General features: G+C 35.5%; 1 protein-coding gene across 5 annotated transcripts; it reads left to right on the top strand.

Moving 5' to 3' along the window:
* The first annotated feature begins 26,684 nt into the window (after nucleotides 1-26,684).
* On the top strand, nucleotides 26,685-66,293 carry LOC110097130 (protein Iojap-related, mitochondrial). 5 transcript variants are annotated; one of them, XM_028699298.1, is made up of 5 exons: nucleotides 26,686-27,025; nucleotides 42,525-42,612; nucleotides 42,863-42,960; nucleotides 62,865-62,943; nucleotides 64,786-65,221. In XM_028699298.1, exons 1-4 carry the CDS (start codon nucleotides 26,744-26,746, stop codon nucleotides 62,931-62,933), a joined length of 537 nt encoding a protein of 178 aa, XP_028555131.1. In that variant the 5' UTR covers nucleotides 26,686-26,743; the 3' UTR covers nucleotides 62,934-62,943; nucleotides 64,786-65,221. The 5 variants fall into 5 exon arrangements, with proteins under 5 accessions (XP_028555132.1, XP_028555131.1, XP_020679033.1 ...); XM_020823374.2 differs by lacking the exons at nucleotides 62,865-62,943; nucleotides 64,786-65,221 and adding an exon at nucleotides 45,608-45,731; XM_020823375.2 differs by lacking the exons at nucleotides 62,865-62,943; nucleotides 64,786-65,221 and adding an exon at nucleotides 66,149-66,293 and having other exon boundaries at nucleotides 26,688-27,025.
* Nucleotides 66,294-72,089: the final 5,796 nt, after the last annotated feature.

Raw genomic sequence — 72,089 nt, 5'->3', positions numbered from 1 at the left:
CCATCCATACCTGGAGCTCTATTGTTGTCCTACTGAAAAACTGAAATCCGAAGCTCAGCCAATGTAAAATCCGAGCACAATTCATCAATAGCACTTTGGCTTAATCTCTATTTTTCCAAAACAGTGGGCCAGCCATTTAACTCATAATTTCTATTCCTCCATTTAGCTTCAAAGAAATGAGTGAATACCTTCTCAATTTCATCCTCTTCAACATGAGATATATTATTCACATCTCTAATTTGAACCACTCTATTCTCATTCCTTCTAGCCGAAGCAAAGTTATGGAACATCTTTGAATTGTTGTCACCTTCTTCATGCCACCTTGCCTTTGCCCTTTGATTCCACCATGTAGCCAACCAGTTCAAAGTTACATTCAGTTCATGAACTTTACTTCTAAGCAAAATGAGATCCTCATTAGTCCAGCCAATTCCATCAGCCTCTTTGTTTTGGCGTTCAATGATATCCTTCCTCAAATCTTCCTTGAGAGTCTTCAGATTTTTACACTTACTTTTGCTCCAAAAGAACAATGCCTTCATTGTTCTACAATTCTTCCTTTGAAGGACTTCACTATGATCACCAAAATCATTCTTCTTCCAAGAATGATATATAATGCTTCTAGCTGCTGGATAAGACCTCCAAGTATCTTCAAATTTGATATTATTCCTCTTTACTTGAATCTTCCCATCCAATTTATTGGCAATTGGACTATGATCCAATGCCACTCTTGCTAAATGTCTAGTCATAGCTGTCGGGATTCTCTGAAGAGCAATAGAGTTCACCAAACACCTATCCAACTTTTCCCAAATTCGAGAAGTTCCTTCTTTGTTATTACACCAACTGTACTTTGGACCAATGCTCCTAACATCATGAAAATCTGAATTTGTCATAAATTGCTTCATCTCCCATGGCCCTTTGGAAAAAAGAAATCTCTTAACTCCTCTCTTCTCCTCCTTGTTCAGAGTATAATTAAAATCCCCACCAATGATAGATGGAATAGGTTCCTTCAAACCATCTTCAAGCTGTCTCCAAAGATCCTCTCTTTCTTTACAACAACGACTCCCATAAACCGTTGCAATCTTCCATAAGCCCATACTAGGGATCAACAGATCCCCCAAGATTACTTGTGAAGAAGTACCTTTGACCACAAAAGAAACAATTCTCTTGTCCCACAGCACCACCATACCACCAGACAAGCCAACGGCTGGAACATGAAAAAAATCCCAATTATTCCCAATGAGATAATCAATCTCCTTCCAACCAATATGAGTCATCTTAATCTCCAAAAGACCAACAAAACAAACATCCTGTTCTCTAATCACCTCCTTTAGATACAAGGCGGCCTCCCTCTTCCTAGCCCCCCTGCAATTCCAAAAATGAAGAGTAGACATTTAAGATTTGATTGGGGGAACCTCCCCACTCATGGAACTCACTCTTCCATCCCTTCTCTTCTTTTTCTGATCTGTTTTAATAGGTCCCAAAGATCTTATCTCCTTGGCTAATTTAACCTTACTGCTCCCATTTTGAACTCCCAAACTAGAACTCTTCATATCTATATCAATAAATTTCGCTGCATTATTTCCTCCTTCATTAATCTCCTCAGTGCCCTGTCTACCCAATGCCTCAGAATTATCACCATCCACATTATTCTTCACGGGTTCATCACCAGAATCAACCATCAGAGCATCAAATCTATTACTAACCTCAATTGGGTGAGAATTTTTAACAGAATTCTGCTGCCCACCATCCTCCTTATTCTGAACAAGAAATTTATCATACATAACGTTCAAATTACTTACATTATCTCCCTTCTTCAGCTCAATAGGATCAGCTTTCTTCACAGGTTTGTACATCAAGTTACCCATCTTATTTATCTTTCTTTCATTCAATTTTCTCCCATCACCTCATGTCTTGACAAAACGATTATTTTTGAAATGAACATGTATCCATGGACCGTATTCTGACTTGATCATCCCGGAATTGGCTTCAGGGATAGTCTTCCCGGGCTTATCTGCAACCAATTTTGAAGTGGCATGATCTGTAATCCCCTAAGCAACCTCATCAGGGCATTCATTCTTATTGTGACCCACACGACCAAAATGATAACAAAGCAAATCCACCTTCTCATATTCCACCCGCTGAAAAAACCTGCCCGCTGAACCTTCCACCCAAACTCCATTTGGTAACTTCTTCTCCAAATCAATTTTAACACATATCCGAGAGAACTCCCTCTTCTCCCACCAGAAGGTATTACCATCAATGTATATCGGCGTCCCAAACCGAGACGCAATTCTTGTTAAGTTGTCTTCATCCCAGCAATACAGCGGCAAACAGGGGAATCGTATCCATATGGGAGCGGTGATCCCCTTAAAGGAGTAAGGATCAAACTCAGCAGTCCACCAATCCATTCCAACAATGTGTCCTCCGATAAACCATGGTCCACCATTAAGTATTTCCTCCACAGCCTCCTCCGTCCTGAAAGAACAAAGGATCCAATCCATTCCAATTGAGGTTAGATGAAAACCTCCATACTTACTCCACTATTTCCTTAGCTCCAAGCTACACATTGGGAATGGCACATTGCTACCCAGAACTTTGATCACCACTGAGTGTCTCAGTACATGCTTATTTTTCTCCTCCATCTCCGAATTTAGCAAAACAGCAACCCCATCATCCGATAGTTCAATTTTTTCTCAGTTCCAATCAATATTGTTGTGCTTCATCTTGGTCCACGCATTACCCACCTCATTCCATCTTTCTGGTTTATTTGCATTATCCGTCACCAAACCTTCAAATTCCAGATCCCTACCATGATCATTACCAAGATCAAGAACATCCACACATTCTTGATTCAAGCAAGAAGCCCGATCCTCTTTCGAACCAAGAATATTAAAAGAATCACAATCCTTCGACGAATCATCTCCAGATTTAGAAAAATCAAGATTTAGAATACGTGACCTCTCACGATCATCACATCTCAAAGTTGGTTCATCTTCCATAATCACTTTTTTCCCTTTACCTTCAATCACCGAAAGACAAGACGGATGTCTCATCCCTTCTCTGATTACCACCCCATTACCGCCTCTACCACCAGTCTGAATCGACACTGGGGGTCGCAGAGTAGCCATAACACTCAACAAGGAACTCTGATCATCATCCGATGGCCGCGCCACCAGCTGCAGGAAAAATGCGAGAACAAAAAATTCGAACAAAGGATGAATTTCTCTCTCTAGAATCCCAGACGTTCTCTCTCTAATTTTTGTTCATTTTCACTTCTTCAAAATTGTGATCAATAACATTTTACTCACTCAAGAACTTGTGTATGATTTAAATCTAATTATTGCTGTGAATAATATTCTTAACTAAAAACTCCATAGCCAACAAAAGCTAGTTGACGCTTTTTTAAAATTCAAATTCGCGGTATTTCTGCGGGAGCAATGGCGACGGAGGGTCACCGACCACCAATCTCCGGTGGCTTAGTGGACATTCAACGCACTTCCTCAAGTTTGTCTCATGGTCCAGCGTGGTCACTATCTGTTTCTCCGCCGGCTTTTGGAGATATTTCGTCAAGTTTTTTGCAAGGATCCAAAACGAAGTTTCATTCGAGAGCACCTTTGGTGATCAATGAAGGAGGTCTGGTTTTGCCTTCTAAAAAATTAGCATAAGTTGGAAGAAGGGAGTTTGGTAGGGTATGTGGTCGTATCAATCTAGACATTGCCTTACCTAAAGGTGCTTGGGTGGAAAGTAGTTCGGGCAAGTTCTATCAAAAGTTTGAATATGAGAGACTCCCTGATTTCTGCTTTAGCTGTGGGAGAATTGGCCTTGAAAAGACCAATTGTTTAGACAATTCTACTAATGGAACTTCTGGTTCTATTAAGGAAGGAGATCATTCAAAGGTAATTAATGAAGAAAACTCCAACACCAACAATGCTACAAAACAGACAGCTAATAATGAAAATTCTAGCTATGGTCCTTGGCTTCAAGTTAATAATGGCAAGAAGAGGAGCTTTTTCAAAAAACAAGGTTCTCGAGACAAAGAAGTTGCTGGAAAAAAACCTGAAACTGTTATTAAAAATCAAGTCTGGAAGGAAGTTGAAGCTGTGGAAATTCCTAATAAAAAGGTGCAGGTTTCTCTTAAGGAGGGAGTCATTGAAGATGCTATTAAGGAGTCTTCTCAAATACATAATCCAGAAATCTCTTCAGAAGACTTGTTTGATAAAAGGTTGAATGTTCAAAACTCTTCTTTAATCTCTACTAATAAATTCAATTTATTAAATGAACTGAGTGAGGAAGGGGAAATCATACCAGCTGAATTGGTTGAAAACAGTTCTTGTAAAGATCTGGAAGGAGCTTCTAAAATTATAGATGAAGAACTCATCAACAAAAGTGATGTTTTAAGCAGTTCTATTGCAATCAAGGAAGGGAATCCCTCTATTAATAAGAATAAAGGTAATAAGCAGCTTAAAGGACTAGGTCCTATCAACTCTACTCCTAGAAGTAGGAGGGCTGAAAAAGTATTCAAAGATAAGTTGGGGACTTCATCCCCTCTTATTCAATGAATTCATCCATAGCTTTTTGGAATTGTAGAAGAGCTAGGAAGAGGAGAGCTTCTCTATACATGAAGGAAATTGTCAAAGATTTTGGAGTTTTTTTCATTGGTTTGTTGGAAACCAAAATTACTTCAATTGAAAGAAAGGAAGTGGACCTTCTCATTGGCACCAATTGGAACTTTTATTGTGTTCCATCAGAAGGCTTATCTGGGAGCATTCTTGTGTTATGGAAAGGCAATATAGCCTCTTTTCAAATATTAGAATCCTCTTCACAATTCATTGTGGGGGATTTGGAGATTCTCAACAAAGGTACAAGGAGGATAGCTTCTATCTATGGTAGCAAGGATGTTTATAGAAGAAGATGGCTTTGGGAAAGGCTGGAATTTCTTGCTAATAATGAACTTCCTATGGTCATAGGAGGTGATTTCAATTTCATCCTTTCAAGTGATGATAAAAGGGGAGGGAAAAGATTCAAACTTTCCCTTGGATCCAAGGAAATGAAGACCTTTCTTGCTAACAATGACTTCCATGAAGTTGGATTTGTGGGGCCAAAATTCACTTGGATCAACAACAAACAAGGGTCGGACCAAATCCTTGAAAGACTAGATAAGTGTTTTATAAACCCAGCTGCAATTTCTTCCTCAAATCATCTATGTGTTAGGCACTTGGCACGTGTAGCTTCTGACCATTGTCTGATCATCTTGAATATTATGGTTCATCAAGCTAAGAAGAGGATAGTAAGGTTTGAGGATGTTTGGGCTCAAAATAAAGCTTCTATGGCTGTAGTGAACAAGGTTTGGAAAAGGAATTATAGAGGAAATGCTGCCAACATTTTGAATTATAAAATGAAAAACTCCCTTAAGGCCCTTTACTTTTAGAGCAAAGCTAAAATGCAGAACTTACTCTCCCAAAAAAAGGATCTTTTGATTCAAATTGAAAATCTCCAACTGAAAGAGGCAAATGAAGGTAATCTCTCTATTGAAGAAAGCTAGACGCTGAAAGCTAAAGTGGGTGAGCTCAATTCTACTCTTTCCAAGCTTGATACTTGGTGGAAACAACGGACGAAGGTGAAATGGATGGGGGAGGGTGACCGAAATTCTAAATTTTTTCAAGCAGTTTCTTCATCTAGAAGAAATTCTAACTTTATCTCCAAGATTATGAATGAAGCAGGAGAAGTGGTTGAGGAACAAACGCTGATTGAAAATTCTTTTATAAAACATTTTTAGGAGAAATGGAAAAACAGGAGTTGTACTTTAGAGGATTTTCTTTCTTCTTGGAGCTGTCTTGATGATGAAGATAGAACATCTTTAAACAAAGCCTTCTCTATTGAAGAAATGGAATTTGTTATCAAACAAAGTGGTAATAATATCTCTCCAGGTAATGATGGTTTCACCTTTTCTTTCTTTAAATCTTATTGGGAGATTATCAAATTTAACTTATGGAATTCATTAAAAGATTTCTTTGAAAATTCTGAAATGGATCCTAAATGGAAGGAAATGATTGCCATTCTAATTCCTAAAATCAGTAATCCATTAACTCCTAACTATAAACCTATTAGCTTATGCAATTCGGTCTATAAATTGGTGGCTAAAATCCTCATGAATAGAATGGCTCCTTACATCTCTAAATTGATCTCTTATGAACAAGTAGCTTTTATCAAAGGGAGATCTCTTAATGATCATGTGTTGATTGCCCAAGAAGTGATGCATAAACTAAGGAACTCCAAATCTTCAAAAGGTTTTGTTTCCTTGAAAATTGATATGGAACAAGCCTATGATTCCATGGGTTGGTTAACCTTGAAAAAGGCTTTTCTTAGTTCAGTTTTCCAGATTTATTTTCTCAGCTGATTTTAAATTGTATTCAAAGATCCAATTTCTCGATTTCTATAAATGGTAGCTTAACTAATTGGATTGAAGGTCAATGTGGCTTTAGACAAGGATGTCCCTTGTTTCAATATCTTTTCATCCTTTATGCCCAATTGCTTTCTAATGCCTTCAAACAAAAAGGTGATTCATTGGGAGTTCGGTTTTCTTCAAATGGCCCTTCTATTTCTCACTTGTTGTATGCAGACGACGTGATCATCTTTTCGGAAGCTACCTTGAAGGCTACCAAAGAAATTAAATCAATATTGGGTACTTTCTACAGTTGGACTGGTTTGTCTATTAACACCAATAAATCTTCTATCATTTTCATGAAGCATGTAAGAAGAAGGAGAAAGAAAGCCATTAGCCGAATGATGGGTTTTGAAACAGTAAATCATTTAACCTATCTTGGAGTAACACTTGCTTTGAGAAGGTTAGTCTGTTACAAATCTATTTTTGGATTATGATTTTGATAATAGCAAACAAATCTTGCCTTTTTCTCTATTAACTTTTCAGGACCCAAAGATCGGACGAAAATCAGAATCAGCTCAAGATGGGGCAGATTAGGGTCGAGTCAGTCTGTAATTTTATTTTTCCCCTCTTGAGTCAATTGTAATCTTTGGTGTGACTAATGCAAAGTAACCCTACACACACACACTTAAGATACTTAGAATTTTTGTTTTTACTAAAATCGGCCAGGACAATATTTATATCGTCCTAGACGATCGGGCTTAAAATAGAAATTCTAATCAGGTGTTCTTAATTAAGGCAGCCGTCATTATCCAATCGGCCTGGACGATACGTGTATCAGCCAGGATGATAGGATTAAAACAGAAAGAAATTGCCGCCATAAACAATTAAGGTATTCTGTACTTTTTGGTAATCGGCCAGGACGATCTTGGATCGACCTGGACGATATTCACAATTATGCCTTAATTGATCAGACAATCAAGGAGTAAGGATGATTGATACGATCATATCGTCCTGGACGATCGCAGGATCGGCCAGGACGATCTATTCAAAAACCTTAGTTACTTCTGGATGATAAATATCGGCCAGCACAAATTTAGGGCGATGTGTTGGACGATCGGGATCGGACAGCTTGAATTCAGGGCGATGCTCTGGACGATTTTCCTCTGATTTGAACTGATCGGCCTGGACGATCGTGAGATCATCCTAGACGATCAAGCCAATTTTCAATCATCTAGTTTACATTCAGGGCGATGCTCTAGCCTATCTCATGGAATTTGTACTGATCGGCCAGGATGATTTCTATATCGTCCTGGATGATATAGTCGGCAACTTGCAATTAATGAGCTCCTTTGAAACTCTTCTATTTAAGAGTTCTTGTTCAACATTTTTTAACATCCTTGGCTGTTGTCTTAACCTGAGAAAACCTAAAGGAGGGAGAGAGATGATCTTATGAGGGGGAGCTTGTGAGGGGATTCACAAGGGTTGCTCCAAGCATTGTTCCACTTCTTCTTTCCTAGAGTCTCTTATCATTGGAAGGGTTGGGAGAGATAAGTTCCAGCAAGCGATCGAGGTTCTCTGCCTGCTTCAGGAGGAAGCAAAAGGAGGAAGGTTCGTTGCATTGCTGGGTGTGGAAAAAATATGTATTTGTAAAGGCTTCTCCGCCTAGCTGTGGGGGCTAAAGGAGAGTCACGATTGTAGTGCAATACTCAGAGGGCACCTCTGGGGAGTGGACGTAGGTCGAGTTGACCGAACCACTATAAACCCTTGTGTTCTTATTTTTACTGCTTCGACATTTATTTCTTCCACACGTTATTTCTTTGTGGTGATTTGGTTTGTATTTGTGCTTTGCCTAATGATTTTTTAAATACCAATTCACCCCCTTTTGGTTAGCCTTGGGCCAGTTCTATAGGGCTTAACATCCCTAACAAACTTTAAAGTGGTATCAGAGCACTTTCTAGTGTCATATGAGCACTTTCAAGTGGTATCAGAGCGGGATTCATAAAAACTAAGATTCTCAAATCTAAATCGGTCAAAGGGAGAAACACCGTTGATGGTTTCCCTCCCTCTAACCTCTTTTAGTGACATAATTTTCTTTTCTAGACAAAAGTCTATCTCATATTGACAACTAGTTTTTGAAACTAAGATTCTTTTTATCTTGCTACAATTATCTATCTTGTGCATAATATCCAAAGTTCTTATATATCTTTCAAGTTAATTGAAATATTGCCATTGCATTTATCACATGATTATGATTTTGTTTTGTGGCTTATTCTTCCCTATGTTAGAGAGAGGGCTCCTATTCTCTAATATTTGGAGGATATACTCACAACTAAGGTTCTTTTTAAGTGTTTTTGTTAAAGAGAATTTAGCTTGAAAGAATTAAGAGGGAAAGTGGAAAAGATGCAAATTTGAAATGAAAAATATATATACACAAATGTGTATCAAAAATCAAGATGCTCAAAGAGCCAAATCAAAGATATAAGAGGCATAAAATGAGCCCACTAAATACAAGCTATTATCTCTTTTATAAACTCTTAAAACCTTAGAGAACTCATTGGTTATTTGATGCTTTCAAATGCTTGATTTCAAATTCCATGATTGAGACAAATTACTTTGTTATATTATTTATAAGATATTTCCTTTGTAACCAAGTTTTGATTGGATCTTCTTTTTACCCAGTAAAGTTTTTCTGAGTTAGATCTTTTGTTTAAAAAAAAAAGACGATTATTGCCCTAAAAGAAGTTCAAGCTAGGGATTAATATATCGGATATTTTACCTTTTTCAGATTTTGACTTGTTAACTCTTTGATCTTTTAAATCTCTAAAATTTAATTATTTGAGAAATTTGTCATATGGATACTTTGCTAAAACAAACAAAAAATTTAAAACCAAAAAAATAAGAATTTTTTTTTCCTTTCCTTCGTTTTTCTTTTTAGTTTTTTAGCCTTTTTATTATTGTTTCTAGCTTTGTATTATGAGTCATTTATTTTTGAGGGCTTTGATCATCAACATCATTTCTTTGGATTCAAATTTCTTATCACATCATCCTGGCTGATTCTTATATCATCCTAGATGATAGGACAAATTCTCTTCAAAATTCCATCTGATGAACTTTTTTGTGCTTGATGTAACTCTTCGTCCTGGACGATCTGATCGAACTCTGTTGCAATCATGTTGATAGTCTTGGCCGATAACATATTTCATCCTGGCCAATGCATTTTATGGTCATCGTCCTGGCCGATACATTAGATCGTCCTGGATGATCCACATGTCAGCACGTTTAAATCCTTAAAATCGGCCCCGGACGATCCATTATTGGACGATCGTCCTGGCCAATCCACTGTTCGTCCTGGATGATACATGTGGCACAGATTTAAAACATTTTAACTTCGATCGGTATGATCAATTATTGTGCATTGCCCTGGACGATACACCTAATCAGCCCGGACGATCTACTTTTTTAACGGTCATCCGGCATGACTCCTCGGGACGATCGCCTGTGCTAATCGTCCTGGCCGATATCTGATCGGCCCGACCGATCGGACCACTTTTTTGACCAATCGGCCTGTACGCAATAATTGAACCAAATCGTCCTGGACAATTCTGCGATCGTCCTGGATGATATGGTCGTTTCTTTAAATTCATGCCATTCCAGCCATTATTTTCACCTCAATCTTCTTTTCTTGTGTTTTCTTACTGATTTCTTACTATGGATGGTGGGAAGCAAGTCCGATAAGCTTCTGGAAGTTCCTCGAGGGCCACTCTGGACCCTCGATTCAGGGAAGTGGAGGATCAAGCAGCTTACCGTCGCTACAAACAATGTGGCATCACCCTTTCCAGAACAATCAATCCTGCCCACCTTTCATATCCGGTAATGGATCTCTTTGCTCACACTTCTCTCTATTTCATTCTTACCCTCGCTGTTCATTTTTCTTCAGAACTTCTGTTAGAATTTTATGCAAATATTCGCATAAATTCTACTTTCACAGCCCTGACCTCCTATGTGAATCGATGTCCGGTCGAGATCACATATCAGGACTGTGCTGAACCTTTACAGCTATCCACCACCGGGGATAAGCTGCACATAATTATTTCAGATCCTGATTTTGACTGGTCCACGGCAAACCATTTTCTTCGCCAAACTAACACACCCTTTCAAGTTGGAGAGACTAGCTCTTTAGTCAAAGATGCTAGGACAATTCAGCACGTCCTTCGCACCTCCATTATTCCAAAAGCCATGGACCAAATCCACATCACTCCTCTGCTTTCTTTAACTACCTTTTTCATCATGGCCCAGAGAGAATTTAATGCCACTGATCTAATCTTTTGATACATTGATCATTTAACAACTATTCGCGATCCAGGCCATAGGAGGAAACCCAACCTTACTTTAGGACATCTCATAGCCTACATTCTTGAAACCAAATATAATCTTCAATATCCTGATCGTCACGACCTTCAGCCTCCTTGCTACTCAAACAGCTTTTTCAATATCCTTCACAGTACTCATCTCCACCTAGGGGATGGGGAACCTCAGAGGGCCGAGGAGGAGGAGGCTCCCACTCTCGTTCCTGATCCTACCCCTCTTCGCCAGCACTCACAGTTTGACAAGTTAGTGGAGAGGTTTGATCGATGGGAGACCCGCTTCGACGCTAATGTTGCTATATAGGAGTAGCAACATTCTGAGGATATTTCCACCACCTCCATCTGATGATCAGGATCCCTCGTTTTTCTAGTTTTTGTTTTCTATTTTTTTGTAGTTTGTCTTGTAGTTTGTTTTAGTTTCTGTTGTTTTTTTTTTTTCTTTTTCTTTATATGTGTCTAGGACCCTCTTTTTGTGATGCCAAAAGGGGGAGTAGGATGTGGTGGAAGAGTTGATGCTTGTAACTTTGAAATTTTAATGAACTGGTATTTTTACTGAGATTTTTCTACTTGTGTTTGCCATCATCAAAAAGAGGGAGATTGTTACAAATCTATTTTTAGATTATGATTTTGATGATAGCAAAGAAATCTTGCCTTTTTCTCTATTGAATTTTCAGGACCCAAAGATCGGACGAAAATCAGAATCAGCTTAAGATGGGGTAGATTAGGGTTGAGTTAGTTTGTAATTTTATTTTTCCCCTCTTGAGTCAATTGTAATCTTTGGTGTGACTAATACAAAGAAACCCTACACACACACACACTTAAGAGACTTAGAATTACTATTTTTACTCAAATCGTCCAGGATGATATTTATATCGTCCTGGACAATCGGGCTTAAAATAGAAATTCTAATCAGGGGTTCTTAATTAAGGTAGCCGTCATTAGCCAATCAGCCTGGATGATACGTGTATTTGCCTGGATGATAGGATCAAAATAGAAAGAAATTACTACCATAAACAATTAAGGTATTTTATATTTTTTGGTAATCGGCAAGGACGATCTTGGATCGGCCTGGACGATATTCACAATTATGCATTAATTGATCAGACAATCAAGAAGTAAGGATTATTGATATGTTCATATCGTCCTGGACGATCGCAGGATTGGCCAGGACGATCTATTCAAAAACCTTAGTTAGTTCTAGATGATAATTATCGGCCAGCACAAATTCAGGGCGATGTGCTGGACGATCGGTATCGGACAGCTTGAATTCAAGGCGATGCTCTGGATGATTTTCCTCTTATTTGAATTGATCGGCCTAGACGATCGTGAGATCGTCCTGGATGATCAAGCCAATTTTTAATCATCCAGCTTGCTTTCAGGGCGATGCTCTGGTCGATCTCATGGAATTTGTACTAATCGGCCAGGACGATTTCCATATCGTCCTGGACGATATAGTCGACAACTTGCAATTAATGAGCTCCTTTGAAGCTCTTCTATTTAAGAGCTCTTGTTCAATGTTTTTTAACATCCTTGGTTCTTGTCTTAACCTGAGAAAACCTAAAGGGGAGAGAGAGAGAGAGAGAGAGAGAGAGAGAGAGAGGGAGAGAGAGAGGGGATCTTGTGAGGGGGAGCTTGTGAGGGGATTCACAAGGGTTACTCCAAGCATTGTTCCACTTCTTCTTCCCTAGATTCTCTTGTCCTTGGAAGGGTTGGGAGAGGTAAGTTCCAGCAAGCGATCGAGGTTCTCTGCCTGCTTCAGGAGGAAGCAAAAGGAGGAAGGATCTCTGCCTTGCCGGGTGTGGAAAAGAGAGGTGTTTGTAAAGGCTTCTCCGCCTAGCTGTGGAGGCTAAAGGAGAGTCACGAATGCAGTGCAATACTCGGAGGGCGCCTCCGGGGAGTGGACATAGGTCGAGTTGACCGAACCACTATAAACCCTTGTGTTCTTATTTTTACTGCTTCGGTATTTATTTCTTCCGCACGTTATTTCTTTGTGGTGATTTGGTTTGTATTTGTGCTTTGCCTAAATATTTTTTAAATACCAATTCACCCCCCCTCTTGGTTAGCCTTGGGCCAGTTCTATAAGGCTTAACATCTCTAACAAACTTTCAAGTGGTATCAGAGCAGTTTCTAGTGTCATCTGAGCACTTTCATAGTCAAATAAGACTTCCTTTTTATTGTTGATAAAACCTTGAAGATGACTAATATTTGGGGAAGTAAGATGATATCCTTGGCAGGAAAAATTCTTTTATCCAAAACGGTTTTGCTTTCCTTCACCAATTTTTATTGTACTAACTCTCTTGTGCCAAAGAGTATTCTTGATGAGGTGGATAAGATTTGTAGGAACTTTATTTGGAACAAAGCTAATGTTGGATATGGATTACATTATGTTAGTTGGTTAACTATGTGTTTACCAACCAAATGGGGAGGACAAGCTCTTCAGTCTTGTTCTACTAAAGTTGGCCCCTTGAGATCCAAATTGGCTTGGAAATATATGTATGATAAAGATTCCTTTCTTCATAAAGTCTTCCTCCCAAAATATGGAAATCTTCTTGATAAGGTAGATTTGGAAAACTCTGGTTCTAATTCTTGGAAAATCTTGAAGATAGGTGGAAAGTCATTAAGGCCATTTATTAGATGGAGGGTGGCAAATGGTAATGACATTGATGTTTTCAAAGATACATGGATCTTAGACAAATGTATTAACAAGTGGCCAACATTTATTACTCCTATAGATGATCGAATATTTTTGTTTTCCAACCTCATAGAGAATGGAAGCTGGAACGTGGAGCAAATGAGAAGGATTATGGGTGAAGATCTTGTAAATCTTATTTTACAAACCATTAACCCGGGTGATCAGGGAGGAGATAAAATGGAACTCTTGCTACAGGTCAATGGAAGATCCTTATCATCTATGGTTTTTGAAAATTCGGTAAACCATACTCTTTCGGATCATTACTGGAGTTGGATCAAAAAAGCTAAACTCAATCCAAAGGTGGAGACTTTTTGGTGGAGGATTTATAATAATGGCTTGCCTACCAATGAATTCCTTGAACATAGAAGATTGCAAAGGATCAATCTTTGCCCAAGAAACTATAATGTTGCTGAAAACAAAGACCATTTGACAGCTAATTGCCATAAGCTGAAGGAAGTTCTTTCACAAATCAAGGAATGGGGATTTACTTTCAAGGAATTTGATTTCTTACATGATTGTTGTAAGCACCTTTCTCTTCTAAGCCCCTTTATGATTAATCTTTATTGTACAGTGGTATATATGACATGGAAGTCAAGGAATAATCTAATTCATAACGGGAAGGATGATAGCTCATTGTATATTGCTTCCAATGCAATAATCTATGCTTCAAATTCTATCCAAGGGATTAGTAATTACTTGGGTACATGGGATGTCAACCAACAATCACGGTTGTCTTTTTCTCATTGGCATCCCCCTCCACCCGATTGGCTCAAAGTAAATGTAGATGCTTCTCTTCTTTCCAATTATAAAGCCGGCATTGGAGGAGTTTTCCATGATCACAAAGGAAGATTCCTTCTAGCATTTGTGAAACCGTATATCCATTGGGATATTTATTCCTTGGAACTTTTGGCTACTCAATCCATTAAGGAAGTGTTGAAAGATTGGATGTTCAAATATAAAGGTATTATCATAGAAGGTGACAATCATAATGTCATGGAATTCTTGAAGAAGGCCAAACATAAAGGAGACACAAGGTATGAAGATACTTATCTTTTTGGTGAGTTCAACAATGCTATTTTCAATTGTGTTTATAGAAGTTGTAGAAAATTGGCAGATTTATGTGCAAACTTTGGTATTATGAGCCATTTTATTTGGGATGACATTACTATTAATAAGATTCCTCCTTTATTCATGTCTTTGTTAAAGGAGGAATCAACTGTTTTTAGCTTAGTAGGATTGTAATAATTTCTTTGCAATTTTTCTTTTTAATGCTATTTAATGCATTTTCCTCAAAAATAAAAAAGAATAATATTCTTAACTCTTGGGAATTTAATTTCCTTAGCTTTGGTGGTAGATTGGTGTTGAACAAGAGTGTACTCTGCTCTTTACCTATTTATATCTTCCAGACTTCTCAGCTTGCTACTGTTGTTGGTAATAGACTTGAAAAATGATCAATATCTTTTTTTGGAAAGATAAAAGTGATAATTCCAAAATCATATGGACTTCTTAGAACAATTATTATGGTGTTTTGGAAGAAGGTGCTTTGGGGTGCAAGAAGACGGTAGATTTAACCCACACATTTTCCTTTAAATTATGGTTTAATTTTCATTCGTAAACTAGTCTTTGGTCCAAGTTTATGACTTTGAAATACTGTGTTGGCAAACATCCTACCATTTGTACTTATAACAAGGGGGATTCTATGGTTTGGAAAATACTTTGTAATTCAAATGGGAAGCAAAGCCTTATATTTTTCTTTTTTTGAAGATTGTAAATTGCATTATAATAAATAATATTACAAACTACTAGGAATATTGCATATTCCTTCTTTAACAAGTAAAACAAAGAAGAAGGAATGCTATCAAAAACAAAGCTACTTCATAAAGCTAAAGTGACACAATTATCTACCACTTCATTAGAATTTTCAGAAGTACAATGAAAAATAACATTATTGAAATCATTTAAGAAAAAAGCTCCTTATTCAAAAATCCATCTTGCTGCAATTTTTCCTTATTCATTGAATCTCGAAGTCACTTGATAAAATTGGAGTTATCCCCTTCAATAATTACCCCCTTGTATTGAAACATCCAACTTTAGATATGCTCTCTAACCAAGAGAACCGCATCTAACTCTAGATGAGCAGCATCCAAATGTTTCACATGCTACCCAAATGCCCAAAGAAACCATCCCTTATGATCTTGGATAACAACACCAATTCCCGTATTATATAATTTCATAAGAGATGCATCCAAATTGATATTGATCCAATCTAGCGATGGGGAATTCCAATTCCAAACATCAATGGACTCCAAAAGGAGATTAGCAACCCAGTCTTCTAGCATCAAATATTTAGCTGGCTATATTAATGCTACAAAAACATTTGATGCAATAAAATTTGTAGAAGTTGAATCCAACCTAAGCTTTATTTGATTCTAACTTTTCAAAGAATAAAAAATAGCAATACATTATCATTTCACTATGATCAAATTAAAATTAGAAATCCTTTTAAGCTCATATAAACATCCAATAAAATATTTAAAAATAGGAACTTGCAAACCCCATTCACAAAGCTTGTTAAGAATCTCAACTAAGAATTTACACTTAACAATAATATGCAATTGGTTTTCCACCTCATGACATCCACTAGCATAATAATTTGATTGTAATAGATTTCTATAGTTAAGAAAAGAATTAGTAGGAAGAGCATCTTTACATAGTCTCCGCAAAAACATTTCAACCTTAGGAATAAGCTTAAATTTCCCAATCAAGCTAATAATTTTGGAAAAATTTTGATATTCTCCATATTTTATTGAGGCTTCAAATGATAAGGTTGTGACAGATCTCCCCTATTGCTGATTAATTAGCTCAATACAATCTTCCCCCATATAAGGAAATACGAGAACCTGCATAATAATAAAAACAAGTTCTTCATCAAAAATTTTTGGAGCTCATAACGATTCCAACTTCCACCATCTGAAATAAACTTCTGAACCGATGCAAATTGTAAATCAGAATAGGTAACAAATGTTGGCCACTTATTAAGAGACTTATCAAAGATTAAAACATCATTCAAGATGCTCACTTTGTTTCCATTTGCCAATTTCCATATAATGTTCTTTAAGTGCTTTGTTCCCTCCACCAAAATCTGCCATGATGAGGAATTTACCCTTTTAATATTAGCATTCCAAATATTACTACCATATTTCAAAATGTTAATTTGATTAAATAAAGATAAAGGCTAAATAAATTTCCAAGTAATTTTATATCTCAATGGGTCCACTTTATCAACCAAAGAATGAAGACCCAATCCTCCAAGCATTTCGAGTTTGTATAGCTATGCCCAAGACACATAATGTAAACCTTTCCTTCCTTTATCTTTGGGCCATAAAAATTCTATACATATCTTGTCCAACTCATTTAGTAAACCCTTAGGTACTAACAAATGATTTGACAAAAAAATAAGAAGTAAAAGAAAAGTACTTTTAATAAGGAGAGTTCTATCTATTAATAAAAGACATCTGTTGCCCCATTCATTTAACCTTTCCAAATCATGATCTAAAATGTTTTGGAAATCAAAACTTATTAACGTCCTCATAGCCATTTTCACACCCAAATAATGTATTACTTTAACAATATTAAAACATCTTAGCAATCTTGTTCTTTCTCCTTCAATTCATAGATTTCACAAATAAAATTTGAGATTTCATTTTGTTCACCTTTTGGCCTATCCAGGTGCAAAATTCATCCATGATTTTCTTCATAATACAAGCTGATTTAGTGGATGCAATAAAAAACAATAACACATCATCTGCATATAGAAAGTGTGAAATCTTTTAATATTTTGGAGCTAGCTTTATACCCAATTCAAAAGCCTTATATTATTTGGTGTATTGACTGTGCTAATATTTTATTTATGCAGGATCATTGGTTGGGTCAAACTTCTATTGATCTTATGCTTCATTAAAACTCCATTTATGCTACCAAGGTTAACAATTTTATTGAGAATAATTGTCGGGATTATCTGAAACTTGCTCAAGTTATTCCTGAATCCATCATTACTCATATCTTAGAAATTCCTTTAAATACTTAAGCTGATGATTTTTTTGTGTGAAATATGACTAGCAACGGTGTCTTCGAAATTAAGGATGCTAGGAATACTTTTATAACTAAATATTCTACTTCTAAAGTCTTTATCATGGTATGGCATAAAAACATTCCTACTACTATTACTTCATGGATCATAAGAGTACTAATTAGTTTTGGTGTCATATTATTTTATTCTATAGTCAATTTTTGGTATTTTCTATAATTTTTTTTACTTCCTATCAATTTTTTTCTTTGTGATGTTAAAGAGGAAGAAATGGGTGATTGTACTATTTGGTTGTATTGTCTGCCTTTTATTAGTACATTACTCATTTTGCTATTTTGGTTTATTTTGTTTTTCCATTATTAATAGTCATCTTAAATTATATATATATACATACTCTCCTATCAATAATTAAGAATGTACATTCTATGGGGAAGACCTATGTAGGAAAATAAAATACTAACTTGAAAGAACCAACAATGTTTGTCATTATCAAAAAGTGAGAGATTGTTAAAATCCGTGGGCTCGATCTATTATTTTGATGATTCCAAATATTATTGGTTAGACCACTTATCAGTTTTTTGCATTACATATATTAGTTGTTGTTTTGCAATACTAACATTTCAAGTACACCATGCACGAAGTCAAGCCAAAGAAAATAACTCAAAAAAGTGCAACAATGAATCTAGTCACAATTTGTGATAAAAGAGTTTGTAAATTTTTTCTTGAGTCAATCTATATTGGGTGTATGTTGGCAAGGTGACTAAGCGTACACTCACAAGTAAGGATGAAAATTTGAACATTATATTTTCTCTCTTAAAGCATACTGTATGATCTTAGTCATACTCTACGATTAGCTATTTTGGAAATTAAATTGAGGGTGACAAATTGAGGCCCAAGATCTAGTTTTAGGGAATTTTTCATGTTGTGTTCAAATATTAACAAACAATAAAGCTATTAATTACATCAAAGGAATATAAAATAAACTCATCCACATATTTTCTTTTCCATGTTTTATTCATCTTTAAAATATATTTATAATAAAATCTCTGCATTATTGTACATGACTATAACCACATTAGAATAAAACATAGAATAGTCATGACTACATAAATTTTAAAAACCAAAAAACTACAAAATACCTATACAAACTAAAAAAAATCAAAACCTATAATCTCAGCTACTCAACTGACTCCTCACCGTTTCTCTGACTTGAAATATAATGCAAAATAGGTGTGAGCCAACATAGCTCAACAAGTCATGCCCACTGATCAAAATTTTTAATATTCTAACTAGTGTGTATTTATTTATGCAAAAGAAATTAACAATAATCTATTATACTGATTGGAGTAATGCTAGAAAATAATGGAAATTAAATAGACTTAACACTAAAAGTAAATAAGCAAGTATTTCATATATTAAATATCAGAAAGTATTGAGTTCCCTTAGGCCATTATGCCTCCTATTGAAATTAAAATAAGAATTTAGGCCCTTAAGATTCTCTGCGCTAGCATATCATAAAACAAGCCTTTATGACTCCCTGTGCTAGCATATTAAAAAATAGGCCCTTATAATGCCTAATGCATTCAACACAATTAAACTTTCTCCAAAATCAAAACTCCCAAGAATCATACATTTCAAATAGACAAGCACATATATAATCGTATTTCCATAATAGAGTCGAAAATAATCAAAATGCAAACATTTGTAGAATGCAATATTGGTAACAAATAGATTGAACAACAGGGTATAATTTCATAATTTAAAAATTTTATCAATTTACTAAGGACTGTTAAGAACACTATTTTAAAACCTAAATGCTCTACATCATGATTTTTTGAGGTTAGAATCATTTTTTGATTCACTAAAAATAGCGCATTTTCTTGTATGCGAGGTAGAAACTTTTTAATAAAATGCTAAAACATCCAAAATACTCATATTTATAACATAGATATTTTTTTTTTTGAAGAACTACAAATTGCATTAAAATAAAAGAACCTAAAACAAACTATTAAGTGATAGAAAGCCTATCACAATCCTCCTTTAACAATGAAAAGAAAATAGGACGAACCTTATTACAATTCAAATCTTCCCATAAAAAATTACCCTTTAAAGAAAAGTTAGCACAAAAATCGGCTAACTTATTACAATCTCTTTTTGTAAAATGAAATAAAAATTTTCAAAATCCTTTAGAAAAGAGAAGTCCTCTAGCACACCTTTATCAAAGGAACAAATAACTTTGTCGACCGAGCCTTGTAAATACTTTATGATATTCAAGTTATCTCACTCTATTATGATACCTTTAGCATCCAACATCCATTATTTGATTATCTTCCTCAATGAACAGAAAGAAAACAACTCCAAATAGCCATTATCCCAATGCAAACACCTGAACCCAAAAGCCAAAAGAAATCTTCCTCTATGATCTCTTAAAACACCACCTACTCCAGCTTCATTAGAACAAAGAAAAGTTGCAACAATGTTGATTTTAATCCATTTGGGTGGAAGGGGCACCAAAAATAAGAATTCAGCTGTGTAGGTTGGTTAACACCCAGTGGTCCAAAAATAGATTAAACTTTGATGAGATTGATGCAAAGCTAATAGCATTAGATACAATAAAGCCCATATCGATCTCCTAACCATCATGTATAAGTTTATTTCTACTCTTCCATGAATAAGATACCAAAGAGTAATACAAACTTGCAATGAAAGGATTAACTTTCGCTAACCTTCCCAATTTATCCAAACAATCCAGGAAGGAAGAAAAAATAGGAATAAGAATTCCCCATTTATTCACCAAGGCAATAGCTTGAATTAGCTTGGAACATTTGTCTGCAACATGCTCAACATCTTCTATCGCCACACAACCTCTCGGACAATGATTATAATTCAGCAATCTCCTGTACATCAAGGGGTTTGTAGTAGGAATTGTATTCTTCAAAGGAAGTCACCAGAAACAGTCAATCCGAGGTTGCAGTTTCATATTCTTCCACTTCCAAATGTAAAAATTATCTAGATATTCCATGTTCGAACACAAAGGCCATACCATCAATTGTTCTACAAGAGAAGTTGGTTATAAGTTCCAGTTCATTATACAAAAGCTCTAAGTAAATCTTGATTTGAAGCATGATTTCAATAAAAGGCTCTCCCAAGTACTTAATTAACTCCACCTGATTCCAAATTCCACCAGAAATAAAATTCTCCAAAGGAGGAAAGTTCGTCTCCTCCACAACAATGAAGGTAGGCAATCTATCAAAGATTCTATCTAAAACCCAAATATCATTTAATATGTTAACTGAATTACCTGAAGCAATCCTCCATCTCACAATTGGCCTAGAGCTTTAGTACCAATAAGCAATATATTTCAAGTTGAAGAAGTATTAGTCCTGGGTATAGCACACCAAATGTCTTTGCCATACTTAGTAGATAAAGAGTTATTAAGAATAGAAACTGGATTGTTGAGAAAATTCCAAGCAAATTTTTCTTTCAAAGGTCCAACTATAGAAACGGTTGAGTGAATTCCATGACCTCCAGCATACATAGGTTTGCAAAGTTTCTTCCAAGTAACATAGTGTAAACCACGACGTCCATCTTTTTTATTCCATATGAATCCCTACACATCTTATCAAATTCTCTCAAAATGCTCAAAGGAACTAAAGAATGGGACAAGTAGAACAATGGAATGGAAATAATCACTAATTTAACAAACACCAATCTTCCTTCTAGGGAGATGAACTTATTCCCCCACACCTCCAATTATGAAGCAGATTTCTCCAAAAGATTGAACAAGTCTGAAGAAATCAATCTCCTCAATGCAATTTTGATACCCAAGTATTACATCTCCTTCACCTCATTAAAACCTATTAACTTGGAAATAGCACTTCTCGTGTTCCGTTCCACTGATTTGCCAAATAAAATGGATGACTTCTGAATGTTAACCTACGGGCCAGTCCAACAGTAGTAAACTGAAATAATTTTCTTAATTTTCTCAAAGTACCCAAGCTTGGATTTTGAGAACATAAGAATATCGTCAGCAAATAGTAATTGAGTAACCTTAGGAGCAATAGGTACAACTTTTAAGCCCAAATTCCTTCCCTTAAGTAAAAAAGTATTATTCAGAAGCTGATAACATATGATGATCAAATAAGGCGATAATGGACATCCCTGTCTAAAACCACTTCTTTTCTTAATAACCTTTGAACCAATCCCATTAACTTGGACCGAGAACAAAGGGTTAATAACACACTCCATCAAAAGGTTAGAAAATTTCAATGGGAAACCATAATAATCCAAAACTTGCCTAAGAGAATCCCAAGCCATGTTATCATATGCTTGTTCCATGTACACTTTAATTGCATCCAAACTTTTTTTAGATTTAGAAATTCTAAATTTATAAAAAATTTCTTGGGCAAGAAGAGATCCGATGAAGTCCTCCCTTTGATAAAAGCTACTAGAACATCAGAAACCAAACAATGAATAACCTTTAATAATATATTCAAAAGAACCTTGGCAACAATCTTATAAATAGACATGCAAAGACTAATAGGATGAAAGTTGGAAGGAACTAAAGGATTACTGATTTTAGGAATAAGAATTATAAGAGTCTCCTTCCACTTAGAGCACATCTTACCCGAAGATAAGAAGGGAAGAATAGCATTCCAAACATCTTTTTTAATCATCTTCCAAAAACCTTTGATGAATGAATAAGAAATACCATCAAAACCATGAGAAATATTCCTGCCAAGATTTTTAACCACAAACTCCACTTCTTCAAACAAGAAATCAACATTAAAAATATCACAATCCCCTTGACTTAATAAGTTCGGATTAGATGGCCAACCCCTCAAAATAATCTCTACATCTCCACTTGTTTCTAAAGAAGGTTAAAAAGATATCCTTGATAGCCACCGAATCCTCCACAAGAGTGCCATCACCATTCTTCACTTGATTGATAAATTTACCATTCCTTCTTCCATTAGTAGAAGTATGAAAAAAGTTTGAATTTGTGTCGCCTTCACCTGCCCATCTTGCCTTTACTCTTTTTCTCCACCAAGTATTCAATCGGGTAAGCGTGTTGTTCAAATCATTTATCTTAGACCTAAGTAATAGAAGCTTAACCTCTGAAAAACTCAGACTAGTCGATTCCTCCAACTAATGTTCTTCAATTTCCCTCTTAAGCTTTTCCTTCAGATCAACCAAATTCTGATGTTTAGATTTGCTCAAAAAATGCAAGGATTTCATAACCCTGAAAATTTTTTTATTAAAGACTTACATAACATCACCACAAGCCAGCTTATTCCATGATTTACTCACCACCGTAGCTGCAGCCAGATAAGATAACCATACATCTTCAAATCTAAGAAATTTATTGCTACAATAACTTTGGTTGAAATTTTTCAAAACAATAGGGCAATGGTCAGAAGCAACCCTAGCCAAGTGCCTAACCGAAGCTTGATGAACCATTTCTAATGCCTTGTAATTCAATAAACATCTATCAAGTCTTTCAAGAATACGAGCGTTACCATTTTTATTGTTGCACCAAGTATACTTTGGTCCAAGAATCGCAACATAAAGGGGGAAGGACCCCTCTCCTTTTCTTATTCAAATTCACCTTATTTTTCCTAGAAGATGGGTTCAAATGTCCAAGAGACCTAACCTCCTTAAGAAGTTTGGGTTTATACACACCACACAACATTACCCAAACCACCAAAACCTTCATCCTTGGTATCCATAGTAACTTCTTTATTGAAAACTGTCAAAGAAGGCTCCTTTGGCTTTTTGATTAAAGCCTCAGAATCCACCAATTCACCTTATTCTACATCAATTCTAACAGAATCACCAGCTCTATCCAAATTCTTCTCCTCCCCACACAAGACATTCAATAATTCAAAGCAGTTACCTTTATTGGAATTTGACTTTGGAGAAGAGTACAGTTATTTACCAGTAACTAAAGATAAATCCTCCTGAGTAGAAACCTCCATAGATATCTTCCATTTTTCACTATTCTCCTTGCAGATTTGATTAACATCATCTTGAACCTCTATCCCATTCAAAAGCAATTCCGTCCCCATAGTATTTTGAGCTTTGTCCATTTTAGAAGACAAAACTTCATGTACACGAGCTTTAAAGGCAGCTTTAGGTATAAAACCTTTCTTCAAAGATCCCACATTCCTTCTCTTATTTCTTTTGTTATTAACCAGTATCCAAGGCCCATAAGCAGACTCCTTCTTGATAACCTTTGGTTGAGCTTCATCAACATATTTACCATGGACAGGTGCCTTTTTCGTACCATCATTACCTCCTTCCATCACATTCAAACTGCAAGCATCAATCAAATGCCCAATCCTTCCACATTTGAAACAAAAGGATGAGATTTTTTCATACTCCACCTTTTGAAAGAATCTTCCATTCACTCCATCCACCCCAAACTCCTAGTGGAAGTTGTTTATCAAGCTCAACTCGGACGCAGATTCTAGCAAATTCCCTTCTTCCCTATTGGAACATATAGCCATCTATCAAAAGAGGTATTCCAAATAGAGAAGCTATTCTCGACACATTAATCTCATCCTAGCAATAAAGTGGAAGGTTGGGCATCCTAATCTAGAAAGGAGAAGACAACCCCTTTATAGAATCAGGAGAGAAATTAAGATTCCACTTATCAAGTCCAACGATATGACCGTTCACAAACCAAGGCCCACCAGATAAGACGTTTTCCATAGATTCATTAGTAAAAAAAGAACATAACACCCATCCTGAGCCAAGAAAAGTCAAATGGAACTTCCCAAATTGCGACCATTGGCATCTCAATTCTTCTGCAATAACTTGTATAGGGATATATCTACCGAAGACCTTCACAACAACAGAGTACTGAAGCTTCTTCAAATTGGGTTTAACATTAGGTTCATACAACTTAACTGCAGAACCATCCTCCGAGAGAACAGACTCATTTTCCAACATATTAACCTTAATATAAGGTCGCTTAGACCAAGGATTGCCAGGACGATGATCATTCATTTCTTGAACATCGATTTGAATTCCCTCTGAAGCATCAAGACCTTGACCATTCTCTAAAGCAATATCACAAACAGTTGGTGGATCATCACATTTACTTTGAACAGACGGAACTCCCTCCGATATGGAAATAGACTTAGAAATTGGCAAACCTATTAACGAAGAGCTTCATATTTTAAGAAGATGGCTCAAAATTTTTTATTTTTGAAACGCCAAGCGGAGTATTAGCCTTGAACTCTTCCACAATTTGCTTGCCTTTACCAATAACTGGTGGAGAGGATTTAACTTCAACACCACTTGATTCTCTGATAACTAGAGGTGCATTACAACGATTTAACTTCGGAGAAATCACAGATTGAGGTGAGACAGCTGGACCAGAAATGCCATGAGAGGCAAGCGACCAACAATTAGTAGGGTTCCGGCCACCAGAGTTGGCCAGTGGCCGGTCTTCCATCTCTAGCAGAAAACTCGCCAACAGATAGACGAAGAAAAATTTGAAAAAAAAAACTAAATAAAAAACTGGGAGCTTCTCTCTCTAGCGTTCTCTCTAGAACGCAGTTCAAGTGTCTTCCATAGAGAAAGTTATATTGTGAAAATTTAACATATATAAAGTTATTCTCATTTTTGCACTACAAACTTAAAGTTTTAATAAAGAAAATTTCAAAATTTTAATATTGTTAAAAAAACCGAGATAAATAGAGTGTAACTTACATTAATTTGGATAACTTCCTGATAGTAGAGACAGATCGAAGCCACCCAAAGCTAACTTTCTATCTCTAAAATCTTTCCTCTCTCTAGATCAAAACTCAGTTGGGGGGACTTTTGACAAATGAGGATTTTAAGTGAATAACTTATTATTTAAAAGATCATACAATTTTTTGTATGGAAGTTTCAAATTTTATTTTTATAAATTATATATTTTTATTTTAAATGAATTGTATAAATATATATATATATATATATATAGCCACTTTCGTTTAGATTGCAAAGATTGTAAAGTTATTCCGAGTGAAAATTTATGTACCCAACATCGTTTATTAGTTTTGGACTTTAAGATAAAGGGGCATAAAATAAAAAATAAAGTAAAACAATTTTCTAGGATTAAATGGGGGCATTTAAAGAATATTAACAAAAAATATTTTTGAAAATAAGCAAATTCATAAACATCGTTGCCAGCTCCGCTTGCATCGGCATACCTGCAAAACTCATAAATGTTAATTGAGCTAAAAAACTTGTTTATGACATTCACATCATCACATGGTAGTAGTGCAAACAATATATGCAGTATAAATTCGCAAGTTGAGCTTTGTTTTTTTATGCAGCTAGATTGCTTAACACGAACATATTTTAACTACGCTTATAAGAAGCTTTGTTATAAAAATTGGTTTAATTTTAAAAATTCTGATAATTGGGAAATATATAAAGTGGCTCGTAAGGATGCTAAGAAAGCAATATGCGATGCAAAGGCATTAGCTTTTAGTGATTTATATAATAGATTAGATACTAAAGAGGGAGAAAGATATATGTATAAGTTAGCCAAACAAAGAGATAGGAGTAGTAAGGATTTAGTTCAAGTGAAGTGTATTAAAGATGAAGATCAAAAAATACTTTTCTTAGAAGATGATATTCAACAAAGATGGATGAGATATTTTGCTAAACTTTTTAATGATGATTGTGAAAATAAGATTGACTATAGTGACCTTAGCACCCTAGTCGCCTTAGATGGTTTGTTCACATAAAACGGCGGCCTTCCGATGACCCGGTTAGGAGAGTAGACGTATTAGATTTTACTTGTGTTAGGAAAGGTAGGGGTAGACCTAAAAAGACTTGGTTAGAAAATATTAGGAATGACCTTTCTTTATTAGATTTAAACGAGAATTTGACTTTTAATAGGACACAATGGAGAAAAAAGATTCATGTAACCGACCCCACGTAGTGGGATAAAGGCTTGATGTTGTTGTTGTTGTATAGCCACTTTCGTAGGCCCACTTAAAAATCAAATTTCCTTAGCACAGTAGCCCACTTAAACTGGAGTAATTATTACGTCCGTTCACCGAATGTGTTCATAAATCAATAACCACTCGCCATGTCATGTGAAATTCGATATTGAGAACTTGGTGTTGCCCGATTTTCATTTTGATAGGACTTAATAATTGCTCCTCAAACTGATATTCCGTTTAGGTTTACTAAATATTTCGCTGCCATTCTCAATGCTCAGGACGCTCCGGCATCTTTTTTCTTCGTGCCAACGCCCTCGTCGCCAATTTCTAGAGATATGGAATCCTCTGGGACACTTATGTACAGCATCGGCCATGGAGAAACGAGGATCGCTGGAGCTGGAAGAGGTGCAAAAGGTCCTCTGCGACGTCAAGGCAGACGATGTGAGGGTGATACACGTGGGCGACCAATGCGACTGGACTGATCACATAGTCATCGCCACCGGTAGATCCACCTGGCACGTCAAGAACATCGCTCAAGCTCTTCTCCACAAGGTAGGTTTGTCTCCCCCATTTCTTCAATTGTTCAACCTTGGAGGTTGCAACATAGCAGTTATTGCAGTATAACGAAGACGAATGGTTTGTATGTTGATTTATGTCGTTTCTATATGCTCAGACCGTTTCCTTTTATTCCATTGGTAGTTGCACTAATCTAAGTTGGCTAACATGTATAAAAATCATGGACGAATAATTGCGGATGGGAGGATAAGAGTTAAGCTAGAGGGGGATATTGAAAGTGAACAATGGAGAATGCAGGTGCTATAGAAGTGTTTTATGATGTGAGTATGTTTTTGGGTCATTAGGTTTCAGCCTGTAATGGTTAGGAAACTGCCATGTTTTCCTTTAATAATTTTACTTACAGCTATAGGTTTCCCACCTATCCCATTTGGCTGAAAACGTACTGCCCAAATGCGGTTAGTTTGGAGCACGAGGCATCATGCACAGGCTGTCACCCTGGATGAAGTTGTAGCCCCTCCAATCATAATCATTAGCTTTGCCCCAATTATTTCTGGTCAATTTGATAAATTCTTCTCCTCCTTTTATTTATAGTGGGCAAGTAATTTGTTAAACACAGCTAACTCAAGTTGTTTTTACTATGTATAACCAATATATCCTTGTTCTTCACTAGTCCATATGCATTTATCTAATTCTATATCTTCTTCTTATATGCATATATTCCATCCTCTAATATGTATGCTCAAACAACTCCCAAGATTTTTTGTGCAAATTTATTACGGGTGCTATACCACAATATCTCTAAATCAATGATTTCCGCTTTATGGGCTGTTATTTCCTTTGTTCCAAATCTACCCAAAGTTGTGATTAATCTCCTCTTTCTAAGAGAGTTATCATCTTAACCTCATTATCACAATCGTCTTTATCGAAAATACTCAAGCTATTAGGGTTGGATTTTTAATCCATGATAGATGTTAGTTTATTGTTATATGATTATTTATAGCTCAAATATACTTGTAATTGTGTGTTTGATGTGCCTTCCAAGAGCATCTATGATAGGAATCACCTCCAACCAACTAGCTTTATTAATCAAAAGGGTAGGAATACGAACTCGATCAGTCTAGGAAAGGTAGAGATGTATTGAAATGTTGGAATGAAAAGCAAGAGACCAGTTTATTATGATCAACCATCAAAAGCCAATCAAGTGTGTGGATCTCTTTTGAAGATCTTTCTTTGTTATGAACATTGTTTTGTAGATTCTTTCAAATATAGGAATTATGTGTCTTCTTAACCTTTTCTAAATAATTTGTCCCTTATTTTCCTTGATTTTTAATTAGACTTCTGGCACATATCTAGTAATGTGAAAGCCCTTCTAAGTCATTGTTATTTGTTTGAAGACCATTTTCCCTTTGTCATTTCAATGAAACTTGATCTTTTAATTGGATTATGCCTCAATTTCTTATCCTATTTGTGTTAGTTATACATTGTACAAGCAATAAAAAAGATTTGAAATTGAGAATATTTTGAAATTTAGTGATATGCATTACTTCTATGGTTATAAATGCATTTAATTGAAAATCTTAGGATATCTTGTGCATATAAACCATAAATTCACATACATATTACAATTTTAAAGTTAAATTTTGTCATAGAATAAGTTATGGTCCCACTATCATGTATAAAAGATGCCATGGATAAGATATTGCTTGTTAACATATATATATATATATTCGTATTAATCTTAAATTTTCTTAAGATCAGATGCTTTGATAAAAACTATTTAAAAAATTGCTTGTGTGTGTCTCAGAATATTTACGATCATAGAGAGATAAATAGTTTAATATCCTAGTTTTGTATGAAGGTTTAACATACACATAACTAAAGAGAGTAGTGTAGGAGTTATAAGTGACACTATATTTTTTATGTTGAAAACCCTGAAAAGTAAAATCCATGGGGCTTGGCCCAATTAAAATGATTTTACTAGTGTTTGTATTTAATTACAAATGAAGCCCTTCCCTTAGGGAAGACATTGCTACATTCTAAAGAATGTTATTGATGGTTGAGGTTGGAAGAACTATTTGATAGGAACATGGCATAAATTCAGGTGCTGAAGTTTGTTGTTAGAGTTGATATCGATGGTATGCATTGATTTTATAAGTGACGGTGTGTTGGCATTATTAGTGATGGTAGGTGATGAAGCCAATAAGCATGGAGTAGCCATGCAAGAATAATCGGAATATTGTTGGTTGGCGAGCCATAGCTAGGCTATTGAGGTCGGAGGAGCGTAATCAGGCTACGAAGGTTGGAGGATTGTAGTAGGGCACTGAAGGATTGTAGTGGGGCATCGGAGGACTGGAGGATTATAGTTGGGCATCAGAGGATTGTGGTTGGGCGATGGAGGCCAGAAGGATTATATTCAGGTGGTAATAGTTAGAGGGTAATAATTGTGCGACAATAGTCGTCTGGTGATGAAGGATGGTAGACCATAATCAACGGGTGATGGAGATCGGAGGACTGTATTTCACAATGGAGATAGGAGGATGGTAGACCATAATTGGTCGACAATGGAGATAGGAGGATTGTATTTTATAAGTAATGGAGGTTGGAGAACTGTAGTCGGCGGCAACGATGATCCAAAGACCTATAGGTGATCGAGGTTGGATTGTAGTTGGGCGAAGGTGGTTGGAGGACTGTAGCCGAGTGACGATGGTTTGAGGACCATAGTCGGTAGGCAAAAAAGATTAAAAGAACCAATAATTGGCGGTGTGATGGAGGTTAGAAGGATTGTAGCCATATGGGCGATGAAGGATGGTAGATCATTGTCAACAGGTGGTCAGAGGAACATAGTTGTTGGTGATTAAGGTCAGAAGGACTATAATTAAGTGAATGTGGTTAGTGGACCATAGTGGCGTGATGATGGTCCAAGAACCATTATCGTTTGGTGATGGAGGTCCAAGGAATTGTAGTTGGTGGCGTGATGAAGGTTAGAAGGACATTATCAAGCAACAGTGGTTGAAAGATAATAGCCGAATGATGGAGGTTTGAGATCGTAGTCGACGAATGATGGTGGTTAGAGAACTATTATCATCGAGCGATAAAGGTTGGAAGTACTGTAGTTAAACAATGGTTGGTGGAGGAGCATGGTTGGGCGATAGTGGTTCAAGGATTGTAATAAGGTGATGGCAGTCATTCTACTGTACTCGGTGGGGGACAGTAGCCTAAGGGCTAGGAGCGTAGTTGGGTGATGGTGGTCTAAGGGCTGTAGTCAAGTGACGATGCTTAGGTGAAAGTTTAAGGGCGTGGCTAGGCGGCAATTGTTGGGCTTCAAAAGTTCGGCGGTAGCGGTTGAGCGGTGAAGATCGAGCAGTGTTAGCCAAGAGGAGGTCCAACCACGATGACCTTGCAAAGATCTAGTGGCAATAGCCAAGTGGCAGTCGAGCGGAGGTTTGAAAATGATGGTCAACCAACAAAGATTAAAATGTGGTGGCAATGCAAGGGTACGATGGAGAAAATCAAGGTGGAGGTCTAGTGTGGGTAACTGGGCAGCAAAAGTCTGAGTACAGCCGACTGTTGAGGGTTTGCTGGCGGTGGTATTCGAGTGAAACTTTTGGATGCTTCAAGCCGTAGAACTTTCTCGAGTCTCTCACCCAATGTTCTAAGCCCCTACCTTATGCAGAGAGTAGGGGTCTATTTATAAATTTTTGGAGAAGCATGCCTCGTAAATATGGCGAAATTCGGAGTACTCCATCGGACACCCTATTTTGATTCCCTTAATCATGAATCATTGGTTCAACATTCAAGTGCCTTAATGATTTCTGAATTAAGCAATTTTGGGCTTGTTGGATTCATTTCGTCGAATCGCTCTATTTGACTATACGCATGTCAAATTTGTAGATCATTTGGTTATAAATGAATGTCCTGAATTACACTTATGGCTCTTGATTTGAGCTCTAATTTAGCCATTGTTGGTGTCGTTGGGTTTATCTTATCAAGCGTTTAGTTCAAATAGAAATTTGATGAAATCGAATTTCAGATGACTTTGAATTTAATTTTAAAAGTTTTCCATATAAAAATGTCTTGAGATTCATGCCCGATCTAGGCGATTTTTTGATGACGTATCAGTTGTTCTCCTATTTTTGGACGTCAAAGCTCGTGGAGTCTGAAAATTGATTAAACCCTAAAAAAAGGTCGTGATGTAAAATTATAATTTCAGAAAAATTAAAAGGTATGATTGCTCTTTGGATTTAATGTGGAACTCATTTTAAGGTTATGAAGCAAGTAATTTTTTTTAAATTATAATTTCAACATTTCATGATGTTTGGGCATCAACCAGAGAAAAAAATATAAAAATATTTATTGTTTGAAATTGAATGTAGAGGCTTTGTTGGGTTCCAAACAAGTTAAAATTGAATACATATCATCGAATAATGGCCCAAAGACTCAAAAAAGATATGAATTGGGCTGTTTGGTCTAAAAAAAGGGGCCCAAATGAGACTTTGTAGTGGAACCGGTTGGCTAGCTGCCAGCAATGCTGCTGTGGGCTTCCTGCACGCATCGTGTGTGCGTATAGATGTGTATTTAATTTTTTTAATTCTTTCTATTTTTATTTATCTAAAAAGGGAAAAATTAAATTTTACTCCAAAAGATTCTGAAGGAGGTTTGGAAAGTTTTTTTAAATAATAATAATAGTATGTATGTATGTATTATTATTATTATTATTATTTTAATTAAATATTGTACCTTTTTTTCAATAAAGAGAAATTTGGAATTTTTTATTTAGAAAATTCAAAAAAGTTTGAAAACATTAAAAAATTAGAGAGAAATTTCCAAATTTACCTTTCCTCTGATCATTAAATACAACTCCCTATGCCCATTACATGACAATGATGCTTGACTATTGAGAGCATTGTCGTATCTTCTCTCGATGCTTAACATGACATCGATGACCGACTCTCGACATCCAAATATAAATCAAATTAAGCACAAATCCTAATTAAATTACTTCTTATTAGTCAATAATATTATGTTTATTCAATTTTTATACACTATCTTTTAATATATGAAAATTAGAATACTGTATCCAACTCATATCCATGTCTTATATTTTCAATAGTTGACATGTTCTATCGTGTTTGTTCATCATCAAATGAGAAGACATACAACAATAACAACATTAGCATCAAGCCTTTATCCGACTATATGGGTTCGACTACATGAATTATTTTTCTCCATTATGTCCTATTAAGAGTCAATTGTTATTGAATCTTACAATAAAGGTCATTCTAATACTTTCTAACCATATCTTTTTAGGTCTAACTCTAGTTTTCTTAACATAGTCCGAATATACATTTACTCTCCCAACTGGGTCATCGGAAGGTTGACGTTTTAAATGACCAAACCATCTAAAGAAACTCTCTCAAATTTTAATTTTCTATTGGAGCTACTCCAACCTTTTCATGTATATACTTATTTCGCATTGTATCTCTAAGCATAAAACTTCTCACCCACCTGAGTATCCTCATCTCTACAACACTTAATTTTATGCTTTTTTTAATGGCCAACATTTTGCGTCATAAAGCATTGCTGGTCTCACCACTATCTTATAAAATTTTCCTTTAAGTTTAAGGGGTACTTTTCTATCACACAGTAGTTTCGGATGCATTCCTCCACTTCAATGATCCAACTTGAATTCTACTAATATTATCCCATCTGTTTAACTATTGATTTGAATAATTGACATAAGATATCTAAAATATGCACTCTTTTTATTGACTTAATCACTCAATGTCACAATACCACCCCTAGATCTATTACTACTAAAATTATAATATGTACTTAATTTTAGATCTACTCAAACGAAAATCTTTAGACTCTAAATTTGACCTCCATAATTCAAGCTTTTCTTCAACTCCTCTCTTGTCTTATCAACAAGAAGAATATCATCATCAAAAAGTATACACTAGGATATATCCTCTTGCAAATGTCTAGTAAGAACATTCTTGACTAAAGCAAAAAGATATGGACGGCTTAAAGCTGATCCTTGATATGATCCAACTAAAATAAGAAAATATATGGTCAAAACACCTTGTGTTTGAATACAAGTAATAGCTCCTGATATATATCTTTAATGACTTTTTTTTGAGAATCTGCAAATGCATTAAGATAAAAAAAAAGCTAATACAAACTACTCAGTGATAGAAACCCTATCACTTTCCTCCTTAACCAAAGAAAAAAAAATAGGAGGACATTATTTAAACTATCCCACAAAAAATCACCCTCTAAAGCTAAATTAGCACAAAGATGTGCTAATCTATTACAATCTCTATTTGCAAATTGAATTAAAAAACTCCCAAAATCCTTAAGAAAAAAGTCTTCATAAACTACCTCTTGATCAGGTGAATCCAAATTACCAACTGCTTTGTTGAGGTAATTTATAACATTCCAGTTATCACCTTCTATAACAATGACTTTATAAACAAGCATCCATTTCTTGATCATAATCTTTAGTTGCCGAAAAGCCAATAATTCCAAGAACCCACTATCCCAATGCAAACACTTATGCTCAAAGGCTAGAAGCATTCTTCCTCTATCGTCTCTAACAACACCGCCAAGTCCAGCATCATACGACTGAGTTAAAGCTGCATCTATATTTACTTTGTTCCTTCTGGTTGGAGGGGGATGCCAAAAAGAATTCAGCTTAAAAAGCTGGTTAGCTTCCCAGTGATCCGAATAGAGAGCATATTTTGATGAGATAGATGCATAACATACTGTGTTAGAAACAATATTCACTAAGCCAATTTCTTTGCCATCATGAACTAACTTATTTCTACTCTTCCATATGAAAAATATCAGGTAGCAGTAAAGATGTGCTATAAAAGGATTTGTTTTGCCACACCTTTTCAGAAATTGTACACAATCCAGTGTAGAATTGAACCTTTGAATCCGAAAGCCCCATTGATTGAGTGATGCTAAAGTTGCAGTAATCTTGCTGCAACTTGTTGTCACATGCTCTGTATTTTCAACCATCCCGCATCCTCTCGGACAATGGTTATCATTAAGCAACCTCCTCTTCATTAGGAAATCTGTAGTTGGGATTGCTTCCTTTAAAAGCCGCCACCAGAAGCAATCAACTCTTGGGTTCAGCTTAAGCTTTTTCAACCATTTCCATTCTTTTACAGGAACAGACTGCTCTGTATGTTTCCGGTATGCTGCTGCTGCCATAGAAGATCCTATAAAGTTGTTAATTAATTCCAACTTATCCTTCAAAATATTTGAATAAATCTTGGTACTAGTAATAATCTCCATTAATGATACCCCAAAGTATTTTTCCAGCTCATCCTTAATCCACAAACCATTAGCAATAAAGTTCTGTAATGGTGGAAATTCCGTTTCAGTAACAGCAATGAAGGTAGGCCACTCTTCCAACCTCTTGTCTAATGGCCAAATATCTTTAAGAATGTTTACCAATGAACCCGAATGTATCTTCCATCTCACACATGGTTTTAATGCTTTTGCACCACTACACAAAATTTTCCATGAAGAAGAAGAGCTTGGTCTATACTCATTAGACCAAATATCTGTCCCATACTTAGCAGCCAACATTTTGTTCAACATTGTATCAGGATTTTTAATAAAATCCCAAGCAAACTTTGCCCTTAACGGACCCACCATGTTAATCACCGAGTGAATGCCTCTTCCTTCATTATGTACAGATTTACACATCTCCTCCCCTGGTATGAAATGCATACCGTGACTCCCATCCTTTTTATTCCACAAAAATTCCCTACATATCTTCTCAAACCTCCTCAAAATGCTTAAGGAAATGAGAGAAGCAGTGATTTAAAACAAAGGAATTGAAAAGATGACTGATTTAACAAGCAATATCCTTCCAGCTAGGGAGAAAATTTATTCCCCCATACATATAACTTCGAGGCTGCTTTCCCCACTAGGCTAAGAAAATCTGAGCCAAACCTTCATCTCAAGGAGTTCTTAAAGCCCAAATACTGCATGTCCTTCACTTCCTTAAAACCTAGAAATATGGAAATTTTTCTTCTCCTATTGCTTTTCACTGCTTTGCCAAAAAGAATTGAGGATTTAAGCTTGTTGACTGACTGCCCCGTCCAATTGCAATATTCCGAAATCAGCTTTTTGATTTCCCTCAATTGTGAACCAAGCACATACTCACAAGTTGGGATCAAAATTAACCACTTGATTTTTATAGGAAATTGTTTTGTACAATCTTGATTATATTGAAAGATCTATTATCAAAGGCTTTGCATCTCCTTGGATTTAACAAACATTATTGAGAGAGCTTCGTTTTTGTTTGAATTTGCGATCTCTTTTTCCCGTTTGGCTTGAATGGTGGTGGAGGGTCGCCGGTCATCGGCTAATGATGACCGGAAAACCTCCATTCCTTACTCAGCAAGGTGTCCTAATGATGAATATCATTGTGGATCCAAAAGCATGAGTTTTACTAATCGGGAAAGCTTGTTCAAACGGAGACCTTTGATCATCAATGAAGGTCGGTTGAGAATGAAGCAAGAACCTGTTTTGGTGCTGGGTAAAGGGAAGGAGCTATTTACATTCCAAGATAGAAGGACTCGTTTGTTCATTCATATCCGATCAGAAATATTTTGAAGGAGATGGCCAATGATGCGGAGGCATCTTCTTCTATTGTCTTAAATCTAAAGGTTAACAGATTTACATCTGTCGCTGAAAATGAGGCGGATTTTCAGGACCTTTCAAATTTGAATTTTGAGATGGTGATTCAAGACAGATCTAAATGCTGATGATGAATTGCAAATTAAATCTGGTGGAATTTCAAAAAGATCGGTAAATGTCATGGATGCTGCTCCAAATGCGGTCAATATCAAATTCGGTTTAGAAAATTATTGGTTGTCTAATAACCATATTAAAGTGAATCATGTGGAATTAGTTCATGATGAGGAGGGTGATGCAAATGTTGTCAAGTTGAATTTGGAGAAGGTAAGTGATATTGTTAAACTTCTCCAAAAATCTTTTGTAGTGAAAGTATTTGGAAAAGAAATTCCTTTTTCTATTTGTAGCATTGAATTGAGGAAACAATGGAATAAATTTGGATCTTTCCATCTTACTTCATTGGGTTTAGATTGGATTTTATGTTCATTCCAAACTTCTCAAATAATGGAAGAAGTTCTAAGTGGAAGTCCTTGGTTTGTGGGTGGACACATAATTGGGGTGGATAAATGGTCACACCTCAATTTTCATCGACTTCACTAAAAGGTTTATCATCATCAATCTGGATCCGATTGCCTCATCTACCTCTACATTGTTGGGATGAAGAGAATGTTACAAAGATTGTTTCGAAAATTGGTGTTCCATTGTTCTTGGACGGCAAAATGTTTAAATGGGGGAGACGAGAATTTGCAAGAGCTTGTGTTCGTATTAAGCTTGATTCTAAACTAGCTTATGGTGTTTGGATTGAGGGTCTTTTTGGAATTTTTTTTTTCAAAAAGTGGAGTATGAGAAAATATCAACTTTATGTTTCAAATGTGGAAAGATAGGCCATAAGGTTGAAATGTGTATGGAAGTTATCAATGAAGATCAAAATAAAAATCTAAAGGAAGCTTTGAAGGAAGGGAACAAAGACTTGGGGAAAGAAGAATTAGCTAAGGATCATTTCTAGAGAATATGTTCCTTGCTTACATGTGAAATTTAAAAATAAAAGGAGGAATAAGTTTCATAATCAAAGTTCTATGGTTGGTTTTGCAGTTAGAAACCGTGCTCATGGTTATATGGAAAAGGCTAATAAATTTGAAATGCTTTCTCATGAGGTTGAGGACAGATTGGAAGTGGAAGCTTCAGAAAATCCTGTCTTCATTGAGCAGATGATATCAAATGCTGTGGATGAAAATATAGAAGGGAATGGAAATAAGGCCCATATTTTAGAACGTCCTATAGAAGATCATACCGGAATTAATATTTCTGGGAAAAGTAGAAATTCTGAAACTAGAGGTTATAAAGAAGTACTTGTTGATGTTGCTGTTAATGTTCCTAATCAACTAGTTGACGGTGAGACTGGGCAAGGCAATGAAGGCGGTATGGTGGATAATGTTACAAATGTTATTCATCATGAGGAGATCCAGGAAAACAAGATGGATTCAACAATTTCGGATGATAGAATTGGAATTATATCTAATTCTAAATTTGAAACTAGAGAAGATTCTAATGAAAAGGTAAGTACTCCTTTGTCAAAATTTGGTAAAATAAATTCTGGAGAAGAATTATTTGAAAACGGGAAATTCATACTACCTTCTAAGTCATTCCTTATGAAGAAAAAATTTAATAAAGATACAAGGTTGTTTGGTCCTATTAAAGGAAGCCTTAGAGGAAGGAAGATAGACATTCTTGGTGGCAACATTGGAGCCACTACTTTATTTAAACAGTAAAATGATTGATGAAGGGAAATTTCAAGAATGCTCGGTGGAGAGGTTGATGATAGTGGAGCTTCTTAAAGACATGCCTTGTGGAGATGTCAAGATCATAGGCTATATCTTGACGATTTTCTATTTCCTTAGTTTCATTACTTTTATTTTGTATAGCAATCTTGCTTTTTCTTTATTTACTTTAAGCATAAGGTGGTATTTGAAAAAAGGATTTAGAATAATGAAAATTAAGATCTACTCTATCTATTATTTTTTTAGTCAATTGGGAATTCTGGGATACTAATTGTTTAATCTTTGGTATCCCCTCCACCCTGATGGGTTTCAAATTATAAGTAGAGGGACTTATTTTCATTATGAAATTTCCTTTTTTTCTAATAGTTCAATTATGCTTAAATTGCTTGCTAATAAGACTTCCTTTTACTTTGTTTTAAAGGGAGTGTCTAGTAGTTTTCTTTGCTTGTAATAATTCCCATTTTTAATTTTAATGCTATATGCATTTTCTCAAAAAAAAAAAAAAAAGAATTCCCTCAATTGTCCCATTCTTTCTTCAGAGAACATGAGGATATCATCTGCAAATAGAAGATGAGAAATTCTCGGAGTTGAAGGAGTCACTTTTACACCTATGTTGCCTTTAGCCAAAAACCCATTCGTCAGAAGTTGGGAACATAAAATGAACAAATAGGGAGACAGAGGACACCCCTGTCTGAATCCGCTTTTTGCTTCAATCCAACTTGAACCAACTCCATTAATTTGAATCAAGAACAAAGGATCAATCACACAATCCATCACAAGATTAGAGAACTTCCTTGGAAACCTAAAGTAATCCAAGACTTGATTAAGAGAATCCCAAGACAAGCTATCATAAGCTTTTCCATGTCCACCTTGATGGCCACCAATCCTTTTTTAGCTTTTGAAATTCTGAATTTGTGAAAAACTTCTTGAGCAAGGAGAACATGACTGTACAAAGATCTCCCCCTGATAAAAGCTACTTGAACATCATCAATCAAATAATGAATCACTTTGGATAACCTGTTTAAAAGCATTTTGGCAATAATCTTATAGATAAAAAGGCACAGACTAATCAATCTGAAATTAAAAGGGGTAAGAGGACTACTGATTTTAGGAATTAGGACCACCAACGTCTCCTTCCATTTGGAGCACATCTTACCCGATGAGAAAAAGAACTCAATTGCTTTCCAAACGTCCTCACCAATTATCTTCCAATAAGCTTTAATGAATGAGTATGTAACCCCATCCACATATCTTTAATGACTTGAATACAAGCATTATTAACTTTTTTTCTTTTCTAGAATTCTCTCGAGCACTTTTCTTGAAACTCATCATAAGCTTTATATATATATATATATATATATATATCTTTTTAGTCTCTATACTTCATCAAATTTCTAAAAACATAAATTGTTTTCGTAGTAGACCTATTCTTGAAATTGATTTTGAGAAACATTAGTATCACGTCATAACCTATGCTCAATCACTCGCCCATAATTTTAATATATGATACATTAACTTAATTTCTTTATATTTTGCACAATCTTATGTATCACATTTATTTTTAAAAATAGGAATCAATATACACGTCCACTAATTTGACATATTTTTAGCCTTCAAAATAATATTTAAAAGTTTAGTAAGCTAAGAAGTTCTTTGTTCTTCTAAGAATTTTCACATCTCTATTGGAATATCATCAGGTCCCATAGCTTGTCCACACTTCATTTTCTTTAAAGCCTCTCCAACTTCGATTTAACTCATACATGATAAAAACAAAGATCTCTATTTTCATTTAGGATGATAAGCTCACTAAAGTTAATCGTATTCTCACATTTTTTATTTACAATTTATTGAAATATCACGTTCACTTAGGTTGGATATTCTCTTGTAAGAAAAATATTTTTGAATCTTTATCCTTAATATACTTTATTTGAATTAGATCTTTACTTCTCTTATCTCTTAGCTTGGCTAACTTATACATTTTTTTTCTCCTTAATAACTAATCTATTATATAAATTACTGAAATCTAAATTCTTTACATTACATATTGACTCCCTACATGCCTCTTTAATCTTTCTCAATTTTTAAAGCTTTTACATCTAAACTAATTTTATAAAAAAAATTCTTATTTTTATTATTTTCTTGCATATTTTGATTTCACTATTAACTATATTTATTATTAGAAGATTTTTCTTTTGATTTGCCAGATATATACTTTGTAACATTTTTAATATAGCTAGTTTTTTTTAATATCACTAGCTATTGTTTTTCACATAATATTATTTTTCTCATAAACAACTCAGATCTTGATATCTTAAATTTTTCTCTCAAAAATATTTTCATTAACATTTTTAGGTATTCCCATCTAATAATAGGGCAATATTTTACTTTATTTTTCATATTTCACCCCGTCATTATAAAGTTTTAAAAAATAAGCGATATTGAGTGCATAAACTTTTTCTAAAAATAATTTAACAATCTTTGCAAACTAGATGATTTATTTTTCTTATCAGAAAATAATCAATTTCAGTTTTAGTATCTTCATTCTTATAAGTGATGAGATATAGATATATATATATATATATAATAATAATAATTGAATGTGTCATGATTGATAATGCAATATTTTCATAACAAGTGTAACAACTGCATCAAAATTAGACAAATCTTATTTGCATTAATTATCAAATATGACAATAGTTCGACAATATTATTGTTTAATAGTTTTCATATCTAGTCATGTATAAACTAACTGTCAGTACATTCAAATTCTAAATTATCTATGAGCTTTAATGCTATATTTATCTATGCATCAGAAAAGTCTCGGAAGTGTTTTATTATACTTTTAATGCATAGTTGATTATTTGCAAAACCTTGAAATGGAATTAAGGTGATCTCTTATGAAGAAAATCCTAAAGGATCTTTAACCATTGTTTGTGATTTTGGCGGCGTTTCTTTCCTAATTTGTTAGACACTTAGCATTCAGAAATTGGATTTATGGACGGATTTTTTTCTATTGGAACTTATGAATGTGAATCGAAACTTTTTTATTTTTTATTTTTGAGTATAATGAGAAATTTCTAATTTAGGATTCTGTGTAGGTTATAAATAAGACTTTTGAGTCATATACAATTTAGTGAGCTTTGAGCTTTAGAGCTTTAAGATAAAGTTCCAAGGATCAGCCTTAAGCCCTTGTCTTTTTTCTTTAATCATGGATGTTTTTACTAGATATTTGCAAGAGGATGTACCTTAGTGCATGAGTTTTGCTTATGATATTTTTCTTGTTGATAAGACTAGAGAGGGAGTTGAAGGTAAACTCGAATTATGGAGGTCAACATTAGAGTCTAAAGGTTTTCATAGAGTAGATCTAAAATCGAATACATGGAGTGTAATTATTGTAGTAATAGATATTGTTGGTGGTTTGTAACTTTGAGCGATCAAGTCATTAATAAGTGTATTCCTTTTAGATATATTGAGTCTATTGTTCAAAGTGATGGTGAAAAAGATGGAGATATTATTAGTTGAATTCAAGTTGGATGGTTGAAGTTGAGGAATGCTTCAGGTTTGTTGTGTGATAGAAAAATATCACTCAAACTTATGGGAAAATTTTATATGAAGGTGGTGAGACCTACAATGCTTTATGGCGCAAAATGTTGGCCATTAAAAGAGAAGCTTGATATTAAGTTAAGTGTTGCTAAGATGAGGATGCTCACGTGGATGTGTGGATTTACTCTTAGAGACAAGATACTAAACTAGCATATCCGTGAAAGGTTGGAATAGCTCCAGTGACAGATAAGATTATAGAGAGTCATCTTAGATGGTTTGGTCATGTAAAACGACAGCCTTCTGATGAATCTATTAGGAGAGTAGATGTATTAGATTTGGCCTATGTTAAGAAAGGTAGAAGCAGACATAAAAAGGCTTGGTTAGAAAATATTAGAAATGACCTTTTTTTATTAGTTTTAAATGAGAATTTGACTCTTAACAGGACACAATGGAGAAAAAGTATTTATGTAGCCGACCCTACATAATGAGATAAAGGCTTGATGTTATTAATGTTGTTGTATTTCTATTTTGTGTCCATGATTGGAATTTCCAAATTTTGTCAAGTGTTATACATGCTGAATTTTTTTTGAAGGGCGAATTTGATTGTTTTTGAATTTAATGTTTGATCAGTATGTTTTCTTGTGGAATTTGCTATTTTGGCGATTATTGAATTATTATTTTTTATGAGTGAAGTTTGTCTGCTATTTTTATATTATAAGTGATTTCTTTTTGCTTAAATTCATAGGTTATAACCAGCAAATTGTGATCTTTTTGTGTTTTCATGGCCCATCTCATGTAGGTTGCATTAGTAAATCGTAAACCCTTAATTTTCCTGCTCCACTTGTAACTATTGATGCTGATGGGTAATGATTAGGAGAAATCGACCTATAAACCATGTGATGGTTCAGTTTTTGATTAATCTTGCCATCAATTTTCTTCTCTTCCAATGGAACTTCTTGGGGCTTTGCATCTCCCAAATGGGTCCCGGTAACCGTTAGTTGGGTCCCCTACCTTCTTGTTGCGCTTAGATGATCTTTGGACTGAGCACTCGTGGTCCATAGTCTTATTGATCTCAATTTCTGTTTGATATACTTTTGAAGTAGTTATCTTGTGTGTGTACATGCTGAACCTATTCCGTGTTTTCTGTGTTCTAACTGACTTACTTGTATTTTGTCCTCATGTACATGAGGCCTTTCCCAAAGGGCACTTTTGCCTGTGCTGTGCACAGGCGTGATTTTGTATTTGAAGTCCTTAGAATCACTAAGCCTGAAAGAATTTTAGCATATAACTCTCTGGAGGTATCAACATTGTTTTGATCTAATTTTAACCATTCATTGGAAGAATTGAAATGAAGTTGCACTGAAATTGATAATTTGCCTAGATAGGAATCATATTTTACGTTACGTTGTTATAAAATTCTTCTTTTTTTGCATTAAATATATTCTTGGCTTTCATATGCATTTTTTTCTTTCTATTGTTTTTTCTGCCTGTTTCTTCACATCTCCCTTTTGTTTCTTCATACTGATATTTATACTTCTTGTCTTTATATTGATCGACAGGCAAAGCAGAAACAAAAGGGTGCTGACCATATGATGCTTCCAGCTGTGGAAGGCCATGTAGGGGGGAAGTGGGTTGTGATTGATTCTGGTGAGTTTCTTATTAAGGAAGTACATCCACAGACCTGCGCCTTCGTTTTACTGTTCTACTTGCTGCTAAAATGCAGATTTCTATTATTTAATTGGAAGTTTTTCTTTTAATTTATTTGGTATTTGCATCCCTCTTTGTCATCTAATGTTCTTTTGATATTTAAATATTCACTCATGGACATGTCTTTCCACTTTTTGTATTCATCTATGTTATTTTTCAGATTATAACATTTAGCCTTTTGATTGAATAGGTACTGTGATTGTTCATGCTTTAGATGAGAAGGCTAGAGAATACTATGACTTGGAAAGCCATTTATCAAAAGAAAGAACCACTAAAGGATCTATCCAGGTTAGATCGGATATCATCTCAAAACTATTAGATGACAATCTGAGTTCTATCTACAAGAACGTTTGACAAATAAAAAGTACAATAATAATAAAAATCAAGTATGCAAAAATACTACTACCAGGAAAGCATACATGCAACATAGATCAGAGTTTGATTTCAAAACTATTTAGCTCACTCCTTACTTTTTCCCTGGCTTGAAAAAAAAAGCAAAAGGAGTGAGCTAACACGGTTCAGTAGGCTTCAATAGCCTAAAATAGGAATCATCAGCTTAAAACAAGAGAAATGAAAATGATGATATAGTTAATTGAAGTACTGTATAAAAAACTAAAATTGGAATAAATATTAATACTTAATTTTAATAAGTATTTAAATAAATACTGAACTGTACTGAAACTAGTTGAAATATAAACAAACATTTCATAGTACTTATGAGAATTACCCTCATGCCCTAATTTCCCATATATAACAATTAACTGAATTCCTTCTAGCAGCTAACAAAGTCCTTTCTCGTCAATAAGAGAATTCTTTTTTAATAAATGTAACCCTTAGGTTCCAGAAATTTTAGCACATAATAGATAATATAAGCTCTTCTCACCGCCAACAGAATTCTATATTTCAATCAATTTACCGATATTTCAATGCATTGTAGTAAGTAAATTCAGAACTTGGCAAAATGCCTTAGCAGTAAACAACAGAAAAATCGATTGAGTAGAAATTCACTTTTTTGGAAAATAACTAAATTATTAGAAATCGTGTATAACAACATTTTGAAGCTTTAAATGAATTAAAGCATTTTTTAAGATGTCAAAGCAAATTTCTGAATTGATAAAAATCATTGGTTTTCAAAATTGTCAGGCAAAAAGTGTCGAATAAATATTCAAAACGACCAGACTAATTTGACCAACAATATAGCAAAAGTTTTGTGGGTGAAATTCATCAGAATTCGAGAAAAACCCCTGTTTTGTCGAACCAAGTTATAATTTATATCAACAAAATTCTAATAAATCCGAATTATTGAAAATTGAGATAGACAAAATAAAACTTGTAACAATATGATAATTATTAAAATAAATTTAAAATGTGAATTTGAATTACTGTCTAAAATGGAGCGTTATGGCACTGTGCTTTAGAGTGCAGCAACGTAAAAAATTAGCGTTGCAACATTGAAGGTTCTTTTGTACATTAATTCTAGATTCACCATACAGCATAACAGCGTTGGCTTCCTTAGGTGTTGCGACGCCACACACTAGAACACATTTTTATATATAATTAAATCAAAATTCTGCCACTCACTTCTCACTCCCTCACCTCACGTTGTGGTTTGCCATGGAAGGAAAGAAGAGAGAGGAAGGAGGAGGAGAGAGGAGAGACAAAGTTGAGTTTTTTTATTGTTGTTTCACTTCGTTGCTTTTACGAAATTGCTTAGTTTGTTCTAGGTGACTTATTTCCTATCTTTTGTTTCAAAGATTTTGATTTTAACTTTTGGATTTCTTCCAAAATGATTTAATTATATTTTCTCTTGATTTATTGAACTTCTTCTGGATAACTTTTTATGTGTTGTAGTTTTGATTATTCTTGATATTTTGATGATCGATTTTACAATTTTAGCAGATAAAATGATAATTATTATGCTTATAACGATTTGCATAGAATAATAATTTTGATTTTTTAATACAAACATATTATTAATACAAGTAATGTGAATGAATACAAGTACGTGGTTGAGCAATAGCTAGTTATTATTTTATATAATAATGTACATGAAAACAAGTAAAGACTGACTAATTACTGACGTTGGCTGAAGACTAACCTGTATAAGATGGTGGTCGACGAACTTTCATTTAAATACTGTGGTTTGGTATCATCCTCTACTGTTGACATGATTACTGATTGAGAGTTATAGGTAGATGATTCTTGTGCTGACAAGTAAATAGTGACAACTTTGTTTATTGAGCTAGTGGTTATTAATTTACTGATTGCTTAAAAAACACCACTTAAGTCGAAACCCCTTATTTGTTTAGCGTGATTACAGGAATGCATTCATCATAATGCTTTATTATTATCATATTGTTTTACTATTACTGCAATAGATTTTACTGTTATTGATATTATTATTAATTCGCTATCACTGTTACTGCTATTTTGATTCACTATTTAACGTTTTATTATTATTGAGCACATGATTTCTATTACTAAGTGTGTGATATAAGAAACTGATGTGATGCTGATATAGAATGTCCGAACATTATGTATATACTTATTTGATAGTACTGCATTGTTATGGATTATGAAAGTATTCATAGATGCTTTAATTTTATCGATTTATATGATTTTTTTATTGATTAGATAGGATTATAACGTCGTATAAATGACATCCATATTGGGTTTACTGGTTTACATACTTAGTGTTTATGTATTGTACTGTTTTACTGGCCTTCATATCATATTAGTTTATCAGTTCACAAAATTTATGGTTTAGTATTTCTTTGACTATCTCTATATAGATTTATGATCATATTGACTGTCACTATAATGAATTGAATGATTAAATGTATACTATTTTTTTACTATGCTATGAGTTTAATTGTAGGATTTTATTGTCATATTAAATTTTTTAGCTCATTATATGTAGTTTAAATACTTTCAGGTCAGAGAAGATGATCAGGAGTGTGAGACTGATCAGTTATAGGATTCCCCAGATTTTACTATTTTGCTTATTTTAGTTATTTTTTTGTACTCAATAATGAGAATATGGATTGTTATATTTATATGGCTCCTGGGAATTGTACCTGATTTTTTGATATTGATTATTGATGTATATTGATATTTTGATTAATAAAAGTTATTTTCGTTGTTATTTCATTATTAAAAGAAATTATATGTTTGATTACTCAAAAGATAAAAAGAGATAATTCAACCAAATTAGATTTTGGGGTTTGACATAACGTACCTCGAGCTTAGTAACTTTTTGAATTGGGCCGATAACGGAAAACGATCCAAAGCTGCCAGAAGTGGACTCTCTAAAAAAATCTCGCTTCTTCTCACCCTAGTGCTGGTTGATCAAACAGATCAAATGACAAAACAATGGATTTAGATTTTTTAAGTGCAGAATTTGGCCCATCGCTTAGGCGCCACCGTTCTAGTGTATGGGAACTAGTTCATTTTTCAAATTCAAGAACAAACAGTGCTGGGGAACCAAAAAACACAGCATAGGGGTGCTCGAGGAAAAATTTTCATATTTCACAAACATGCATTTAGACATATAGAATTCACTCTAAAATACATCCAGAGCTTTTTATGCTCACATCATTTCCAAACACATGCAAAACAGTTAAAAAGCAGAAATTTAACTTGTTACCTACCTTGTAATCAGGTTAGACCAGTTTGAATAGTATTCTAATCTTGGAAGTCTCACAACTCTTCCCTTATTAGAAAAATGTCATCCTCGATATTTCCAAATCAAACAGCTCAAGATAAACATGGATATAACTGTCTTATCTTAGATACCTTCTCTCAAGTAGCTTCTCTAACGGTCTTGTTTTTCCACTGCATCTTGATAATTAGAATTTATTTACTTACTTTCCTAATATTGTATGCCAGAATCTTTTGAGGCTCTTCCTTATAGTATAGATTTGGATAAACCTTAACATCATCAATAAATAATCTACTCTCAAAATCAAATATCTACTTCCTCAACTAAGCTACATCAAATATACTGTGTATGTCTAATATATGATAGACAATAATAACATGTAAGCAGAACTTTTAATCATCTTAATAATATTTAAAGGTCCATTGTATGTTAGACTCATGGTTTAAAATTGTGCAATATGAGGCTCGCCTTGAGGCCCGCCTTTGCGCAATTCCAGTAAAAAACACCTCGATGCTTACGCCTCGAGTTTTTTTTATGAGGCTTGCGCCTCAACTTGGTTGAGGCCCGCCTTGCCTCACTGGAATGAGGCTTACGCCTCACGCTATATATATTAAAACTTATATAAATCTTGAAGTAAATGCCCGACATTGGACTCTATATGAGAGGAGGAAGGGGAGAGAGTAGTCCATCATAATGATGATTCAAATAAAGAACCCCTTAGTGATGACAGTGTGATGACTTATGAGTTCTTATGTCATATGTCATTGCTATTTGTTTTTGGAAATTGGAATTATATGTTAATGAAAAGAATACTGGGATTGGGAAAGATAGAATTTTGAGTTGAACTATATTTCATGTTGTCTTATTATTGGGATATTTTGATTTCAATTCATATTTTCTGCTTTTTTATGTTTTATATTATTCGTTCATTAATATATAAAACATTTATCATTTTATGTTTACGCAATCTTTTAATTTTGAGGCTAACGCCTCAAAACGCCTTGAAGCTTACGCCTCGCCTCACTAATGAAAAACGCCTCAATACCCGAATACGCAATTTTAAACATTGGTTAGACTCAGCTTATTTATTCTTTCAAATCTACTAATACCTTTCATAGAACTGACTTTGTCATAAACAAAATTGCCAACAGAAAATTCAACAGGTCTATATTTCTGATTATAATATTTCCTCTGCCTATAGTGTGCAAACTCAATTTTTTTTATCAGACCGATCTTTATTGTAGTGACGTCCACAAAAATTGATCATATCACATGTCTATCATCCACGTCTTCCAAAGACAAAGGATTCATGGACTTCTTATCGTATAGAGATATATAAGGGGTCATACCTATGTTGGATAGATAACTGTTGTAATATACAAATTCTATTAGCAAATTGTGATCCTCCAAACTACACCCAAAATTCAGAACACAAGTCTTAAAAGATTATTCAGTATTTGAATAGTCCTCTTGGACTGCCCGTTCGTCTGCGGGTGAAAAGCAATGTTAAATAATTTTGTACCCAATATATGTAGAATGTCTCTCCATAACTTGAAGGTAAATAGGTCGTTCCAATCAAATATAATCACCTTTGACACATCATGCAATTTGATTATATCTTTGACATATATCTATGCCACCCTAATCGGATCAATCTGTCAGATCAAAACAAAAAGTGCAAACTTCGTCAGTTGATTGATGACAAACTAGATATTATCATGTCCTTACCTCGATATAGGGAATCCCATCACAAAATCCATCATTATTTCTTCCAATTTTCATTATTGGATATGTAATGAGCAGAAGATCACCTAGTCGCTGATGCTCTGCCTTCACCAACTATTAGGCCTCACATTTCAAAACACTCTGCAATACTCTTTTTTAATCCATGCTATCAGAATATATCTTGCAAATCTCAACTCTCAAACCAACATAGGTACATCTTGCAGCTTCTTAGATGAATAGTGTAGTTTGAATAATGTGCTTCATATAAAATTTCAACTCTCAAACGATCAACGAAAGAAACCCACAATCTATTCTTGCATAAAATGATACTATAATCACATAGTAAAAGTTCAGGTCTCTTACGAGATTTAATCTAATCACTCAATTTCAGATACTCCATATCTGACTTTTGAGATTCTTGAATTCTTTCTTAAAGGGTAGATTGAAAAATCATTTGAATCAATCAACTTGAATCTATATCAGCAAATTCTACTTCTATCCCTAGCTTATCTAAATCCTGAATAAAAAAGTCTGCAAAAGTGAGTGACGAAAGAGTAGTATTCAAAGACTTCCTACTCAAAGCATCTGCTACTACGTTCATTTTATCGGACTGATATTGAATAGATAGATCATAATTCTTGATCAGTACAAGTCATTTTCTCTGCCTCAGATTCAGATCATTTCGAGTGAAAAAGTATTTTAAATTCTAATGATTAGTAAAAATCTTGCATCTGACTCCATATAGGTAATGCCTCCAAATCTTTAAGACAAATATAATAGCAGTTAACTCTATATCATGTGTGATGTGTCAGGTAGTTCTCATGTGATTTTAACTATCAAGTTGCATATGCAATAACTCTACCGTGCTGCATCAGCATACATCTTAATCTTTTTAGTGAAGTATCGCTGAAAACTTGAAACCCATCTATGCCTGAAAGAATAGTTAGAATCAGAGCATAATTCAAACGATCCTTCAATATCTGAAAACTCTCTTCATACGAAAGTTATTGATTTTTAAGTCAGTCTCGTCATTGGTAAAGAAATCTGAGAAAACCTCTAAACAAACATCTCATAGTAATAAGTTATGTTTAAGAAATATCTCACCTCAGAATCTGTATCAAGTCTTGGCCAATAAAAAATTGCCTGAACTTTCTAGGGATCCACTGAAATACCTGCACTGGTCATTACGGGTCTTAGAAATGAAATGTTATTTAACTAGAACTCACACTTCAAGAATTTAACATATAAATGATGCTGCCTCAAAATCTCTAGAGCAGTCTTCAAGTATGATGCAAGCTCATCCTCAATTCTAGAACAAATCAGAATATCATACTTCCTTGATTTTTAGGAAGTATGATATTCTGATTTATTCTAGACTGAAAATCATGTTCATTAAATCCATGAAAATAGCTTCGGCATTAGTCACTTCGAACAACATGACTAAAAACTCATAACGTCTGCGTCTCGTGCTAAATGTAGTCTTCACCACATCTTCATCTTTCATCCTTAGCTGATGAGAACTAGATCACAAATTGATCTTAGAAAACACAAAATGCCCAGCCAACTAATCAGATAAGCTATCAATCCTAGATAAGGGATACTTGTTTATTATAGTTACCTTATTCAAATCTCTGTTGTCGATACACATCCGTAAAATATCATTTTTTTTCTTTACAAAAACTACAGTTGCTTCCCTTGTAGAAATATTGTGTCGGATAAAAACTTCTGTCCACCAACTCCTGAAGCTCCATAGAGATTGGAGCAGTACTCAGAAAAACATCTATACATAACTCTACATCTCTGTAATGTGGTAAAATCACTAACTTCTAAGAGAAGATATTTGGAAACGTAAGAGTTGATCAGGAAATTTATAGATGGTAAAGTCACTAACTTTACATCAGAAAAACATCTATATATAACTCTACATCTCTTGCGGGGGCACGTGCGCCCCTCCACCCATTGTGAAATTAAGAGTTGTTGAGGCAACGTTGGCAGAGGTGTCTCCGTTGGAGGTCGGCTTTATGCTCATCTTTATTCCTATTATAAAGAATCTATGCGAGATCTGGTACAATTCTGTCTGATCATGAAATTTATCAATAAATTTTTGCTGAAAGTGTACAATGCTGGTGATGATCTGCTTCTAGTTGCTTCCCACTTCTTCAAAGAGAGCACCATGATTATGGCAAGGGCCATTTTCTCTCTCCTCTGTCTTCATCTTTCTCTTCTCTTCATCTCTCTCTAATAAGTAACCTCTAACTCTTTCGCTCTCTCTAATTTGATGTGCATCCCCTTCCAGCATGACAACATTTTTCTTTTTTTATTCCCTCATCTGTCTCTGTACATGACAATATTTTTTTATATTTTTGCTCTCTTTATCTCCATCTAGTTTCTATAAATTTTTTTTTATCTTTTTTTTTTCTCTTTCTTTTATATAATGTTATATTTTTTCAATTTAAAATTTTAAGATATCATTAAAATTATTTTCTTAATTTGAGAACTTTAATTCTATTTCATAGAAGTTTTTTTTTTAAATCGAAATAAATATATTACAGTTATTAGGATGTTTGTGAAATTGAAGTCAATAAATTATTATATCTTAAGATTGTTTGTGCACGAGCAAGCTAATGATATGTGGGAAAAATTAGCTAGTGATATTAAAAATGTTGCAAAAGATATGCATAGAGTATTAAAGGAAAAAGTTCATAATAGTAAAAATAGTTGGTGGTGGAATCAAAATGTGCAAGAAAAGATAAAAACTAAGAATATTTGTTATAAAAATTGGTTTAGACGTAAAAATATTGATAATTGGGAAATATATAAAGATGTTTGTAAGGAATTTAAGAAATTAATATGCGATGCAAAGATTTTAGCTTTTAATGATTTATATAATATATTAGATACTAAGGAGGGCAAAAAATATATGTATAAGTTAGGCAAATATAAAAATAAGAGTAGTAAGGATTTATTTCAAGTGAAATGTATTAAGTATGAAGATCAAAAAGTATTTTTATTAGAAGAGGATATTCAACAAAAATGGATGAGATATTTTTATAAACTCTTCAATGAAGATTATGAGAATACTATTAACTTTAGTGACCTTAGCATCCTAAATAAAAATAAAGATTTTTGTTTTATTGACGTATTAGTAAATTCGAAGTTAAAAAGGCTTTAAAGAAAATGAAATGTGGAAAAGTTGTTGGACCTTATAATATTCCAATAGAGGTGTGGAAATGCTTAGGAGATGAAGGAAGTTCTTCGATTACTAAATTTTTTAATATTATTTTGATGACTAAAAAGATGCCAGATAAGTGGAGAATGAGTGTGTTGATTTCTATTTTTAAGAATAAAGGTGATGCATAAGATTGTGCAAATCATAGTGGAATTAAGCTAATGTATCATACTTTAAAACTATGGTTAAGAGTTATGGAGCATATATTGTGGCGTGATATGAATGTTTTTCAAAATCAATTTTGATTCATGCTAGGTAGGTATATTATGGGAGCTATACATTTATTGAGAGAGTTGATGGAGACGTATAGAGAGAATAAGTATGATCTATATATGATATATATTGATTTAGAGAACCCATATGATAAAGTTTCAAGAGAAGTGCTATGGAGGTTCTAGAAAAGAAAGGGGTTAATAATGTTTATATTCAAGTCATTAAGGATATGCATGCAAGAATTGTTACTTATGTTCAGACACAAGATGGTTTGACCAAGTATTTTCCTATTTTATTTTAATTACATCAAGGATCGGCCTTAATCCCATATCCTTTAGCTTTAGTCATGAATGTTCTCACTAGAGGTTTGCAAGAGGTTTTACCATAGTGTATACTTTTTGCTGATTATATTTTTCTTGTTGATAAGACTAGAGAGGGAGTTGAAGGTAAACTTGAATTATGGAGGTCAACCTTAGAGTTTAAAGGCTTTCGTTTAAGTAAATCTAAAGCTAAATATATAGAGTGTAATTTTAATAATAATAGTTCTTGTGTGGGAGATTGTGACTTTGGATGATCAAGTCATTAATATGAATACACGTTTTAGATATCTTGGATCTATTGTTCAAAGTGATGGTGAAAAAGATGGAATATTATTAGTAGAGTTCAAGTTGGATGGTTGAAGTGGAGAAATGCATTGGGCTTATTGAGTGAAAGAAAAAATACCCCTCATACTTAAGTGAAAATTCTATAAGATGGTGGTTAGACTTATAATGCTTTATGTTTCAGAATGTTTGCCATTAAAAAAGAGACATAATATTAAGTTAAATGTTGCAGAGATGAGGATGCTCAAGTGAATGAATTGCTTTACTCTTAGAGACATGATACGAAATTAGCATATACGTGAAAATATTGGAGTAGCGCTAGTGGAAGATAAGATTAAAGAGAGTTGCCTTAGATGGTTTGGTCACATAAAATGACGGCCTTCCAATGACCCGGTTAAGAAAGTAGATGTATTAGATTTGATTTATGTTAAAAAAGGCAGAGGTAGATATAAGAGGATTTGGTTAGAAAATATTAGAGATGATATTTTTTTATTAGATTTAAATGAGAATTTAACTTTTAATTGGGTACAATGGAGAAAAAGGATTCATATAATTGACCCCAAATAGTTGGATAAAGGCTTGATGTTATTATTGTAGTTGAAGTTAGTAAACTATATTATTGTACATTATTGTAAGGAGATTGCAATCTTCCATTCAACTAATTAGATATATTTATATTAAAATTATCATATTATTTTACTGAATATATTATCATATTAATAAAATATATCACATCTTTTTTGGATTGTATTTTTATAAATTTTGATTTAAGAATGAAAGTTTGTGTGCCCCCATATGTAAAAACTTTTGGCTCTACCCCAAACTACTCACAAATATAGAAGAGATCCTCACATCTCTAACAAATGCTAAAAATATTGGATTACTTTTTTCTACAAAGTCTATCTACTTCTAAAGCAGAAATCAGATAAAAGAGAATACCCTTGATTCTTTGAAGTACAAAGCTCTCACCTCACCACTCTAATAAAGAGTCACTTTCTTTTTCAGACAATCGATCTTGAGCCTAACGGATTTATCCAGTTCATATCCAAAATAATGTCGAATGCAAAAATAAGAAATAATCAAATCATATTTCCAAATTCTATCAAAAAACTCTAAATCACGAAAACAAACTATACTAACTACCATTCCATCTCTCGTAGGCAAAATCACAGACAACGAAATAGACAATGGCATGAAAGGAAAACTTTGATTATCAAAATATTGCTCAAACATGAAAGAATAACTAGCACCAGAATCAAACAAAATATGACAAAGAACACTGAAATGTAAGCTGTACCTATCACAAAATCTAAAGACTCACCAGTCTCTTGCTGCATCAGACTATAAACTTGTGACTATACTGAAACCAAAGAAATAAAACTCCCAGCACCCTTCAAATCTCTAAAATTCTGACATCCTATTGACGGACCAGCACTCCTATTATCGATAACCTCATAATGTGATTCAAATGGTACTATCCTTGGTCTACCTATTATTGGTTGCCAGAGCTTTAAGTTCTCCAATAAGAAAGTCTATTGAACCCACCCTGTGGACAATCAACAATTCTGTGTCTTTAATGACCTTGGAAAAAGCATCTACTTGACACTCTATTATACTAACTACTGTCTCCTGCCACAATGCTGGCATAATGGTGCCCCATTGACTGAGGCTCTAGAGCTGGAAACACTATCTCTATCCGATCCAGAAGAAACTGCTACCGACTGCCCTCTCCTTTTAAACTCAGTAGGTCCAAACCCGTTCTACTTCTCATAATGACCACTGCCAAATATCTCATTGCCAAATCTCTTCCTACTCGTAGTCCATCGCTGTTGAAATGCTACCAGATCAATCTCTATACTCTTGGCCCTCTTAACCAACTGAGCAAAATCCATAGTCCTGTACTAGTAATAATTGTCTCAGTATTTTGGAGTACCTCCAAAAATCTCTCGTTAGAAGAGTCAATCAATTGTGGAGCATACTTAAGAGTGAGTAGTAAACTCAACCTCATACTGCATCATTGTCATATTCTCCTAAATCAATTTTAGAAAATAAATTTGTAGCTGTCTCCTAGTATATGAAGGTATAAACTAAGTCCTGAATGTCTTCTTAAACTCCTCCCAAGTAATCAAGGTATTTGCACAACCCTGAAACTTCTCTACCTGCTGATAAAGTCAATAGTGCTCTGCCTCATCATCAAGCACAAATGCAGCTAATGCAACTTTTCTCTCAGGAGGATAATTTATCTCATCCATAGTCTTCTCTATTCTCTTCGGCCAATCTTCAACTACCCTAATCTTAATAACACCTGAAAGTCTAGGAGGCTGTAACCTCATAAAATTATGCAAATATCTATCCATGTTTTTAGATCTGGAACTAGAAACCCACGTATGAGCCTTACATTCCAACTATGCTACCAGACATGCAATCCGAGAAACTATCTCAGAACTGATCATAGAAGCTATACCTTGAATTGAAGTTGCCTAACTAGATATTTGACTATTGGCCATATCTGGATCTTGTTATTCCATCTCGAATATACCAAATACTGGTGTATGCGCCACATGCATATGACAAACAAATAAAATGAGCAGTGCCTAGAACCATCTCACTTTTCTACGTATTAAATCTTATGGCTCTGTTATGATTTGCTTTTCTAACCGATTCTCTGATATCAAAAAGCTTGTTATGACCCAACCCAATATGACCTGACCCAACTTCTCAGGTTATATGTTCCCTATTGTGGTAAAAAAGTAGAAACAAACCTCAAGATCTAGTTGAAGAAGTCCTGAAAACTATAATTCCAATTTATATACGACACAACCATTATTGAATATGATATAAGCGGAAGACTACTGAATGTCAAAAATAATTTTGTATATATATCTTCTAAAAATATATATACAATTTGAGGTCTGTCTACAATAGCGCTTGGCAATTGAAAAGTACAACAATAATAAAAGTCAAACTTACAAAAGGAAAACTAACAAAAAGCATACCTTCAGAGTCTGATATCAAACTACTCAGCTTGCTCCTTATCCTTTCCTTAGCCTGAAAATGAAAGTAAAAACAAGTGTAATCTAACACGGCTTAGTAAGCTTCAACAACCTTACTAAAATCAAAAGAAATGAAAATGTTGAAATAATTTATTAAATTACTGTACGGAAAGCTAAAACTGAAATAAATATTGATATTGAATTTTAATAAGCATTTAAATAACTACTAAACTGTATTTAGACTAACTGAAATATAAATAAATTTTTCGTAGAATTTATAATAATGACTCTTAGACATCAATTTTCCATATATAATAATTAACAAAATCCCTTTTTGCCACGAACATAATCCATTCTTAATAAATATATAGCCCTTAGACTCCAGAATTTTCAACACATAACAAATAATAGATCTAAAATTGCGCAATAAGAGGCGCGCCTCTGCGCAGTTCTATCCAAAAGCGCCTCGAGGCGCACGCAATTTGGACACTGATTGAGGCGTACGCCTCACCCTGTATGAGGCACGCCTCAATTGCGCAATTATGGGTGATGTGTACGCCTCATCCAAATGATTGAACTAAATTTAGAACTTGCCAAAATGTCTTAACATTTGACAATAGAAAAGTATACTGAGCATAAATTTACATTTTTTAGAAAATAACCAAATTTTTAGAGATCATATATAATAACATTCTCAAACTTTAACTAAACACTAACATTATTTTTAGTTGTCAAAATATAATTTTGAATTGATAAAAAATATTATTTTTCAAATTCACCCAGTAGAAAATCTCCAATAAATACTTAAAACTACCATAATAATTATACCAGCAATATATTAAAAGTTACGCGGATGAAATCTACAAGAATTCGAGAAAACCACATTTTTGTAAAATCAAATTATAATTCCGATTAGAAAATTCAAAATTCTCATGAACTCTAAGTTATTGAAAATTGAGATAGGCAAAACGTAACCTACATCAACCTGAGTAATTTTCTTAGATGAGTTGACAGCTGAAAACGATCTGAAGCTGCCCATAATAGTCTCTCTCTCTCTCTCTCTCTCTCTCTCGCTAATGTCTCTTCTCTCCCTAGCGCTTGTTAATCAAATGGATCAAATGTCAAAACAATGGATTTTGATATTTTTAAGTGTAAAATTTGGCCCATCTCCTAGGCGCCATGTTTCTAGCACTGGGGTCATAGTTCATTTTCCAAATTTTAGAACCCATAGCACCGGGGCGCCAAAAAAATAACATAAGGATGCTCTAGGGAAAAATTTTTAGATTTCACAAACATGCATTCAAACTCCTTGAACTCACTCCAAAACAAATGCAGTCCTTTTTCATATACATATCATTTTAAAATACATGCAAAAGAGTTCAAATGCAGAAACTCAATAGATTACATGACTTCTTGTTAGGTCATATCGGTTTAAATAGTATTATGATCTTGGAGGTCTCATATAATACACTTTACATGAATTGAGGATGAATGCTTCTTAGTACTTTTACAAGTTTGTGGCTAAAGCACTAAATTCAATCCCTAATTAGTGAACAGTAATACTTCTACCTTTTGCAAAACTTTGCTATCATCTTTTTATATCATGGCCTTGCATTGTGATATGCCGCCGGCCCCTCCGGGGCCGGCTGGACCGGTCCATGTGTACACGCGGCGGGCCCCACAGGGTCGGCGGAAAACAGAGGAGGGCGGGGGGGAGGGCGGAAGCCCTAGGTGGGCCATACTTGGTTTAATTCAACTTATGAGGGAAAATTTGAATGTTGGGGGCTGTTTTAGGAAGTTTGTAATTGTCCTTTGCTGTTAATTAGGAGCTTAGGAGGTAATTGGGATCTCATCTTGAATTTGATGAAAAGTTTGAGATCTCATCGTGTGCTTGGGCTCTAGGATTTGCTAGTGACTTGTGGAGAGTTGTTCTTCCTCTCGAATCGAAGAACATTGTATCTTTCTTCGTTGCGGGGGCGCGGAAGCCCTAGGTGGGACATGCTTGGTTTAATTCAACTTATGAGGGAAAATTTGAATGTGGGGGGCTGTTTTAGGAAGTTTGTAATTGTCCTTTGTTGTTAATTAGGAGCGTAGAAGGTAATTGGGATCTCATCTTGAATTTGAAGAAAAGTTTGAGATCTCATCGTGTGCTTGGGCTCTAGGGTTTGCTAGTGACTTGTGGAGAGTTGTTCTTCCTCTCGAATCGAAGAACATTGTATATTTCTTCGTTTTCTTGCATCTTCTAGTGAAAACTTTGTTTTCTTTCCCTGTTTTCTACTGTTCGGGTGCAATACCTGCTGCAAGGTTGCTGTTTTTCTGCAGGGACAGCAGTTTTATCACTGGTTTTGGGCTAATTTAGACTAGGTTTGCTTGCGAACTCAAGTATTACCTTAGGGTTACTTGCGAACTCAACTATTTCCGCAATACCTGCTGCAAGGTTGCTGTTTTTCTGCAGGGACAGCAGTTTTATCACTGGTTTTGGGCTAATTTCGACTAGGTTTGCTTGCGAACTCAAGTATTACCTTAGGGTTACTTGCGAACACAAGTATTTCCTATCAAATTGGTAAATCGACCGTTGGCGGCTGAAATCCTGAAATTTCATCGGATTTTTTTTCCCGGAAGAAGATCTTCGTGATTCTTGGGAAGATAGATGGCTGGGAAGAAGGTAGAGGTCTTGGAAGCTGAGATCGGTCAACTAAAATCAGATTTGGAGGAAAAGTTCTTTGACTTTCAAACTCAAATCACCTCCAACAATGAAATGATAGAGGGAAATTTGCGGTGATTAAAGAAACTGTTGGAGTTGAAAACAAATCCTACGACATCGGAAGCAAGAGAGACCACCGGAGGCTATAGCATAGGAGGAAATCCGTATTCGTTTAGGGGGAGGAGAAATCCGGAAGTGGAGGTCATTGAGGGGGAGGACGACATGCCACCTCTTGAGCCACTTTCTAGAGAGGAGATGAGTTTGGGAAATGATCGGAGGGGTGCTGATTTTGTCGGGAGAAGGGAAGAATTTCATCACCGGGGTGCTGATTTTGAAGGGAGAAGAGTAGAATATGATGATGGTTTCAGGTATAATCACCGGAGGGAGGATCGTGACAGTTGGGGAGCACCCTCTCTTCGAGGAATGGGAGGTTATGGAGGATTCAGGGGACACGAGGGAGACCCATGTGTGAGGAAGCTGAAAATGCCCATCTTTGAGGGTGAAGACGGCCATGGCTGGATCTACAAGGTGGAGAGTTACTTCACTGTCAATGGGTTGATAGAGGAGGAGAAGCTGACGACGGCGGAATTGTGTTTGGAAGGAAAAGCCTTGGCCTGGTATCAGTGGCATGGCAGGAGGTAGCCTATACGGAGCTAAAGAGAGTTCAAAGATTGCTTATTGGAGCATTTCCGAGCCGATGAGGGAGGAGATTTTTATGAGCAATTCTTTGCTTTGAATTAGGAGGGGACTGTGGCAGACTACCGGGACAAGTTCGAGTACTTGGCTTGCAGATTGGATCACATTTCAGAGTCAGCTCTGGAAGGGAACTTCATGAAGGGGCTAAAATCAGAGATACGAACAGCAGTCTGGGTGCTAGAGTCGAGGAACCTAAGGAAGGCTATGGAGCTAGCGCAGTTGGTGGAATATCAGAAGAAGTCAGAAAGCGGAGCTCGAGGGAACTACTCAGGAGTATCATACAAGATGACTACCATATTCTTACCTTCAAAAGGGCAACGCTAGGGGGTCTGAAGGAAGCAACAAAGGAGAAACCTGGAGGGGGGATGGGGGACAATTCAAAAAGTTAATAGAGAAGGAGATGCGGGATATGAGGGCAAAGGAGTTATGCTTCAGATGTGATGAGAAGTATATGCCGGGGCATAGGTGCAAGGATCGAGCTCTTCAGATTCTCCTTGTCTGTGAAGACGAGGAAGACAAGGAGGGAGGTGGGAGCAGCTCTGAAGAGGAGGAGAAGCTACACCTGGATGTGGCAGATGTATCTCTGAACTCTGTAGTAGGATTCACTTCGAGTCACACTATAAAAGTGAAAGGAGAGATAGCTGACCGTGAGGTGGTGGTGTTGATTGAAAGTGGGGCAACACATAATTTCATTTCCAACCAGATAGTTGAGTTGTTGGGGATGGAGTTGGTGGATACAGGAGGCTATGGGGTGATGATGGGCACGGGAAAGTTGGAAATGGATACAGGAGTTTGTAGAGGGGTGATGCTGAAGATTCAGGGGATTCAGGTGAGGGAGGACTTCCTTCCCTTAGAATTGGGGAGCATTGATGTCATCCTGGGGTTGAAGTGGTTGCAGACATTGGGGGAGACCCAGATCAATTGGGGAACACTAAGGATGGAGCTGGTGGTGGGGGGAAGAAAGAGGATGATTTCGGGTGATGTCGGGCTGACCAAGGCAGGGGTTTCTTTCAAATCTCTAATCATAACCATTCAGGAGGAGGGAGGAGGCTACTTAGTGGAGTTGCACTGCCTGGAAGGGGTCAGACTAGAGGAAGAAGGCGATGTTTCATCTACAGTGCAGTCGCTCATACACCAGTTCGGCGAGGTCTTTCAACCTCCCCAAGGTTTACCTCCTCAGAGGGAGTTGGAGCATGTCATTACTTTGAAAGAAGGGAGACACCGATCAGTGTCCGCCCTTACCATTATCTACATATTCAGAAAGATGAGATTGAGAAGTTGATCCGGGAAATGCTGGAGGCGGGGATCATCAGACCCAGCGTCAGCCCTTTTTCTAGTCCAGTTCTCCTGATCAAGAAGAAGGATGGGAGTTGGAGATTCTTTTTAGATTACAGGACTCTGAATAGGGGCACTATACCAGACAAGTTCCCAATTCCGGTGATTGATAAGCTGTTGGACGAGCTACATGGGGCAGTGATGTTTTTCAAGATGGACTTAAAATCCGGATACCACCAGATCAGAATGAGGGAGGCAGATGTTCCAAAGACAGCTTTCAGGACATATGAAGGGCATTATGAATTTCTGGTAATGCCCTTTGGTTTGACTAATGCTCCTGCTACGTTTCAGTCCTTGATGAACAGGGTGTTCAAGAAGTATCTCATGAAGTTTGTCCTGGTCTTCTTTGATGACATTCTGGTATACAACAAGACTGGGGAAGAGCACTTGGAACAATTGAGGATGGTCTTAGAAGTACTGCAGGAGCATCAACTGAGAGCTAACCTGAAGAAATGCAATTTTGCTCAGTACAGTGTGAAATATTTGGAACATGTGGTATCCCAAGGAGTGGCGGTGGACCAAACCAAAATTGAGGCAATGCAGAAATGGCCACTACCTAGGAACGTAAGAGAGTTGAGGGCTTTCCTAGGATTGACTGGCTATTACAGGAAGTTCGTGAAGGGGTATGATATCATTACATGGCCTTTGACTGAGCAGCTAAAGAAAGACAACTTTTCTTGGGGAGATGCAGCGACCCAGGCCTTCGAGAGGTTGAAGAAAGTCATGACCACTGTTCCTGTTCTAGCTCTTCCAGATTTCAGCCAGGCCTTTATTGTAGAGTCCGATGCATCAGGATATGGGTTGGGAGCAGTGTTGATGCAGAACCACAGGCCTGTGGCATACTTCAGTCAAGTGTTATCAATTAGGGCAAGACTGAAGTCAGTGTACGAGAGGGAGCTGATGGCGATTGTCTTGTCCATTCAGAAGTGGCGCCCCTATCTTTTGGGTCGACACTTCATTGTCCGAATTGATCAGAGGAGCTTAACGTACCTCTTGGAGTAAAGGATAGTGACTGAGGAGCATCAGCGGTGGCTATCCAAACTTTTGGGCTACGATTTCGAGATCCAGTGCAGGCCAGGATTGGAAAATAAAGTAGTTGACGCTCTATCCAGATGTGTGGGGGAGCTTCAGGAGTTAGCTCTGTCTGTACACTTGATGGTTGACTGGGGAGCCATCAAGGAAGAAATCATGTTAGATGAAGAATTGGGAAAGATCAGGGAGGATTTGAGGAAAGACAAGAGTAGCCATCCTGGTTACTGCATTGAGTGGGAGAGACTATTGTATTAAGGGAGGTTTGTGATGCCACGAACCTCCATACATATTCCCCACTTGTTGTAGGAGTTCCACGGCAGCGCAGTTGGAGGCCATTTAGGAGTTCAGAAGATATACAGGAGGCTAGCAGCGAAGCTCTATTGGAAGGGGATGCATAAAGATGTGGAGGAGCTAGTGTCAAGGTGTGAAGTGAAGTATGCCAGAGAAACAAATACATGGCCATGACTCCAGGAGGATTACTACAACCATTGACACTTCCAAACAAAGTTTGGGAGGAAGTGGCAATGGACTTCATCAACGGATTATCACGATCAGAAGGATGCACTGTCATCATGGTGGTGGTGGACAGACTTAGTAAGTATGCACACTTCATCCTCTTGCGACATCTCTACACCGCAGTGTCAGTGGCAGCAGCGTTTATCAAGGAGGTTGTTAGACTGCATGGGATTCCTGAATCGATAGTGATGGATCGATACAAGATGTTCCTTAGTCAGTTTTGGAGGGAGCTGTTCCGATTGCAAGGCACATTCTAAAGAGAAGCACCACCTACCATCCATAGACAGACGGGCAGACGGAGGTGGTGAACCGAAGTTTGGAGACCTATTTGAGGTGTTGTGTCGGAAAACCCGCGGATGTGGGCAAAGTGGATGACTTGGGCTTAATATTGGTATAATACCTCGTACCATTCCGCCTCCCAGATGACCCCATTCAAAGTGATGTATGGAAGGGACCCTCTACACCTAGTGTACTTTGGGAGAGGTAGTGCACTAGTGTCTTCAGTTAAGCAATACCTGGAAGAAAGAGACAAGGTGCTGGAAGAATTGAAGAAACATCTGATGAGGACCCAACAGATCATGAAGAAGCAGGCGGATTCACACAGGAGAGACATGTAGTTTGAAGTGTGGGAGAAGGTGATCCTGAAACTACGACCCTACAGGCAGAAGACAGTGGCTAGAAGAAGGAATCAGAAACTGACACTCAGGTACTTTGGCCCCTATGAAGTGTTGAACAGGATTGGAGCGGTGGCGTACTGATTGAAGTTACCCCCATCAGCCACTATACATCCAGTGTTCCATGTGTCTCAGCTGAGAAAGGCCATAGGGGAACATGCAACAAGTGAAGAACTACCAGATACCATGACGGAGGACTTAGAGGTGGTTTTAGAACCACTAGAGCTAGCAGGAGTCCAATCAGACAAAAAGGCAACAAAGAAGTGCTGATTAAATGGAGAGGCCTCCCTAATTTTGACGCTACGTGGAAACCAATGGACAGAATGATGGATCAATTTCCTTCCTTCCACCTTGAGGACAAGGCGAGTCATTGGGAGGGGAGTATTGCTGTGCTGCCGGCCCAAGTGTGGCTGGGCCCCACAGGGGCGGCAGATAACAGATAGAGGAGGAGGGGGGGGGGGCCCCGGGGGGGGGGGAAAAAAAGAAGAGGGGGGGGGGGGGGGGGGGGGGAGCCCTGGGTGGGCCATGCTTGGTTTAATTCAACTTAGGAGGGAAAATTTGAATGTGGGGGGCTGTTTTAGGAAGTTTGTAATTGTCCTTTGTTGTTAATTAGGAGCGCAGGAGGTAATTGGGATCTCATCTTGAATTTGAAGGAAAGTTTGAGATCTCATCGTGTGCTTGGGCTCTAGGGTTTGCTAGAGACTTGTGGAGAGTTGTTCTTCCTCGAGAATCGAAGATCATTGTATCTTTCTTTGTTTTCTTGCATCTTCTAGTGAAAAGTTTGTTTTCTTTCCATGTTTTCCACTGTTCAGGTGCAATACCTGCTGCAAGGTCGCTGTTTTCCTGCTGGGACAGAAATTTTCTCACTGGTTTTGGGCTAATTTCGACTAGGTTTGCTTGCGAACTCAAGTATTACCTTAGGTTACTTGCGAACTCAAGTATTTCCTATCACTTTGCTATTATTGGATCATAAGTTTAGTACAACTTGAGTTTTATAAATTATTTAGTTCTCGAAAGAAAGATTGGAAAAGGTTGATTAAAGTAACATGGATAAAAGTTGTGCAAAAAGATCCACACAACAGATTTAATATATCATGCATGCATACAAGTGGAATTGGTGGAAAATGAGAAATTTTAAATCTGTCCCCGGATAGTTGGACTGTGGAAACTAATGAAGCTGAACACCTTTCCTCTTATTTAAGTTGCCTTTTTGTTTCTATGGAAAGCTAATACTGTTCACATTTATTGTACTTGATTGTCTATTGGAAAATACATCCGCATAACATATGACAATTAGTGGCAATTACTTTCAGGCTAATTTATAATTCTGCAAAACTTGTAATTATTTAGAGCACATCTTAATTACTGAAACTTCCATTCCTTAATTTACCTATTTGTGCCATGTTTTCAAAAGCTTCCTTTAGGAGCGTTTCATTTCATTGCTATTAAATTTTGAATACATCGCATTATATACAATTTTAACATATTTACGAGCAATAATGATAACATATAATTATTGAAGTCCATTTTATGCATAGGATATGCTTAATATCCTTGTTTATTATATGAGTAATGCTTTAGTCCCTACATAAATCCACAATTAAAATAATATTTTATTGATTGTTGCATCTAAAATGGATGTGGATCTAAAATTCACTCTTTTTTATTGGCTCATATAAAATTTGGGCATAAGAAATAAGAAAAACCTTTTTTAAGTGTGGATTTATTTGGCGAGTGTAACATAACCCATATTATATAGGATTTTTATTATCACAATCACATTCATTGGCCTTACGCCACTTATTTTTAGTTGGTCTTACGAATTTTCATTTACCAGAGGGAATCTTTATTTTCTATTCAATTTCGGAAGATTAATAACACCCATAAGAAGGTCATTTTATTTGCTTTTTATTCTTCATTAATTACCTTAGTACAAAACTTCCTTTATAGATCTAGCTGCCATAAAACTAATTGATTCTTTGATCCAAACATAATTATATTTTCTTAAGCCAGTTTGTTATTATAATCTTCAATAACTTTAATTTTTGACTTATAAAGTTTTTTTTTTTTTTTTTTAAGATCTACCCGAAAAGAGCTAGTGGTAAAGAATGATAAATAAAGTTGGTCCTTGATATTTTGGGATGGTGCTGCTGTTGATGATGATGAATGAAAAGATTTTGGACTTTTTTGCTAATTCAGTATCTAGCCTTTTTGTAAATCAATAAAAAAATGATTAAATTTAAATGCTTTTATCATGTCATTTTTATTTGGAAATTTTTTTTAAATAAAAAAACATCGAGGAGATAGGTAGCAATTACATGCTTATTTCTGTTCTTCTTGACTCGGCTCTACTTTCTGGGAATTCATTAAGGGAAGCATGCTCCATTTGCAAGATCTGCCGATGTATTTATTGGCTCTAGAAGTTTAATGTTAGGGTTTAGGGTTAGTTGCTCAACCTTATAGTCTTAGAAAATGGAGAGCAATTAAATTCAAAAGTTGAAATCTGGGTACTCCTGATAACGCAAGCGGGACCTTTCATCTAATTAATTAGAAGTAGCATTTTTTTAATGAAGTTTTGTGAAGATATTTTCGTTCTTATCAAAGTTATGCGATAAGAATAGCCACTATTCCGAACTGCATGGTGCATTGTAAGCTTACAACTGCTAAGATTTCTATGTAAAATTGAATTTTCAACCCTCTAGGTCTCACGACATTTTTTATTCCCCTCTGCAGGATTTAGAAAAAGCCTTTGTGAAGGTTCGTCCTATAAACAATTCAAAGAAGAAACAAGCAAAAGTTGTTTAGTGATCGGATGATTTTCTGTATGTGGATATCGCAAGCTTACTATCTGTAGGAATGATCGCTATTGCTGTTCATAAAGTTCTGGTCAATGCCTTACTGTGCTAATGTAATGATTTGAACTTGCAACTTAAAGTTTTTATGCAGGCTATTTATATAGTTGCATAGGTTGATGGGCTAATCCTTCAATAACGTATCATTTTATGAGGAAAAAGAGTGAGAATGGATAATAGGTCATAGGTCATAGGGAGTAATAGTTAATTTGTAATTGTAAGGAATTATTTGAGTTAGTACTTCATGTAAGAGTTGATCATGTTATGGTCAATAGGATTAATGTTAGAGCTGTTATATTAGTATTTTGTTAGAGTGAGCCATGTGTGTTTGTGTGTGGTGTATATATATATATATATATAACTTAAAATAGTCACCCACCTATTAGTAAAAGTCCAATTTAGTCTCACACTTATAATGACCTAATTTAGTTATCCAACTATTAAAAAATGTCTCAATTTGATTTCAAAGACAAAATTAACCGTTAAAGTTAACTTTAATAGAAATTTCAAAGACAAAATTAACCGTTAAAGTTAACTTTAATAGTTAAATATGAGTGTATTTTAGGTATTAGGGTGTATCAGCCCAATTTAATCAGAACTAACTGTCGGCTATTATTTAAAAAAATGGTTATATGCTAATTATATTTATAAGATGATAAGTTCTTATAAAAATCACATAAATCCCTATGTCACCTCACAGAATCATTACTGATGTCCGCAATAGTCTCTCTCTATCTCTCCCTGCATCAAGATGTATGTTTCATCTGAAATGCATCTGACTAGGCTATTTCAGAATCAATCTACAAAGTGGCTAAAATGACAGATTCTGTTCAATTTTAATGCTTTTTTCCCTTTTTTTTTTCTGAAATTGAAATATTTATTTTTTAAATTGTGGCAGAAATTGGCAAAATTGTAGGTCATCGAGAATATTTTTTCCTTCTGATGAATTCGTGTTACTTAAAAATATTGGTCCTCACAAGATATCTACTTTTGAGCTATCATGGATTTTGTGCTTATGAAATAAATAGTAAATATTGAAATGATCTGTTTTATCCCAATCACTAGTCAGGATATCCAGCTGGGTAAGCTTTTGGCATACTTTTGTTTATATTAGTATTTTTTAAATTAAAGAATAATTTAATTTACCTGTATTGATTTCTAAATCATTTTTGCAGTATGTTAGCTTAGATATTCTTTTGGATTTATTAGATCCCTTATTCTTTGATCACTGATCTGCAAATCAGAAGTAGATAGAAGTCGAGCAGAGCTAAAGGGGAAAGCGAGTTTCAAGCAGCCAACCACCATGACGAAGCGAGAATTTGGTTTTTGAAATTATATTCTGGTTTGGAAGCAACTATTGCTGTCAAAATTTAGGAAGTTTAGTTTTTGTTGGAATCAAAAAAAATTTTTTTTTTTAATTCAGATTTTTAGAACATTGTGTCTGTAATAAAATTGTTTTCTAATATTGTAAGAGTACAATTATAATACTCATGATAACTTTAAAAATATATAAATTGTAATAATAATTTAATAGTTATTTTTTTAGATAGGTATTAACTCCCCGGATTGACTCTAATTCCTGGCAACTTATCTTTTATTTCAGCCACCCTAATCCTATAATAAATTCACTAGTAAGTGTATAACCCGCTCGACAGGCACAACGTGTTAGGGAGATCAATAGAAGAAATGATGAATGAATTAAAGGAAGTTATAAGTAAAATAAATGAAGAAGAGACCATTAAAATGGAAACCATAAAATTTTAGGATGAGGAAATGTCAACTAACATTTTTGTATGGTAGATACCTGAGAATATACTCTTAAAGGTAAAACAAAACCTTTAGACACTAAAGTTGATGAGGGTGATTCACCAAACATTATCCAACATCTATTGGATCAAATAAGCTAGAATGATGAGTAAGTTTCTAAAATAGATAAAAAGATGGAAGAGTTAATGGTCTCCATGGTTGTCCTATAAAGTAAAGAAACTCCTTCCACTAAAGCTCAGATAGAATCACTTCCAGTAGTGTTTGTTTAACATTGTAATAAATAAAAAAAGTGATTAAAGAAAATAAGAATAAAAAAATCAAGTTGGAAGAGAATCATTTTAACCTATAAATATCAAATAGATGGCAAAGTAGCAAGTAAAATAGGCTCTAGCACAACTATAGGACACTTCGTCTATTAAAAGGGGTAGGTCATACCTAGAGGAATATTACTTTGAGCTTTATCCTAAAGGGTTAATGCTGCCAATACTAAAAAAAATTGATGGCACAGGAAATCCTAAACAATATTTAGTGCACTTCAGAGCCAATTGTTGTAATATAGGTGGTAGCGATGCATTCTTATTCATGCAATTTATGAGCGGCTTGTATGGAGTGGCATTTGATTTGGATGTTTAACTATCAAATGGGTTAGTTCATACCTTTGTAGAACTAGAACATCTATTTTTTAAAATATTTTTCAGATCTCATTAATATATTAGGGTTAGTGATATGGAGATTGAGAAATAGAAACCTGAAAAAATATTGTAAATTATATTCTACGTTGGAGGAACTTAAGCATGAAGTGTGAACCCTAATTACATGAGCAACATGTTATAAAGACCCTCCTTAAAAATATACATGAGGTTTAGCATAAATACATTTGAGATGTTGCTAATTAAAGCCTCTAATCTCCAAGAGGAAGCTTCTCAATTGTCTATTCTTAAAGACCAGACTTCGGTAGAAGTAAAAAAGTTAAAACCCCAGAAGGTCTTAGGAAAGAAGTCTTAGTCGGTGTCTACAGTTGATAAGGGAAAATAGGCAATGAATGTTCATGTAAAGAGTTCGGCTTGTGCTTCTCAGTATCAACAGTATAGTAGGTCTTATAGTGAATAGTTTAATCATCTTTCCAATCTCACTCCAGAAGAGAGGACGGAGAAAGAACTCATATTTCTTGTGCTTTAGTTGACCTAATATCCAAGCTAAAAACTTTAAGCTTAATCCTATACTTGATTAAAGGTACAAAACCCATAGTTTGGAGGAACTCTTGTTGAGGATTCAAACTTATATATTACTAGTGTCTTAGAGATATGTGCAACACTTAGGTATAACAAAGTCTATAATTATGCCTTTAGACTTAAACTTTTTATGTTCTCCATAAGAGATAAGGCAAAAAAGTGGTTGAACTTCGTAACCCTAGGCTAAATTATCACATGGAATGATTTAGCTCACAAGTTCCTAGCTAAGCACTTCCCTCCATATAAAATAGAAAAGCTTAGAATTGACATCAAATCAATTTATGAATCTTGGGAGAGATTTACAAAATTACTTAGAAAGTTCCCACATCATGCTTTGCCTGATTGACTGATTACTCAAACTTACTACAATGGACTTGTAGGATCCCTCAAGTCCATCATAAATGTTGGTTATGGAGGTTCTTTGATTTCCAAACCCTTTGATGAAGCATATGCCTGTTTATGTTGAGTTCATGAAATAAATCTTAATCAAGAGAAGGAAACTAGAAGACTTTAAGATTCTTTCCCTTGCTAGGGAATGAAGTGCACTTCTCGGTAGAAACTCTCTCGAATCCTTAAGGACCATGGTAGTTTTATGATTCCTATGGCTATATGGGTTAAATTTTGTGGGAGGGCACTATGTGACTTAGGAAATAACATTAATCTAATGCCCCATTATATATTTAAGAGACTTGAGCTAGGTGAAGTTCCACCCAACATTGTTACCCTTCAGTTAGTGGATTGTTTATTTACTTCCAAAGGTGTGATAGAGCATGCGCTTGTAAAAGTGGATAAGTTTATCTTCTTTGTTTATTTTATTATCTTAGATATAGGGGAAGATAGGGAGACAACAATTACTTAGGATTGACCTTTCCTAACCATAGGTAGAATAATGATTGATATATAGAAGGGGGAGTTAGCCTTGAGGGTTATGGACCAAGAGGTGACCTTAAATTTTCATAGTCTATAAAGTTTCCTAAACATCATAATGAGGATTGTTATAGAGTGGACTTGGTAGATGATCATGTTAATGATTTTATGAATGAGTTGTTAATTGATAGTTTATTGGAGTACTCATTACTTGAGCATGACATAGGGGAAGTTGATAGAGATGTTATTCATATTGTTCGTGAAGGCCATGAAATTTTTAAGGAGAGATATGAGGTATTAGATATATCATCTCTAGGGAAGTCATTGAGACCATCAGTTGTAGAGGCACCAATTATTAAGTCAAAAGCCTAACATGATGAAAAAATTTTCTTATTTAAACACACTAAATAGTCATATAAATATTGTTTAATTTACTAAGTTGTAAATCCTATTCTTTGTAAGTGCATGTGTCATGTCAAGTAATGAAGTGATAAGAAGAGTATAAATCCCATAAGAAATTTAAAAATTCATGATTTCACTTTTGTACTACTTAATGAAATTACTCTATTTATTTAGTGATAGGAAATACTTGAGTTCGCAAGGAACCCTAAGGGAATAATTGAGTTCACAAGCACACCTACCACTAACAGGAAGAAAAATAGCGGGAATAAAGCAAAATCTGGGCAAATCTACCCCAAAGCAGTGGATTGCAACAAGGGAAATAAAACAAAACTAATACAAAGCAAGATACAAGTGATCCTCTATTTGAGAGGAGGATCCCAATCTCTAGAAATAAGGTCTAGAGCCCTCAAACCTCAAAAGACTCCAAGAGAAACTCAAATCTAAGCATACCTACCTCAGCCCCTTCATGCCCTTTAAATTGCCCTCTCCAACTCCTTAAAAACTTCTTAATATAAGATATTATTTAATTAATACAAATGATATTAAAACTTTTAATTAATTAAATCCACCTCCTTAAAACTTCCTAATTTATTTAATTAATAGAAAAGATATCAAATCTTTTAATTAATTAAATCCACTTCCCTAATATAAAATAATTTCAAAATTCCTTTCCCTCTATCCTATTGCTGCCTCAAGGGGGGCCCACAAGCTGGGAAGAAACACATCAAGGAGGCGGCTTAGCCCGCCTCTTATAGAATTGGACAGGCCCCTCTTGGGCCAGTTTGGTTTGTTCCGTAACATTACCTCGCTCCCAAAGAACCACCTTACTGATGTTTCATCCTCTCGTATGGTTCCCACGTGGCCTCATAGTCAGGAAGGTTCTTCCACTAGATCAACACTTCCTTAGTTCTATCTTCTTTCTGGCGAATCCCCATCAGCTCTAAGGGTTCAATAACCACCTCGAAATCCTTAGTAAGTGTCATCGGTAGCTCAGAATTGGCAGTATAGTCACCAATGGATTTTCTCAACAACGATACATGAAAGACCGGATGTATAGTCGCTGTTGATGGTAGGTTTAGTCGATATGCTACTGCTCCAATTTTCTCCAGCACTTCATATGGCCCAAAATACCTTGGAGCAAGCTTCTCATTCCTCCTGTTGGTGATTGTCTTCTGTTTATACGATCGTAGCTTCAAGAACACCCTCTCCCCCGGTTCAAATTGGATGTCCTTTCTATGTCCGTCAGCCTGTTTCTTCATAATCTATTGAGCCCTCAACAAATGTCTCTTCAACTCTTCTAACACTCTATCCCTCTCCTCCATGTATTCCTCTACTGAAGAAACTAGAGTATTGCTACTCCCAAAGTGCACCAAGTGGGGTGGATCCATTCCATACAACACCTTGAATGGGATCATCTGAGAAACATAATGAAAAGAGGTGTTGTACCAGTACTCAGCCCATGATAGCCACCTAGCCCATAGCTTGGGTGTTTCCGACACAAAGCATCTTAGGTAAGTCTCCAAGCCCCTGTTGACTACCTCCATTTGGCCATCCGTCTGTGGGTGGTAAGCTGTGCTCCTCTTCAGAATTGCCCGCTGTAACCTGAACAACTCCTTCCAAAAATGGCTGAGGAACACCTTATCTCTATCTGATACTATCGCCTATGGTACTCCATATAGCCTAACCACTTCTATGATGAAAGTGGAAGCCAATGTCACTATGGTGTAGGGCTGCCGAAGGGGAATGAAATGTGCATACTTGCTCAACCCGTCCACCACCACTAAAATCATCGTGAATCCTTCTGAATGGGACAACCCATCAATGAAGTCCATGGATATCTCCTCCCATACTCGTCCCGGTAGTGCCAAAGGCTGTAGTAATCCTCTTGGTGATATAGCCATGTATTTGTTCCGTTGACAGATCTCACATCTGACTACCATCTCCTCTACATCTTTATGCATCCCCTTCCAATAAAATTCCAAAGCTAGCCTCATGTATGACTTCTGCATGCCTGAATGGCCCCCAATAGAGCTTCCATGAAACTCCTGGAGTAAGTTTGGGATGTGGATCGAGGTTTGAGGAATCACGAACCTCCCCTAATATAGTAGTCTGTCCCCCTCCAATAAGTACCCTGGGTGGCTATCTCCTACTTTCAGTAAGTCTGCCCTGATCTTCCCCAAATCCTCATCCCTAGCACTTTCTTCTTTATTGTCCTCCCAATCAAGCATCAAAGGAATAGAGAGTGACACCGTCTGCAGCTCCCCCATACATCTAGACAAGGCATCTGCCACCTTGTTCTCCACTCCTGGTCTATACTGAATCTCAAAATCATACCCCAACAACTTAGATAACCACCTCTAATGATCCTCTATCACCATCTATTATTCCAGTAGGTATTTCAAGCTTTGTTGATCAGTCCTGACAATGAAATGCCTCCTAAGTAGGTAGGGCCGCCACTTATGGATAGCCAAAATAATGGCCATTAACTCTCTCTCATAAAAAAACTTCAGCCTGGCTCGAGCTGTTAACACCTGGCTGAAATAGGCAATGGGCCTACGACTATGCGTAAGTACTGGACCCAGCTCGTGTCCAGACGCATCTGTCTCACTATGAAGATCTGAGTGAAATATGGCAAGGCTAGGACTAGCACCGTAGTCATAGCCTTCTTCAAGCTCTCGAATGCTGATGTGGCCGCCTCCCCTCATAAGAACCCATCTTTCTTCAACTGCTCAGTGAGTGGCCATGCTATGGTGCTGTATTCCTTGACAAACCTTCTGTAGTACCTTATTAGTCCTAGAAATCCCCTCACCTCCCTCAGATTTTTTAATACGAGCCACTTTAATATAACCTCAATTTTAGACTGATCTGTTGCCACTCCTTTTGATACAACATGGCCCAAGTACTCTATACTGGCCTT

Source organism: Dendrobium catenatum, unplaced genomic scaffold (genome assembly GCF_001605985.2).
Source record: "Dendrobium catenatum unplaced genomic scaffold, ASM160598v2 fragScaff_scaffold_1232, whole genome shotgun sequence".
NCBI classification, from domain to species: Eukaryota; Viridiplantae; Streptophyta; class Magnoliopsida; order Asparagales; family Orchidaceae; genus Dendrobium; species Dendrobium catenatum.
The sequence above is the reverse complement of the archived record's forward strand: the minus strand, read 5'-3'. Positions and strand labels throughout refer to the sequence as shown.

Coding starts and splice junctions, on each gene's coding strand:
- LOC110097130 (XM_020823372.2), top strand. CDS start 26,744: ATGCTCAGGACGCTCCGGCATCTTTTTTCTTCGTGCCAACGCCCTCGT. Junction 27,026..42,524: donor CTCAAGCTCTTCTCCACAAG/GTAGGTTTGTCT, acceptor ATTGATCGACAG/GCAAAGCAGAAACAAAAGGG. Junction 42,613..42,862: donor GTGGGTTGTGATTGATTCTG/GTGAGTTTCTTA, acceptor TTGATTGAATAG/GTACTGTGATTGTTCATGCT.